General features: G+C 42.3%; 2 protein-coding genes across 5 annotated transcripts; one reads left to right on the top strand and one right to left on the bottom strand.

The window, feature by feature from the left end:
• Positions 1–46,867: 46,867 nt before the first annotated feature.
• On the top strand, positions 46,868–54,491 carry CCN6 (cellular communication network factor 6). Its single transcript, XM_039727583.1, has 5 exons — positions 46,868–46,918; positions 50,266–50,566; positions 50,906–51,148; positions 53,575–53,768; positions 54,174–54,491. Exons 1-5 carry the CDS (start codon positions 46,868–46,870, stop codon positions 54,453–54,455), a joined length of 1,071 nt encoding a protein of 356 aa, XP_039583517.1. The 3' UTR covers positions 54,456–54,491.
• A 587-nt stretch (positions 54,492–55,078) lies between these two features.
• TUBE1 (tubulin epsilon 1) lies at positions 55,079–69,658 on the bottom strand. 4 transcript variants are annotated; one of them, XM_039730209.1, is made up of 12 exons: positions 69,555–69,658; positions 69,409–69,482; positions 67,596–67,648; positions 65,424–65,478; positions 64,752–64,867; positions 63,508–63,629; positions 61,979–62,166; positions 60,997–61,172; positions 60,087–60,227; positions 58,388–58,528; positions 57,325–57,499; positions 55,079–56,259 (listed from the first exon to the last, which is right to left on the bottom strand). In XM_039730209.1, the coding sequence occupies exons 1-12, from the start codon at positions 69,577–69,579 to the stop codon at positions 56,101–56,103; spliced, it is 1,425 nt and encodes a 474-aa protein (XP_039586143.1). In that variant the 5' UTR covers positions 69,580–69,658; the 3' UTR covers positions 55,079–56,100. The 4 variants fall into 4 exon arrangements, with proteins under 4 accessions (XP_039586143.1, XP_039586134.1, XP_039586153.1 ...); XM_039730200.1 differs by having other exon boundaries at positions 65,424–65,481; positions 69,555–69,656; XM_039730219.1 differs by lacking the exon at positions 67,596–67,648 and having other exon boundaries at positions 65,424–65,481; positions 69,409–69,613.
• Positions 69,659–71,430: the final 1,772 nt, after the last annotated feature.

Here is a 71,430-nt window from a genome sequence, read left to right as displayed (position 1 = left end):
TATTTGAAGATGTAATAAGAAGAGCCTGGAAAGCAAACAAAAGGAGTGGAGACCCACTGTAGGATGCACTGTGTGCACAGTCCCTTTGTGTTTTAAATCTGCTTGGAATCATGGAATATAAGTGAGTTAAGAGATTTTAGCTTGTAGGGAAAAACCCAAACCAAAAAAACCCAAATCAAAACCAACCCACAAATCCCAATAAAACCCCCAAAACCCAAAAGACAAAACCAACCAAACCAAAACAATAAACCTCACAAAATCCCCCCAAGACCAGTAGTATATTTAAGCTCTAGAGCTGACAGGTGCTGAAAGGATTTAAGAAATTTCATCCAAAATGAAAGCAACTGGAGTCACCCAAATATGAAACTGCCAAAATGTGTGGGGACTGTCAGAGGGTGTAACACACGTGCTCTGCTTTTAGTGAGCCAGACGCAGCAATGGAACAAATACCTGTGATGAGGGATGATGAACTTATTCTGGGGTGATTAATAAAAACAACATAATTCTTCACTTATATACATTACAGAAGTGAGCCAAATATTTAGACACTTACTGTGGATGAGGTAGTTTGTCCAGAGAGTATCCAGGCACTACCATCTCACCTGGAACACTGCCCAAAAGAGAATGTTAATTTTTCAGATGTTTTAAATTAAGAACTGTGCCTGGAAGTTTACTTTTCACTTAACAACGAAACCTCATTTTAATCCAAGGTCTGTCTATTGCAAGCATAGCAATCACCAGTCATTCCTCTCTTAGTGTAGTGCTGACTTTATGAGTTGCACGTGGTTGTAAATGAGGGGATAAATAGGTATCAAATGCTCTGTGCAAATTTACCACAAAGACGTGTGGATTTGAGAACCTCCCAGCAGGCAAGTTGCTAATGATCTCAAATGTTTCCTTCAAAGAGAATGACTTGGTTAGGTCTCTGTACTCTTTAAAGATCTACAGGAAATTCAAGCAGGGAAATGGCATTGGTTTATTTTTAGTCATGGATACGACTTCCTTCAAAATAATACGCATGTCAGTCTTGTGAAGTAAGCTGCTTCTTGGTGTTGTGCATTCTCAAAATGCTCATCCCCTTCCTGCTTTGCAGAATTAATAGTATTTCTATTGAAATGGCAATATTTCAGCATGGTGGTCATGAACATCCCTATTTTATGGATTCTTTTGGCAGGGATATGTGTCCCTAAGGGAAACATAGTTTGGGTGGCTTTGCATCAGGCTTGACCTTGAGGAGGGTTGAGGCATGGAAGAGAGACAGGGATGCTGTGGCAATCCATAACCAGTGGTTCAACAGACTGGTGCAGCTCAGCAGATCCTGCTGGGTCGTTCTTCAGGACCAGCCACCACCAGTCTGACTTTCAGCCCTAATGCACTGCTTCTGTTGCTTATCTCTGCCCTAGCTGGGCTGGCTACGTGGAGAAGTCACAGCACTGATCAAGCCAGGGTTTTCCTGCTCCAGTAGAAATTAAGGGTGATGACATAAAAGCTTTAGGGATCTGTTTAGCCATGGATGTTCTAGCCCGGATCCTGAGAGTTTGAATAGCCTGGGAGTCCCTAAATCATTCTGTAACTTTTGCTGAGGACTGGAGCAACACTTTACAATGTTGATGGATAAGGTCTGGTATAGAACCCTGAGCCTCAGGACTTCTCTACGTTGAAATGCCCAAGGTTTTGCCCAGTCTAAATAAATATGTTAAAACTGTTAAAACTGTTGCTAAATGCATCACTGGAGTACTCAAGGAGCACAATCTCTTTAGGCCATAGAATATCTTTTAAGTTATTTTTTAACCCACAGAATGGGTCTTTGCCTTTAAGCCCAGTCCACCCAAACGTGTACGCAAAGTCAGTTTTTTCAAGGAAAGCAAGACCCTGGGATAGAGGATGTTGACATTGGAAAGATTTCCTAGTCAAACAGTTTTCCTGCCCTGATTGCTCTCTGGGGTCCTGGGCATGTTATAAATTCTGTGGTAGGGGCAGGGAAAGAAGGGGGGAAAAAAGCCTTCAAAAGGACTTGTGCTGCAAGTTGCCAAGTTTTGTGTGGTAACTGGCTGCAGAAACCAAGCTTCTTTTAGAAACCCTTCCTCAGAGAGATCCCTCCTTCCTCAGGGGAGTCATCCCAGGCTCATGTTGTATCTGGATCACACACACACAAAAAAGCAGAACTGCTCAGTGCTGCTGGTCTCTATCCTGCTTTTTCCCACCAGCTTGTGCACAGTTTCTGTGATCCTCTCATGAGCTTCAGGTGGACTTTGGTTGTTTTTCCCCATTAACTGTATGGGCTGCAAGGCAATTCATCCTTGTGTGAATCCCATGGCACCCTTAGACAGAAAAGACCACTGTATTTGGGGCACCAGCAGTGAGACTCCATAAAAACTCAGCACTGATCTGATGAGGCTCTTTAGCTGATGATGAGGAGGGCTGTGTCTGGGGATCTCTCCCAGGGTTAGTACCAAAAGTATAAAGAAGTTTTCCTCTCCTCTCTCTGTATGATTATGTGGACACTCGAGACCAAAGAGGCCTCCTGGAAGGAGAGGAAGGTGAAAATGTTTTGGGAAATATATGGCTTGTTACTCCAGCAGCCAGTCTCGGGATGCAGGCTCCTCTGTTTGCAGCTCCCTTTGTTCTGCCTGAAGTGGCTGTGTAAGGCAGATGTCCCCAAGCAGGTCCACTCTTCCTTCCTCTGATGGAAACAGAGCACGAGGCAAACAACATTAGTTTGGCTACAGGGATTTTGATCTGTGGAGAGAAGTTTAAAAAAGCCTGGTATGACAGGGGATATTTCTCTGGCACCAGGCAGTTTGGCAGTGACACATCTGGACATGCTACCCTGAGCCTGTCTGCTGGCTGCCATCTGATATCAAAAAGCTGGGGTAGATTTACTCACTGGTCAGACTTTCCCTTCTCTTGCTCGCACTAAATGAGGCAAACAAAGAAAATATGGCCAGATACAGGTGTGTGCCACCTCATGGAAATCCCGGTTTGGATTAATTAGGGAATTAGCCTCGGGATGGAAAGTTACTGCAGTTGTTGCTTAGGTAGAAAATTGAAGGAATAACAGCACAGTACAATATACAGTGAGACAGCAACATGAGCTCTGTGCTAAGCCCTGTGATGATCCCTCGGCATCACTCGGGCACTACAAAAAAGTAAAAGAGGGGATTCTCTCATCAGGGAGTCAAGAATGAGTTGGCATAACAGCTCTGCACTAACCCTGCCCAGCCCCTGGGATGTGGCTTAAAGCAGGCAGCAAATGTAAAACAGGAAAGCAGCTAAAAAGATAAGGTTGTTTCCACACCCTATTTTTATGTATGCCCCGATCCTCCCAGGTCTGAGGCTGGAGCCGGCTGGGGGCAGTTAGGAGCCCTTGTGACCTCAGTGGAGTCACATCTCATTCCAGCATTGCTCATCTTGCTATTCCACTCAGTCACACAGAGGCATGACTTCCACTGCCTTTTACCCCCTCTCTAGGTTTGCATACACTGGCACAGGCTTGGTGTTCCTAAAAAATGGGCAGTGCATTCCTCATGCAGCTGTACCTGGGATTTATATTTAGATCATGGCTGCCCATGAGGCAAGAGATCAGCTAGAAGGAGACCATCCGTGATGGAATTGACTAAACCTCTTGCAGGGCTCTGTACATCTTTTCATATTCATAACTTCTTGTGAAAGTCTGGAGTAAACCTTTTGGCCTTCCACCTCTCCTACCTAAGCCATGTTTTCTTCCTCTCTCTTCTCCATGGGACTCTATTTAGAACTGCATAATTCTAGACAACTTCCCCCTAAACAAATGCTTTTTTTTGCTGCAAGCTTGGGGAAAGGAAAACAGGAATTTTAGATCACATGGTAGGAACAGTCTCTGGGAGAGGTACAATAGTCCATGTTCAGGAATGTGAATATTTCCCTCTTATTAAAATGAAGGACTGCCACTTTCCTATGAGAGGGACAAGACAATCTTAAAATTAATATACAGTAATATACTGCTGCATATTTCCTGCTGTAACTCCATACCTCTTTGTGCAAGTTTTGAAGAAGTGTCTAGAAGTCAGGATTGACCCCTAGTTGCTCTTTGGCTTTACTTGCAAACGAGTGAAACAAGGCAGCATTGACTGATGCTGGGGCTGGCTGGTGGGGGTGGGTAAATTTCCCTGCTATCCAAGTGTGAGTCCCCATCCAAAGCAGAGTGGAGCAGTACTCCTTGGCACCCACACTCCCTTGGCAGAGTGCTGAGTGCCCAGCCCAGACTGGGCCCTGTGGGTGCAGGGGTGGGCCAGAGCAGTTTTATTTTCCAGCCCAGGTGGGTGTGACAGCTCAGTTCACCCCCAACTGCCTGGGCAAGCCGGCTGCTGAGGGTGAGGAGCCCACCCGTGGCACAGTCCCACAGAACATGCATCTTGTCTCTGCCCGGGGCTGATGGAGCCATGGTGCTCCTTGAATGCATGCTGGTTGCAGATTAAAAATCCCCTCATGAGCATTGATAACTTTGGATCTATTTGGACACAGAGGGACAGGAGGCACATCAATGCCAAGCTCTCCACTGCAGGGTAGAATCGAGGGATATGGGGCTACTCTTCCCTTTGAGTGATTTATTATGCTGTTTTCTTGGGATCATTTTAGCACAGCTGAACTCCTTTCTACATATTTGGAATCAGCAGTGCTGCTCGGAAATGGTTTTTCTGGTCAATTTTCCATTGAAGTTGATTGTTTGCACTCCCAAAATATCACCTCAGGGTGGGTTTTGGTCCCTGTGACTGGATGGGGATGTTTATCACTCCCAGCAGGACCTCTGCAGCATGCCAACTAAAAGAAAGAAAACAAGTCCCCACACTGCCATCAAAATCAGCTGTGACAATAAACATCACGGTCCTGAGGGGTGAGAGAGGAGGGTGGTAGTTTAGAAGGCAGAGGAAGCTGACAGCTCGGGTCGGCTTTTCAAATTATCCTGGCCAAGCTGATTCTGGGGGAACTTCATCGAGGGGCCGGCTCCAGATAAAAAGTGAAAATGCTCAGATATCCTGAGGCTTTTCCTCAAAGCTCTGGTAGACAGAGCTTCAGAAAGCAGCGTGTTGAGAAGAAATGGGTGAGATTGCCAAAATTTGAGGGGAACAGCTGATTTCTGCTGTGAGTTGCAGCAAAACCCCTCCCAGTCAGTTGCAGACTTCACTTACCCAGATGTGTTGTCCGGGTGAACTGGGCTGGTGTTTACCAAGCTCTCCTTCAGTCCAGCAGCATTTTCTAAGGTTGTATCATCTCATACCCCCAGCTGTAAGGCTGTTTAGCTCTTGTCTCTTTGCCATCTCCTTTACAGCATGCTTTATCTTATGAATGAGATCCCAGTGTGACCTGTTGAATAAATCCCACACTTAGGAAAAGCCTCTTAGGTTTATTTGAAAGTATCACCAGTGAAGTGAAGGGCTTTGATATGGGATGTAGGAAGTCAGACAAGGAGGCTGATAAACTCTGGGTTTGCTCTAGATTACATGGTTGAAGGAGAGTATTTTTGCAGTGTACAGTACTTCAAACCAATCAGCTGAAGCAGACTTTCCAGGCAGGCATAATAAAACTATGCAATAATAAAACTATGCTTTTGCAAACTATGCCATTGATGGTCTTGTCAGGAAAACAGATGGATACCAAATATAGACAAATCCGCAATAAACAAGGGCCATTTATTTGCTTGTTTGAACACCTTCAGCCCTGGAGTCTCCAAATCAGCCTTCTGAGGGGGCTCTAAGTCCTACAGTGATAGGATTGTGCAGTCAGAACGTGATTAAACCATTAAGGTGAACTTCTGTAACTGCAGTGGGAATTAAGATAGGTCTGGTGGCAGCTTGATTTTGCATCTTGCAATCCTGCTGATGGTAAGCCATGATTGCAAGCCACAGACCTGCCTCCTGATATGATCTTGACAATTAAAAATTGAGTGGATAGAAACCAACATAAAGAATCAACCTAGAGATCACTATTTCTCACAGGAATTCTTTCCCTGTTCTGCACAAACACTTCATACTAGGCCTCAAAAGTCCAGTGTTTATCAGATTTCTTCTGATATCTTTTAGTTTTGAAAAGGAAGAATTTTTTGGGGAAACTTTTATGCCCTACAGTCTACAGTCTTGCTTTAAGTATTGAAAATTTATATTTTAAACACATATTTCTTTACTAGTGCTGTCAGAAATACTAGTAATTATGTTTGAGATGAGTTAAAAAAAAAAAAACAAACTTCCTTTACATTCCGTGTTTGTTTCTTAGCTTGGAGAATTAAATGCAGCACTTAATTTGGGTATTTTTGCTGTTAGGTTCCTAGTGCTGTCTTGCTTGAGGTGTGGCTACTACATAATAACATAATATTTTTTTATCTAAACTAGTTATTTTTACTGGAACAGAATCCTCCTCCCCAGCAAACTTTTCAAACATTTTCTATTTACTTCAAGTTCTGGTAAAAAATAAAGAAAACAGAATGTGAGCTGACAGTAGCCTTTTAAATATAATAAGTTCCTAGCACTAATGGGAGAAACCCCTGTGCTGCAGGGACTGCCCTGCGTGAGGGCTGTGTGTCTGTGGCCCCCAATAAATATAATAAGTTCCTAGCACTAATGGGAGAAACCCCTGTGCTGCAGCCAGGTACTTTGGGACTGCCCTGCATGAGGGCTGTGTGTCTGTGGCCCCCAGTTTGCCCTCCTGTTGGGGTCCAGCAGCAGGGCTGAGAGCATGACCAGCCAGCTGCAGCGGGGTCCAGCACACCCTGCAGCCCAGGGACAAGCTGGTGGAGCAGAAGGGATGTGTGGTTCCCTGCCAAGGCCCCATCCTGCACCATTCTGCCTCTCCAGAGCCCTGGGCTAAAGGCACATAAGGATCTCCCCTGTCACATGTCCTGTTTGTTACTTTCTTTGCCACCCTTTATGGTGGGGTTTTCCTTCTTTCACTGTTCTTCTGCTCTGTGTCTGTCCTGGAAACTTAAACATGGAGATTATTTGAGTCTGATAATTCACTGTTCAAGCAGAACCTTTGTCTGGCTGTGTATGAGGGTTTCTGAACACCAGCAGGGAAGAATTACAATGCAGCTCTTCCCTGAGTATTTTAGTGTTTGTTTAATTTTTATTATTCATTTCACAGTCACTGGCTGCTGGCTGCATAGAGACATCCCATCCACTGTTTTGGAATCTGGGCTTTAGGAAAGTCCTGCTGAATGTGTGGCTGTCCCACACTGACCTGAGAGATGGATGCTGCTGGAGAGGCACATCAGACCAGGCTGCCAGTGTGTGACAGTGCCCCTGTGCTGGGATCATGGGTGTCCCTGGCATGCAGAGGGGTGCTGCCCCCAGTCCTGTGGGCACACCTTGGCAAACCCACTGGCTTTGCATTGCTCCTCGTGCCCATCCCCTGCATCAGGGCACACTCCAGCCCTGCTGCTCCCAATGGACTGGCCTGAGCCCAGGCACTGCCCAGCAGGGTGGTCACAGTGGCAGACCCTGTCCCCTTCTGCAGGCAGGGCTTTTGCCCTCCCTTTAGAGCCATTTTTTCTTGGGAAATCTCTCTCATCAGAAATGAAGCTCTCCCTTCCCCTGGCGCTTGCCCCACACGTGTATTTATAGAGAGCAGCCGTGGTCCCACCTAGCTAAGCTCAGGCTGTTCAAGCCCTGCTACACTGCTGCTGTCTGTGCTTTGACAGCCCATGCCTAATAAAAATTCAGTCCCTTGGCTCCAAGTCTGGAGCTCACATCAGTATGCAAAAACAAATGCAAATAAGGGAGAGGTCTTGCTGGTTGATGCAGGTGAGCAGAGGATGGTGCTGCCCTTCTATTAATCTTTTTTCCTGTCTTGGCTTTCCTTTTTGACCTTATTGCAAGTCTTGGCTCTGGAATTTCCACTCCCTTTTCCTGTGGCATCGCTTGTATAGGGACAGAGCACGTTAGAATCAGATTCAGCATCATTTTTTCCACTCTGTCTGGAACTCTGCAGCTCTGGGATGTCAGCTCTCCTGCTGATTGCTTTGAAGCTACTTTTTATCATCTCAAAAGTGTCACTAAATTTTGAGACATCCTCTTGTTAAAAGACAGGGAGAGGTTGCTGCTCAGTTTTCTTTCTGTTTCTCCACTCAATTATTCCCCACCACAACTTATTATAACATGTAGTCATTCTCTTTCTGACCAGCATGGATTTCAGCCAATTGATTTCCCATCAAGTGAAATTTTTGCTATTTTTTTTGCTATTGCTTCACTTCTATGTGGGTTTTTTTTTTTTTTTTTTTTAAAGTGTGTGCAGCACACAAGATTCCTACAATGCCAGAAGTAGATTGAGCCTGTTTCTGTAGCTTATTTGTTGGTATCTAGCAATATTTATTTAATGTTAATTTTGAATACATGTATTTTAAAACCTGAGGTTTTGGCAGTTAATTTCTACATCTGGGTCATCAGCTTGTTGTTAATTTTTGGACAGCTGCTCCTCTGTCACATTTTAAATACTAGTTTTGGTTAGGGATGGGTCAGCCAGTTTATTTCAAGTAAGAACAGTTCATAGCCATCATGCCTCACACAGATTCAGAGGGGATCAGCCAAAACCGTGGGAATAGAATAGATTTTTTTCCCCTGCGGCTGAAGAGAAAGTTTCATTTAGGGGACTCACTCTGTTCCTCTTCAGATGTCAGTCAGGTAAATTGTTCCTTCAACATGGTTGGCAGCTCCTTCTTGGCTGAAAGCAGACAGACAGCTCAATCTAATTGCACAGAGAGGTTTGCCTCCTTTCCCTTTTCAAGTAAAACAGGTTTATATGTTTCTGTGGGGCTGGCTGAACAAACAACAGGTGGATCTAAAAAAGCCCTCTGGAAAATCCCTACAATTGATGCCCTGGGAAATGACAGGGGAGTGTGTTAGAGCCACTCCCCTCTCTAGGGTAGCCTGTGTTCTGCTAATGCCCTGAGAGAGTAGAGAAGTGGAGGATGGGGACAGTGCCAGAGGGAAGCCTGGCAAGAGAGAACAGGCCCTGGAAGTTTAGGGAAACTGCAAAACTCATCACTTCATGTACTTGTCAGTATTCAGCCTAAAATCTCTGTCCCACTGAAATTTCTAGGGTTCTGCAAAAATCCCCCTTTATATATAAACGGGCATTTGTGTGTTTGTTATACAGATCAGTGTGAACAGGGAGGTGGCCGTCTAAAAATGGGACATGATGACTTTTCACATAGGTGCTAAACAAAAATGTGACAGCACAGTGCAAGGTGTTAAATTACTTGGTTGTTTTTGAGGATAGTTCCACTTAAAATATGCAATGTATCCCTCTTTATCTTACTGCCCATACTAGCTCTGCTACTGCTGCAATGGCACCAACCTCCAAAAAGTACTGAATTTTTTTTGTAATCTTTCAAGAGGAGCTTGAAATTGGGTCAGATTTTCTTCTCAGCCATTGATCACCAAATCTACTGTAGCCTTTTTCCTCCTGAGCTTCTCAGGGGGAGGAAGGGCAAGGGGAGTGATCCACACTCAGGGCTGTGGGGTAAGGAGCAATGTCTACAGAAGGAACCTGCACCCCTGACCTGCTCCTTATGCATCCAGGTAAATAAGCAGGACTTTCAATACTTTAGGGCAGCCAGCAGACCTGGTTTGTAGGTGAATGGAGATACTGCTGGCATTTCATAATAAATAAAAAACCAACCCAACCCAAAGCAAGTCAAACAGTCCCTCCACTCTAAGGATTTTATCCCCCGACAATACTCATTTGGCAGCATTTGCCCTGGCAATGACTAGTGTTGATAAACACTGGGAGATGCTTGGAGATGTCTCCTACTCATCTAGAAACACAGTTAGAACAAAATCCATATGAACAACTGCTGCTCTAAAACATCCACCTTTAATTGCAGCGTGATGCCCCAACTCAGCCTGTGTGCCTATGTTCTAGAAAAAGATTCATATTTTTATCAAAAATCCATAAGTCTAGGCTGAGATCACGCTGTGTCCAGTCCTGCCATCCCAGCCTTCTGTACTGTTGCCTGCAGTGCCACCTCCCTCCTGCCTGCCCCAGAGGATTCCCTCTGCCCAGAAGGAAAGGGGGTTGTCCTCCCCACACTGCCTCTGCCTGGCCTCTGGCCTGCACCGAGGGAGGTGGTATCTAGTAAGTTTTATTAGCAAGAACAGAAAACAGCTTTTAATGAGCAATGAGACCAAAAGGCATCCCCACGTAGCCAGGTGGGGCTGGTAATTTCCAGTGAAGTGCAGGATGACACCTACAAAGGGCTTGGTACCTGCCTGCTCTGCTGGGTGCTTCCTACTTGAGAGCAGGGCCCTCTTCTCTTCCTTGCAGTCATTTTCTGGTGGACCTAATCTCTCTAAGAAGTTTTTCTCCTCGTAGTGACACAGCAAAGTACCACCCAGCCAAGTGTATCTTCACAAAGGGATTTTTGCAATAGGTGAATTTCTGTGTTATAAGAAAGAACCTCTCTGAAGAGCTAGGTCACAAACATTTTTGGTGTGCTGTGTATGGCATTTTTTTTTCTTTAATTGCTTTTAACTTTAGCTAACAGTTCTCTGGTAAGCATCATTAAAGCTCACCACAAAAGCTTTAGTGACCTTGTCTGTTTCTGTTTCTCTCAATACAGAACAGTTCCTGGGAGGAATCCACAGTCCTGTGGTCCAGCACAGCCTGTCTCTGGTTCTTCTCCCTCTGAGTCACAGGGCTGTGTCACCAGGAAGGTCATGGGACTGCCAAACATACCAGTGGGTGGATTTGGGGTTTCTTTCATCATAACCTCAGCTGATACCTCTTTTCCCTCAGTGACCTTCTGTGGGTTTTTTACAAAATCTAAGCCATATGCAGTGTTGGCATATAACCATGCAGTCGATATTTAGGTTCCTGGGAAGCATCCCTTCCATGTGGATGTCACCAAGTTCCATATCCACAGATCAGTTTCCATAGTAACTAATGTTATTCAATGAGAGGGGGGAAATCAGAGGATTTTGAAAGGCAAAGACTAACACTGGAAGGGAGTAAGTGGAACAAACAGCATGTACAGTGGCTAGGAACACACCACAGGTTTTATGATGTGTGTTTTAGGGAGACTTGCATGGTTTGTGAACCATTCCTTTCCTCATGAGATGTGCCAAAAGCTTGGCGGTGCAAAATAAAGTGGTGCTTCACAGTATTGCACTCATGCAAATCCTGTGTCAGCTCATATTTATTCACACACTTGTGAGCACATGGAGACAAGAGGAAAATGAGTTTTATTCCCTGCTTAAAGAGAATTGTCATACCAGTATTTTGGAGAAGCAAACATGCATTCTTTTGACACTCCTGCCTCATCCCTGCTGCAACAATGAAGTGGAAAAGAGCAAGACTCAGGCAGAACCACTTTTTAGCTTCTCACTTATTCCTACTGTCATTAATGCCACCTTCAGTGGGTATAAAATGATGGTGCTGCTAAGATATTCTTACATATGGTGGTCAGAGCCACTACTACTGAAACATTGCTGCTTGAGCTGTGGGATCTGATGAACAGAAGTGTGTGTTTTCCTTCAGCCATGTGGTACAATCAAGGAACAAATGTGTTGGTTAAAAATATATCTGAAATTAATTTATTATGTGAATCTAGAATCTTGCACATTACAGATTGTATGGCACAACATATACTCCTCTGGAAAGCAAATGTTCAGAATGTTAATTCTGCAGAAATAATTATTCGAAAATCAGGAATGATCAGTTCAAAAAGCCATAGGAAAATCTGCATTCCTACATATGTACAAGTGTACCTGTTAAACTGCATATGGCAATGCCTTGTCCTAGGACTCAGTAGGCTAGGTAGAGGAAAAACCACATAAAGGAAGATTCATGTCACCCAAGCTTAGCTGGGTGAAGAAAGTTGTCTGAGTTAGTTCTCTTGGCTCCGTCTTTAATTAGTGGATAGTAACAGATGTCTCCTGTTGGTGACTCACCCCATCTATTTTAGGTTGCCCATTAGAGGTTCCTGTTTCTGTTCCTTTACTAAGAGGGAAACTAGTGGAAGATTAGATTTAAATAGCCAAAGGCTTGTGAGGTGAAGCCCACCTAGAGGTGTGCATTCCGTGATGCACAGAGGGTGATAACTCTACAGAGAAAGAAGTTTGGCTCTCCTGCTCTTATCCCCATCCACAAAATGGACTGTTTGTTGTCACTGGGGCACAGCACGGGCTTTTTTCTTAGAGTGGTACATTTTACCCTCCAGGTCAGGGTAATTGCACCCACCCTGTCTGTTAAGGATGGCACCTGTCCCTGCTAACCCCAAACTGGTCCTGGCCACCATCTGAGACAGCGCTGTGGGGTGTTGGCCTGAATCATGCAACATAACCACAGGAACAGTTTGACAGTGTGGAAAAACCCCAGGAGAAGAGCCATGACACAGCAGTGTTCACTAGTGGAGGTGTAGCTAGAGAGTCAAAACCAGGACCCCATGACACGGAAGGGTGCAATGACTGGTGTGACATTATCTCTGGTAGGTAGAGAGATGACTTAGAAATTTGCTTTAAGTTGGGCAGCTCATGTGACGGCTGTGACAGAATTAAAAAAGCAAACCCACACGGGTGGTGAAGATCTGGGGCAGGCAGAGAGCACAGCTATTCTGGGCCCTGGCGAGGCTGACAGACGCACGCAGCATTTCCTGGCAATATGCTCAGGAGCGGAAGCTCCGTGCTCAGTTCAGAGGTACAGTCACTTCTTGCCTCCACAGCCAGAGCAGGTAGGAGTGGCTGAGCAGGGAACATCACACAGCTCCAGCTCCCTGTTTACATGGTCCATCTCCTTCTGCAGCAACGTTCAGCAGGAGGAACCAAACCTCCTGAAGGAAAGGCAAGGTGAGGAGAAGCCAAATATGCTTCAGGGCTGCAGATGAGAGAAGCACTTTGTTAATGCTCTCTGTGAGCTTCTCCAAGCTGATTCGTGTTACCAGGGCACAAAGGTGAGTGACTGAGCAGGAGCTGTCATCCCTCAGCACCCCTAAACCCTTCTGCACCAGAGGGAAAGAAGAAAGACAGCAGCCAAGAGGTGAGAGCCCTGAAGAATGCCGGGGATTGCACAAGCTGGATGGCACCGTGTCCTGATGGCAGAGGAAACCAGAGCGCAGCCCACAGAGCGCTGCAGCCGCCTGGCTTTAATGCATTTTGCCCTATGATAAAGAAATTACACAGATTACAGCTGAACATGGAAAATATGATTCATCCGGTCTCCAAGCACCGAGCCCTCCATCCATCACGTCCGAAGTGTGCAGCGGATGCCGAGGCGAGGCACAGTCTCTGGGGAGCAGTCTGTGAGGCTCCATCTCTTCCCGGTCTTTCTCCCTTCTTCCTAAACACAGGTGACAGGGCCTTGTTCGTGCTAAGAAGACGTGGGGGGGAGGGAGGGAAGTTCCAAGCTGTGGAGTGACCTTCATCTTCCTCTGCCTTGGGCTGCCACCGCCTGCCAGTGCCACGGGACAACACAGACGCCTACAGGAGTGCCTCAGCCCAGACCCTTTGACGAGAATAAGTCATTGTGTTCCATGTACTGAAGTGCTTTTGAGAGCAGATGAAGCACTGCAGATGTGCGGGGGAAACGGTGACTTCCTTTACTCCTGCAGATAAAAGTAACGTCCTCTGTGCAAAGGTGCAAAGGTTTCCTGTAGTAACATCGCTGTGGTTAAGCCTCTCTCCAAGAGAGTGAGCTGAAGCTACCGAAGTTCAATTTGCATCCTGAATGTGCACAATTGAAGGTGTTAGTTGTTTCATTGAAGATTCAGGAGCCACAGCCAAAGCATATGTGTAACTCCACTGGTAGCTCATGCAGAGCAGTAGGATATAGGACAGGATATGCAGCAGCTGGTGTAGTGCTCAGAAAATGAACAATCCTTCTTATCCACCAGCACTCTCAATTTACAATAGCCACACAAGTTTGAAGACTGCAGCAAAAATCCTGTAGGGCTTTGCATTCCTTGCCAGAGTCAGAAAAAGCTTTACAAGTGGGATAAGAGAGACAGCTAAGAGCAGAGAAATTGTAGTAGAAGCTTTAGTATTTTAAATTTTTCATTCATATTGGAATCATTACCCAATTTTGTTGTCACAGAAGCCTCAGGATCCATCAAGGACTCAGAGCTTTTAGGTTCAATTAAGACACCATCATTTCACATGATACCACAAGAAATATTGTTCAGATGTGAAGGAAGAGACAGCACACAATCACGTTAGCACAAATTCATTTTACACCTGCCTGTTAGCCAAGCTGTCAATGTGCCATTCATAACCTTCCCCAGCACAAGGTAATGTTGCTGTACCAAGTTTCAGTGAGGATTAACCTAAAGCAGGATTACTCTGCCTTTGGGCAAGTCTGAAGTTGTTATCTGCCCCCTCCCCTCAAATATTGCCATAGTAAAATGTATGGAAGTGTAAGACTGCTGCAGTCATGTTCTATCACCTGCTTTTTAGGAGCAATTTGCCTGACAGGTGGGACAAGTCAGGGGCAATCCTGACCTCTCTCAGTGTAACATCCAGTGACGGAGCCTGAGATGGAGCCTGCTGCAGGGGACTGAAAGATGTATGCTCTGCTCTGCTTGATTTGTTATGGCACAAGGTAGCCAGGGTCAGAGAGGTGCTGACAAACAGTGTGGAACCAGGTGATAAGCAGTTTGAGAAACTCATGTGCTCTGTGAATGTTGCACATAACAAATGCAACATCCCCACAGATCAGCAGCAACTCCTGAAGCCAGAGCTGTGGGACTCACACTCAACCATGAGCCCATGCGCTGAGTCTCAGGACAGTGAGTGGTGCTGAAGAACTGAAGTCTAGGGTGAGTTTTATGCCTTTATTTAGAAGACCAAAATTCCATTTCTAGCTATGCGTCAGACTCTTTTATGCTTTTGGGAAAATTGCTTAAAGGCATATTTTTCAAAATAATAAATTGAAACTTCCTTTGATGCAACTTCCATGAGTGTCTGTGATTACCCCCCAGAAGCTGGATCATGAGAAGGTATTTTAACTTGTGTCTGATAGCAGGACACTGGAGAATGTCTCAAATTAGTAAGGACAATGCCTGAACACAGGCATTGTTCTCCATGATCTGGTTTCCATTGGAAGGAATATTCATGTTGGGAGGGTGAGACTGCTTGCTCTGCTGACCTTTCCATTATCTGGACCAACCCCAGTTTAACCCCTCTCTGATGAGGTTAAATACCTGCTGAAGCTGGCAGAACATCTCAGCAGAAAAGTGAGCTTCTGCTAGGGCATTCAGGATTAGTTTAAGGAAAACTGCTCACAGGAAAGTGGAGACAGAGACACAGAGACATTAAATATTTTACTTACACAGTCTGGTTGGGGGTGTTTAAATGCATTCAGGGATTAACACTTTAACACTGTCCACCCAAACTCAAAATATCACCCTAATAAAGTTTGCAAAAGTGTATGCAAATATTGAAAGTGTAAGATTAAAGAGAGGATATTGGAAATAGAAACCTGGAATAAGTAAAATAGTTTTATAACTTGTTACTGTTATTTTGACCTTTCAATATGTTTTCCTAAGTTTTATTATGAGGCAGTGTTATGTTTGGAAAGGAGGTGTATGACCTGTGAGGTAGTGTTCAATGGGAAAGATTGCATAAGCTGTGAAGAAACAGCTAGGTCCCTTTTCTACATTGGGTAGGGTAAATTAAATTACAATTTACTATTCTGGTTTCCTAACACATTTTGCTTCCCATGGCCCAGCATGCACACACATATATGCAGAACAGCCATGAAGTCTTAAGTTTGTGCTGTTTTGAAGGGAGAATACCCAAATACTTTTTTTTTTTAAATTAAAAAAAAATAAATCCCAAATCCTCATTACTTCTTTCTCACTTTATAAAGCAGAAGACTGGGGAAATGTGCTGATTTTGGCTGGGGTGGAGTTAAATTTCGTCACAGTATGGGGCTGTGTTTTGGATTTGTGCTGAACACAGGGCTGATAATACAGAGATGTTTTTGTTTTTGCTGAGCAGGGTTACACAGAGCCAAGGCCTTTTCTGCTTTTCTTCCTGCCATGCTGGCACAGAAGTTGGGAGTGCATGGGAGGTTGGGAGGAGACATAGCTGGGACAGGTGACCCCAACCAACCAGAGGGATATTCCAGACCATGTGACTTCATGTTCATTACATAAATAATAATTATATACAAATGAGGTAATAAGGAAGAAGAGATGATGAAGTGATGATGTCTTGCCACGTCACCATTATGTGTGATGGGGCCCTGCTCTTCTGGAGACAGCTGAGCACCTGCCTGCTCATGGGAAGCAGTGAATTAATCCCTTGTTTTGCTTTGATGGTGTGCACCACTTTTTCTTTCCCTATTAAACTGCTTTCATCCCAGCCTCTCATGGGAAGCAGTGAATTAATCCCTTGTTTTGCTTTGATGGTTTAAACTGCTTTCATCCCAGCCGGTGAGTTTCCCAGCTTTTACCCTTCTGATTCTCACCCTGATCCTGCTGGCAGGGCAGTGAGCGAGCAGCTGCATGGGGCTTGGCTGCTGGATGGGATGAAACCATGTCAGGATGCAATCACTGACATTCTTGTCAAGCAGCACCACCAGGTGATCCCTTTAGCCTCTGAGCTTGAATCTTGTGTTTGGTCAAAGTACTACAGTCATCCTTGCAAGAAGCACCTACTGCTGACTGTGCTTTTTGGCTGTATATCTGTGTCAGGTTTTCTTCATGGATGTGAGGACCTTTTCTTGATGGCAGCATCACAGGCAGTGCCTTCAGAGTTGCCCTGTGCTAGCAGCAGCAATATTCAGGACCTACAGATTTACTTGTAGGTGGGTATCCTCCATGTGAACAAAAACTGAGGGGTGTATCCTTTTCTGTTATCTTTCTTTCTGAACTAAAACTAACTCCAAAACTAAAATGGGGCTGCTCTCTAACTTTCCAGAACCCTCATGCTCATGTTGCAGTTTATTGTCCAGAATAGTTCATTGTAAGTACGATATTCAAGAAAGTGAATTCTGTTCTTGGCATAGGAAGTCCCCTGCTGCTGTTATTTCTGATTAACTTGTTATAATCTTTGTGGATGATCAAGCTTTTTATATTTCTTCAGCTTTATGTTACAGTCCCTATTGCTTATGAGTAGCATTAATAGATTCCATTGTGCTTCTTTCTAATTTTACCAGAGCTAATGATCTAACTCTCTCTGTTCCTCTATGTTGACACATACATTTTTCTTGCATGCCTCTTAAGACAAAGAGTACTCTTCTGAGATTACTTCTTTCAATCAAATTGGAAAATAGTCATCTGCTGGCTCCTTGTCCAGTCTGAATCGCAGCAGTTGGTACAGTAATACCCAGTAGAGAGCCACTAAGAGATAGTTTTTGTGTAGACATGTATTTCTTATAAGCAAATGAATCAAAGAAGTTCAAGCCCTGTGGTTCTCTGCACTTGCCATGAAAGGGATGTGCTTTTTGGTGCGTTCCTTCACCTTTTTCCCCTGAAACATTTAAAAATTTAGTTTGGTTTTAGATTGCAGACTGTTTATTCCCTTCAGATGCTGCAAAAATCAGCCCCATTAGCACCTTCCACTGAGCTAATTTTTCTACAGTGCTTCCCACTTAAAGTCTGCAGGTAACCTTGCACTGTTCTGTGTGAAAGCAGCAGTAAAAATTTCTTTGTTCTGATAAGATAAAAAAAAATGTTTTGATCCAGACTTCACAGAAACGCAGATTCACACAGGGGTCAATGGTGATGATAATCGTAGATAATGGTTTTCATTAACATTCTTCTTAAGACTGCCTCAGCAACTCTACTAAAATGAAAGTTATTCAGATTAGTGATGAAGATGTTGTATCTTCTATCCCTGTGCATCTCTTAAATGATGAACCAGTTCTCTGGCTGTACATGTATACTTGTGGTCCCAGAAGCACATCCCCTGCTGCAGGCAAAGAGTCCCAGGATCTTGCCTGCAGACTTTCCTTCCCCCCTTGCTTGTGTAATGCCTCTTTCTAGCCTTGAGATGAGGGCTGTAGACACTCTAGTAATTAATTTTCAGAGCCCTTCTGAGCTAAGGGTCTGCCAGAGCGAGATAGGGCACGGTGGAAGTCTCCTGCAGCAAGGGTGTCTCCTGCAGCTGGGGGATGAGACAATGTCCTGCCAGGGTGGCCTGGTGGTAGGTAGTCATCCATTAAGGAGGAGTTACACAGGCAGGGAGGATAGGATGGCACATGTCACGTTGTGCTGTCTCCAGAAATCCCACATCCCTGTAGTCACGGAGATGCAGTTTATGAAATGCCATGTGTCTGTGGAAAGTAATCTGGGCAATGAAAGCCCAAGAAAAAAGAATTATCTCCATGAGCCCAAGAGTCTCTGGTGTGTCTTATTTGAAATTGAGTACCTTTGCATGTTTATGTTTCCCTTTGTTTCCTTACTAAGAGCACATAAAGGCATTGACAATGAGTAAGTGGAATTTAATTACAGGATCCTTACTCCAGTCAGAACATCTTGCAAATAAATTAATGAATTTCTCTAGGATTCTCTGAGGCAGAGAGACATTGTTAATATTACCCTTTGCAGATATCTTGCTTTTGTTGTGACATGTTTTCCACACACGAAGGATGGCAATATGCTCACAATCAATGCACTCTTATTTTGGTTGGGAAAAAAAATGGGATGGGAAAGCAGGAATAGCAGGTGAGTACCAAAGAAAAATCTTCATGAGGAGATGTAGTCTTTCCTTTATAATGTGGGGCATCTGCAAGGCTTGGCTGAACAGCAGCCTGCCTACCCCTGATCCTTGGCAAACCAGGGGGAACCTTCCCTCCGCAGTCACAGAGGCTCAGGAGCCTCCACAGCTTAACCCTATGTTAGCTATCAGCCTGTGAACATAGAGAGTTTTGAAAATGGTTTGTAAAAGCCCCTCTGAGACAGTTTACTGCTCAGAGGATCTCTCTAGTAATCTCAGACCTTTTCATGGGCTCTACATTATCCATGCTTGCTGTTCCCAGTAAAGATGTCTTGTACAGTGGTGGCCAGCATGTGCTACTCAAAGGGACAGTGCTCTGGGGCCACATGGCTATTTTTATAACATGGACAAATATTGTTCCCCTAAACAACCTAGATTATGGGGGAATGAAAGTGCTTTAGAGCTTCCTGTCCCAAAATCTTGAGAGTGTCTCAAATGGCTGAGCTCTGTGGTTTCTGAGTCTGTCTGCGCAGTGTGGTATTAGTCTCCAAGATCTTTCCAAAAACATCCTTGGAAAACAGCAAGAAGAGGCTGATGCCAGGACTTAGGCATTTTCACAAGTCTACCCGGGAAAAAAATAAAGCCAAAACCATTCAAACAATGAAATTCTACACACAAATTTCCATGACCTAGCAGTACAACTTGCTAAATATTAATAGTGATTTGTTTAGTATCCAAAAATTCATTGTGTGCTTCCATCCCAGCCCCCAAGGAGCGTTCAGCCAAATGATATGATGAAATTTCGCGTGTACAGTTGCAATCCTACTCCTTGACAACACTTGAAAACAATGAAAAGCTTCATCCATACAAATACCATGTGAGAGCATGAACTCGCTCGGGGCGAAGTGCGCTGCGATCAGACTGACCCGCTGGGGAACTTGGATAAAGCAGATGTGGAAATCCCAGCCTGGAAAGGACTTGGGAGGTCACTAAGGTCAGGTCCTTGTGCTTGCAGGAAGTTGTGTCCCAAATCTCATCCCAGCTCCATCTTCAAGCTAACTAGGGCGTTTGTCCTTCTTCCACGCATGTTTTGGAAACATTTAGATCTGACATTAAAATTGCTTCTTGTGTTTGCAACCATGTGTCTTCATGCATTCCAGGTAAATAAGTGATGAAGCAACACACCTTATGACTCACTTATTCTTCTCTTTATGTGCAAGCCTAGAATATCTGTAACTGCAAAAGTGAATAGACACTCAACAGAAATATTGTATAAAATGTGGAGTAAAGAATTTAATGTAGGTTAGGTTATAGTCTAGGCTTACCAGAATCTTCAAAACTACAGCTTTGCAGAATGAATTTGTATGAATTAGAAAAATGGATGAAGGTGCCAGCTACATAGCCTGCTTCTGTTTTATGACTAAATTTCAGAATCATTCCTGTTGTGGCCTTCTGACAAATGTTCTGCCCTCTCCAGGTGTCATGTGCACATCACCAGAAGCTTACAGACAGTGCTGATGCTCTTGTGCAAAACCTTCTAGAGATCTCAGGGTCCCAAGTACCTTCAAATGAAGAAGAGGAGTAGGGGTATAAGCTGAATAAACCATGTGTGCACACATGTTTAGACCCCAGGAGAAAGCTTGGAGAGTGTGTGACAATAAAGAACATGTGCAGCAGCCCAGCCTAGAAATGGAGTCAGCTTCTGGATTTATTGCTTGTAACAGCACCAAAATACACCCAGCATGAATGTAGTCTACCCTATTTCTTATGACCCATTGGAAAGGTCAGTGTGAGCAATACTCTATAAAGGCATTTGAAAGAAAGCCCCATTTGAGAAAAATGAACACTCTGAAGCACTGAGTTTTAAACTTTTCTTCTTGTTGACCTTGTTCTGTCGTGGCCTCAAGTGGCAGTGTCACTGGCATGAGTGCTTCCAAGCTCACGGCTCCAAGAGAGGGAACCACTGACCTGGAAACACCGTCTGGCCAGCAGCTCTGAGGCAACCCCCTTGCTTATTTGTTTGCACCTCTCTGGAGGCCCAGAGAGATGCTGCAGGGCTGGGTGCCAGCAGGGTGCCTGGCAGTCGATGACAACGCGGGGAGGAAGCGGCTCGGTGGCTGCAGCAGGACCAGTGGGCTCAGCTCCTGAGGCCTGGCACTGTGGCAAAGGATGCTCGAGGGAGCAGCAGAGAAGGACACTCTAGGTTGCTCAGGGGCTTTTCTGGGGACTTCCTTTCACAGCAGATATATGGCAGGGCAGGAAAATGTATGTATTTTTTAGAAGAGCTTTGCAATTATTGAGCAACACCGGGGGAATTATGCTATGACAGGAATTCCTCCAAATGACCAACATATTTCAGTTTGCTTATTCGTGTCAGAGCCCAGAAAATAATTGGTTGGGTTTTTTTTTTGGTTTTTTTTTTGTTTTTTTTTTTTTTCTCTTTAGCCTGTCTGCATTTCAACAACTTCACAGCAAGGTTGTTTTCAATTACAAAGAATTCTAGGGAGGTAATGGACATGACCAGAGTAATTTTGGTAGAAAGTAGTCTTAATACTCATGTAAAACACTACCAGTACTCACAGCTCCAGACTGCTGCTTCCCAAAATTTGCTCTAGCACACTACATACCTTATATAACACATGCTACTTTAAATGAAAATTATTAGACCAAAGTAAACCCTAATAATTTTTCTCCAATAACTTTTTCTTGGGTGGGAGTGACTTCGCAATGAGATGAATATTGGAAACAGTTTCTGGTCTATACAAAGTGAAAATGGATTCTCAAGAAAAAGTAGGAAACCTGAGAAATGATCATGATGAAAAAGTCACGGAAGAAATAACAGTCAGGCAAAGGTTGAACTGAACCTGAACCTGTAGTATAAAGCGTCTTTACAAAGCTGGCCCTAAGTTTCAGTTGCAGATGTGAAGCCTAAAAAGTGTAACAGCAGATCAGATTTCAGAATGGAAAAAATAATTTGCAGATATTTGTATTGTCAGAGGAATGGAGAGGTAATTCTTTGACTATTCCTCAGTGACAGAAAACAAGCAAGGAAAAAGGAAGATTATTCAGGGATAAGAAAGATGAAAGGAAATATATAAACTGAGTTTCACGAAAAATGTTTTGGCAGAATGCTTTATAGAGATGGAGTGATCTGTGCAGAAGCTGATCAGGCCTTAGGTGGCTTCTGTAGTCATGATGAGTTTGCCTCTTGGTGTCTGACACCTGACCAAGATGAAACATGAGAGATCTTACAAGAGGTGGGCATGGGCATGGGCCAGGACTGGGAGATGAGCTGACGTTGCATCACAGCTGCCCACTACAAAAATACCTTTCTCTGTCATGTTCCTGCTTAACATACCACTTGATGCAAGAGAAGAATGAGATTTTGAAAATTAAGTGCATGGGATAAAATAATGCCAGAAGGATGTGAAATGCTGGAACTAAGACTGAATAAGGAGAAACAGCTGACAAAATATGTTGTTGTCTGCTGTGATAAGAAGTTCCCTGCACAGGATGTGCCACATGAAGATGTGCAAAATCATCAGGAACCATGGTTCCTATAAAGGAAACAAAACAGGAAATGTCATGAATCATCAGCAAACAGGCTGTGGACAGGTTACATGGCTTGATCCTGAATGAAATTAATAATTCAGCAAGGTTGGGAAAACAGAGACTTAATTAGCACCATAACATTATGACACAAGCTTGGGAAATACAGGCTGAAAATTGAGGCTGATCATCTCTGCTCAGCCACAAGATGCACGAGAGAGAGAAGCTACACTGCCACAGTGTGGGATGCCTCATTAAACAAACAGTCCCAGACACTAATTAAGAGTATAAAGAAACAGATACAAGGAGGCAAGCATGCTTGGAGACTTGGGAAGCTTTGGGATAAGTTGACTTGTGCACAGTAAGCAGTGACAATCTCTCCACAGGAAACTATTTCACTGGCATCCCATCTGTAATCCTCAACTAATTACGCACTGCTTTGCATCTCTGATTCATATTAAAATTCCTTTTGTCCATTTATTACCATTATAGTTTAGCAGAACTTGAATGTTGGAGATAAACGCAGCATTGGGGTTCTGGTCAAGAAAAGCCAACCCAGTAGTACCCATTTCAGAGAAAAAAAATATAAGGAAAAGGGCCAGTGTGACAGAAATCCCACAGGCTGACATAATTATCAAGTTCCAATTAAAACAATAGAAACTGATAAAAGTGAACCGGTGTTTCAAAATAAATGGCCTTGTATGTGCCTTTATCCCTTTCTCAAAAAATCTCAATATCTCTCAGTTTTCATCTGTAGCTGAATAGGCATTATTCAGTGATTCTTTGCACTTGATACGGTATAATTCAGTTAGCTGTTGCTTTTTGTTGTGAGCCACTTTATAACAAATAGAGTGCCTTAGCTGCTAGATAGCTCTTTCCTTTATTATAGCAGTGACCTCTAGTGTACAGCTCTTAGTATCCAGACCTAGTAATTCCAGCTTGCAGAGCAAGGCCATTTTCCATCTCATGGGAAGGAAGCAGCCTTACAAAGTGACCTTTCTGTTTATTTTGGATTTCTTTCAAAGAAAATAAAAAAACCACTCCCTTGAGATTTTAATAGTCAATAAAGTCAGGATACATCAGCACGCTGGATCTGTGGCTGCCCAGCCTTCATGCTGTAAAACATTTTCATTTTGGAGTGGCTCAGGAAGAAATTCTGCAGCCTCTAGCGCTGCCTGTGCTGTTATTTTATATTTTGACAAGGTAGATTACCTGCACATGAATTTTCTTTGTTAGAAAGCTAAATGTCAGATACATTTTAGGGCAGGACACACTAATCTAGTGCCTAGTAGGTAAACTCAGCTGGGATTTCTTGAAATGAAATGTGCTAATTATTTGTAAGATGAATTACGTTTAATTTGTTTCTGCTGTAGAAATTCCAGGGGAATCACTAGGACACACAGCAATAATCTTCCTCTAGCTTTGAGCTCTGTCTTTGATGGAGGCCAACACAGGATGTTTCGCCACTTTTATTCCTACAGGAATTCTGTGGATTTCATCGTGCGATGCTGCTTCTTCCCAGACAGTGAGGATGGAGTTTGCCCTGTTCCACTGTAGCTGCATGAAGGGAGCCCTCTCACACAAGCCAGTTACCTGCCAGGCATCCCTCCAGGGACCACTGAGGGCTGCCAGAGAGCTGAATCTTTTACCCTTCTCCCTGGAGAGACCTACAGACACCCCAGCCTTACTTCCCCTGGAGGCAGAACTGGATGCTGCTTGGAGAGGAGCTTGCCCACGGCAAGAGATGGGCACCAGGGATCTCTCCAGGCCTCACTCTTGCCCATAAAGGGACTGGGATATGAGGCAGGGGATGCAGGAATGGACTTTCATACCCACAAAGCTGTCCTGGGATTTGCCCCAGGCAAAATGAGTCCTGTCATCCAAGGTGTGATGGTATATTTCACCTTCTGGTGGTCTGGCACCACGGACCACTTCTGGTCTCCCACAACCAAATCTCTTTGACTGCATATTCATATTCAAGGGCTACTGATAATTATCAATACTAATTTAACTTAAGGACATAAATCACCATGTCAGGAAAACAACTCTTCCTAAAAACACAATTGTATTTCAATCTGTCCACTTTGACAGGTGTTTCCATTCAGTAGTCACAGATGTTTCAATATAATTGAGAAAAAGGAGCCATAATTCAAGTAATGAGGAGGTGAAGGGTGGCTGATGGGGTTTATTCACCATCATAAATAACCTAATCTTACCTGTACAGGTCGTGAAGTTACAGAAAATTATGGAGAAAGGGGTCAGGAGCTTTCAGGAAAGTGAAGAAAACACATTTTAGTACTGTTGGCTTCCTGCTGCAAAACATCCAGCCTTACTGCTGAAGTGTTCCAAAAATAGACAGGCTTGCTCATTAGCCTTGTGAGCATTTAAATAGGAGAGGGATCGTTACCCAAATTACATCCCTTAAAAAGGACTTTCACACTGGGGTAAACTTAAAAAAGAACATTTACGCAAAAAGCAATTTTCTTTGCCTGCAATCTTCTGTATTCCCCTAACTCTCGTTGGAATAAAAAACTTCCTCCCTCTCCAGCCAGATTCTCTTTTTTTCTTAATCCAGCTGTGAAATCATAAAGCTCAGTGTTTATGACAATAGTTGGCTACCATGGAAACAGCTATGTCGTCACAAATTCAGCCTTATGATATGACCTCCCTGACTGCAGGAACAGTGAAAAAGGAAGATATGTTAGAAAGAGACCTGTTTAACCAGAAATGTCTATTTTAAATCCTTTTGCACAGCACACTCAGCAGCTCCTTAATAAGAGGACCTTTGATATGAACTGTGTACCTCATTACATACTGCTTTATTATGCTGTTTGAATGCTTTGAATGTCGCCTTTGAATGTGAGCTGTCCAATTATTGTTGAACATTTTGAATTCCCAGTGTCCTAACACAGCACTGTGGTGATTTCTACAACTTCAGATCATTGCCCTTCTGAGCAGTTTACTGTACCCTGTGGTTTTGCTTGTTTTCTTCTTCTCAAACTGAAAAAAATATTGAAAGCAAAAGAAAAATCTATTCTTGAGCAGATGTTGGAGGGAATCTATTGGGATTCTGGGACACCTCCTGCTGCCACACTGTGTGTGCAGTCCTCTCATCATCATTGCACAGAAGAAGGGTCTTATGTGCATTGGTGTAGCCAGATATATAAAATTTGATGGGCATCTGCCACGCCTTGCCATGGTATCCCCTGCCTCCAAGTGAGACAACCCAGGCCTGTACATGTGCCCAGGGGTTTCTAATACAGAGGGTGCTGGCTAAACGGAACAGCAAAGTGCCTGATGAAAGACAAGAGCAGCGTGACCCCCAGTACAGAGAAGCAGACGTAAAATTTGGCAGCTGAAGCCGTAAACAGCTTAGTTCTCCTGTGTCCTTGCTCACTGAGCCCATGAGACACTTCCCTGCAGACCTCTCGCTCCAGTGAATGAACCCATCTGCTTTTGACGTGCAAGCCCAGTGGCTTTGGGGAGCTGTGGAGCACTGGGGGGTTCCAAGGGGCTTTCTGGTCCCCAGCCTCTGCAGAAGAGAGCTGTGGGAGGAGGCTACAGCATAGCATAGCCTTGCCTCTGAAGAGCAAAATAAATCTTTCAGAACATCCACAGTACACCACCTGGGGAAAAAATGAAGCCCTGAAGTTAGGGAAAGGGTTACCAATTTCTCCTCAGCATTTCAAAACAACTCACTATTTCTGCAGGAGGCAGTGTCATGCTCCAGCAGAGGACAGGGGGACCCTCTGAAGTGTCACATTGTGGGAAGGTCCCCCTGCACCTCTCTGTGCTGGCTGATGTATTACTTTGGATACCCACATAAAATAAATTTACTTGATTTTCAACAGATTACCTGTGTTATAAAGGGGAAAAAAGCTTCTATGAGCAAGATGAGCAACATTTTAAAGTTCCTATAGTTCTGAGCAAGAAAATCCTTCTAAGGATACCTGTGTTGAAAATGCTCATTAAGATAATTAGACTGAATGAAGTGTGGGAAGTGTTATCAGAAGGGCAATGGGGCCAAGTTCCTGTGGGTGGGAGGAGGAGGGAGCCTGGTTAGCACAAGGTAGTGCAGCAGCATCCTGCATCTTTAGGAGCTGTCAGGGCTGTGCTGCTGCATGAAACTGAGGTGTGCCCACAGTAGCTGCAGCCAGGAGCACAGGGTGCTTGGACTACACAGCATATCCCATCTATTTCCGTCAGTTGTGGAAATTCTGCATTATTTCTTAAAAGTACATGTAATTTCATCCTCGCTTTCTTTGTGTTCTGCTTGTTATTTTGTCCTCAATAAATGGATGGGTGTGTGGTCTGTGCAATTGTAGAAATAATCTTTTACATCTCACTGATTTCTTTGGGTATCTTGCTACCTCTTTTGAACACATTTAGTTACACCTTTTTCAATTATCAGATTATTTAAAAGTTCTTTTGTTAGTTTCTGTCTCAGGATTTCCTCCAGCATTTATTTTTTGTCAGTTGTCACAGAAGAATGTCCCACAGACAAATGCTATTCTCACACCAAGACCTACCTGTGTCCGTCAACCTCAGGAAAAACCCCTGCTAGTTTTAGGCATGAGCAATGTTCCTGCTTGGGATGCACATGCAGTGCTCCTGTATGGCTCAGGATCTACTCTCATTTGAGGCTGGGCTGTGCTGTGCAAAAACAACATCCCTGCTTTCTGTGTTCATGCAACTAATATTTCCCTTAGATAAGAAGCATTTCACATTTGTCATCTTAAATCTCAGTTTCATTGCACTTCATTTCAACAACTTATCTAGCTCACTCTGTATTTTAAGGCTCTTCTCCAAATTGCAATACTGACTCGATTGTGAACCTTGTTCTATCTCTTTGGTGACTGCAGTGGAACATTTACCTCAAGAAGGCTCTTAGCCCTGAATAACCTTCATGTGTCAGACTGCCCCAGCTTCTTTCATGCTTAAGTACTGTAGAGCCACCAGACATTCCCACACTGCTCCTTTGGCCTCACACCTATCCCATTTTGGGGCGCCTTGTCAGCTGAGTGCCTCCTTTTAACATGTTGCTTCCTCCACCCCCGGTGCTAAGGAAAACATAAAAGACTCTGTCCTTTTGGCTGCTGGCTGTGGCTTGCAAAATGCAGATGTACAGTAAATGACAAGCCTGGCAAGGGGTGTTGAAAGGAAGCAGTGGTGGGAAGCATTTCAGTTCGAGGAGAAATAGCGTGGGCGTGGTGCAGCACTGAGAGAAAATTGGATAGAAAATGAAATTGGGGAGTGAAAATTTATTTTTAACAGGGCTTTGAAAATCTGGCTGGGGCCAGGCCCTGTCTGAAATGATGTAGAGCCATAACTATTTCCTGGGGCTTGTATTTTCCATAAGGGACAACATCTGATAGCAGAGCAAGAGGTCTGTTCTTTCTGAGTACATCCAGTGAAAGCCTTATCACTCTTATGGGAGAAAAGAGAGGACACTTGTTACCCTGCACACAGCACAGATGTCTGGCTATTCTCCATGCTAGGTGAGATCTTCTGGGCATGAAGGGAAAACAAGAGCTCAGATGGTGAGAGATGCATCCCTTTGTAATAAAGAAGTGACAGCATCTCGCCCAGGCAGACATTGTACTTGATGAAGAACTGCCAGGAGAGAGATCTGCATAAAAAGATGATGCATGTAGTTGCTATATCCACCGAGCTTGTAACCAAAATACACACTTTTGTTTGTACAGTCAGGATTCTTTGTGCTCTGTGCTTTGTGAGGGTGCTCACTGGAGGAAAAGCTGCTGGTGTTGAAAGCAGATCTCTGTGAGGTGCCAAGGGGGGATTCCCTGGAAGCCAGAAGGGGTATTGGGGAGCACCTCTGCTGCTTGCACACTGCTGGTGCCCACTGCTGCCCTGGGCTCCTTATGTGCCCCTTCCAGCTGAAGGACAGGATCCTTCTTGCATATGAGTCCTTTGACTTGCTTAGACCCCTTTTCTCTTTCAAACAAAATGCACCCAAAGAATAGCTTTTATACACTGAGGACAAACGAAGGGTGGATATTCTTAGATGTGTATTTGGAACAGACATCTGCCTTGTTTGCAATTGAAGACCTGCAAAAAACCCCAAAAAAAACCCTACAGTCAGCTGCATCTGGTCTGACAAATTACAGCCCCGAGCCTTCCCAGTGGAGGAGCCAAGTCCCAGCAGTGATCTGTTGGTCACTGCAGTACAGGAAGATAAAATCCCACAGCAGGGTCAGAGGGGATGGCTCAGCAGCAGCTCCAATGGGTCACCACTGCCCTGCAGGCACCAGCAGATCATTTAGCTGCAAACCACCTCTCCCCAGTGCCACACTCAACAGCTGTGCAATGCTGTTGAGAGCATCACTAAGCCTTTGAGGAATTTTGTTTCCAGGCCTGGGGCAGTGGCTGGTGTGCCCAGCTGGGAGCTGTGAGCTGGCTGAGGGGAGCTGGTTGGCAAAGGCTGTGCCTGCAACAGCCCATGCTGATCCAGAACTGCAGGTGACCCTTCACAGGCAACCAACCTCACCCTACAGTGCTTTGTGAGGCCATTTCCACTGAAGCACAGCCCCCCAAACCCTCTTTCATCCCAGCATGAGTGATTTGGCTGCTGACAGCACAGGCACCTGCACCCAGGGAATGGACACCAGCACCACTGCTGGCGTCTGAGAGGAGCATGGCCCGGTGAAGGAGCAGTGTCAAGAGCCACTCTAGGCAGCCTTCTTGTAGGGTGCCAGTGGCAGATGGTGCCATTCCCTGGGCCAGGCTCTGGCTTCCTGCTGCTCAGCCTCAGCAAGAAGGACTGACTGCAGGTGGAGGCAGATGCTGGTGCCACCCTCGGGGGAAGTGGGCTGCTCTCACCAACCCTGAGGGGTTTGTAGAGCTCTGAGGTCCCTTGCTACCATGATGAAGTGTTGGGAGGCTCTGGTTTGCTCTACAGTGAAGGAAAAGCAAATGTGGTCTGAAAACTGAGTGCTGAGGATGGCCAGTTCTCATGCAGGCTGCCAAATGCAGCATTTTCAGTCTGGACAGAGAAACTTCTCACAGCAGAATGGCAACCCACCTGATAGTCACTGGCATTTTCTGCCTCTGGAGAGGCAGTGAAGTTGGCCTTCAGGCTGTAGAGAAGCACACAGAAAACAGCGTAATTATTATGTGCATTTGGGAGAGCAACCTGATTTCTTCTTTTCACTGTTTTTTTTTTTCCCTTTCTCCTTTTTACTCTTTGTTCACCTGAACAATATCTACTATTATTATAGCTATAATAGCTACTACCAGTTTAGCTATACTGTGCAACACATCCATAGTAGAGTTGTGTATATGTGTGCACACAGAAATCTTCTGTTTCTGGTGTGGTTAGCTAGCCTCCTTTGGAAACACGCCTTTTACTGCTGTCTTAAGCTGTGCATGAAAACTGGGACACTGAACCTTCCTTCCTTCCTTCCTTCCTTCCTTCCTTCCTTCCTTCCTCCCTCCCTCCCTCCCTCCCTTTGCTGCATTGCTGATAATCCAAGGTAAATTCAGGCAGGAGAAGGAGTCTCTCCAGTTGAAGTGCATTCCTTATCTCCACATGCCCAAATATTTAAAATCCCTGCCACCCAGGAGGGAAGCAGTGCCCTTTTGCATCAAACATCCTGCATTTGGGAAGAAGGTGGTCCTGTCAGGCCATCCTAAATCCAGAGTGCACGTACTGCCCTGGACCTGAATGCCAGATGCCTCTCAGATGAGTGTTAGCACAGAAGTCTTTTTTAATTTCACCTTCTTGTTTGTGAGGGGAGAATCATGCCCCTGCCTGGTAAAATGGAGCTGTTGTGGCTTCCAGCTGGGCAGTTTCAGCATGCACTCCATCCCTGTGCTCCTCAGAGCACTCCCAGCAGAGCCTGGCAGCCAGTGCTGCAGTATTGCTCTTTTCTACCAATACAAAAGCTCTGGCTGGGGAAACTTAGGAGAGCCTCAATAAGAAATACCAGGGTGTCTAAAATCCTTTGAGATGCATAACTATGAAGCATCAGGCTGAAGAACTGAAATACCCTTCAGTCTTCAAAGAAATGTTTACCCTCAAAGATATTTTTCCTAAGCAAATATTCAATTTAACCATCAGGGAACTATTTTAAATTCATATCTGGGCACCAGTGGGGGCAGACACTGCAGCTACAGAAATTGGGTACTGCCTGGTTTTCTACAAAATGCAAGCTGGATGGAGGGAGCTGCCATCACTCAGAGCCACCTCCAGCACCCAGACTTCAGGTCCTTGGGGTCACCCTGGTCACATGTAGCTCTCCAGACAGCCTGCAGTGGCAGTGGTGTGCTGGAGGTGAGAAATGTTAGGAGGATTTGGCTCATCAGAAATAGTTTCTTGAGGGGAAAGGAGAAGATGGAGATCCACTGTAGAACTTTGTCATCTATAATTGGATTTTCCCTTAGGTCTAACTAAAAATAAATTAGCTAATAGTATATTCAATTAATTTTGCCAATTTTGAGCAATTATTTTAATTACGAGGGAAGAACTTAATCTCACAGAAAACAGACAATTTCCAAAGGCTGGCACAAGAGTATGCCACCTGAGTGTCCATATGAATTTCTGTGAGATGAGGAACACACACAAACTTACACAGAAAATATAATTACATGCAAGTAGTGGAGACAGCAGTGCAGTGTGAGCTATTTAACCTTGAGGAAGTGGCATGTGAGGTGGGGAGGACAGGTATTGTGGAGCTTTTCATTCTTTCAGTGAGAGACTGTCAAGCTAGTGAGTTATGATAAAATCAGAATTTCATTTTAGTGCTAAGGCTAGGCACATCAACTGAGTGTCCTTACACAGAGATGGGTGAGCAGAAGAGGGACTGCAGCTTTCACAGTCATGTTGCTGAGAAGTGTGTTTGTCTGTACTCGAGCAAGAGCTGCAGGAAGTTTATTTACTAAGCTTGGGAGGAAGCAGGAGGGGAGAGACCTGGCGTGCTTGTGGCTTTATTGAGGTTACAGGGCAATGGCACTGGTTGGAAGCAGAAATTTCAGGATGCATAAAGGCATTGGGATCATTGAGCCTTTTGCCTTTCTCTCAGCACACCCCAGCATGAAAGGCCTTGTGGTGACAGACACAGAAACTCCACAGCTGTAAAAATCCCTCTTTTAGTGTCTGGTATGATATATTTGTATATGATCAGACTTTGGAAAAGAGGGTGTTTAATTCTGATAGTTAGCTACTCCTCTTTGCTGTCTTACTGACAGTACAAACAGACAAAAGACAAAGTAATGAAATGTTTTGCTGCTTCTCATTTTTTCATTAAAGTAACTGTTAATCCACTGGCAGGTTAACAGAACTATGACAGAACTGTGTGTGGGATTACAAACGACAAAATTTGACAAAAAGTTCTTTTAACCTATTTTACAAACTCATTTTTAATGTACTACACATTTATTTTCATTTCCGTCTGTCCTGTTGCTCAAAAAAAGAAGCCAATTTATTATTTACTTCTCTCTTCTGAGAAATCTGAACTAGGGAAGATGCTGAACAGAGGAGTGAATGTTTCCCAGCTGAATCCAGCTGGATGGATGGAAATCTGCTTCTTTCTGAATGCTCCCTTACATAGATTCTGAAATATTAAGTATAAAACCACTCAAAGTACTTTAGGTACTGCCCTTGTCAAAAAAACCCCAGAACAACCCCACACCAAAAAAGTCCATCCCCAAAAACATTTTTAAAAAAAAACACCAAAAAAACAAACAGAAAAACATTCTCTCCCCCCCCCACAAAAAAAAAAAATCAAACGGCACAAAAGAAAAAAAGGAAAAACAGAAGAAAAAAAGGAAAAATAAAATAAAAAGTTAAAAGGGAAAAGCAGTATTTAGTTCTTCAGGAGTTTCCATAAAACCAGAGCATTTCAGAGGATTTTGAAACCATCGTTCTCCACAAGCTTACATGACAAATCATGTGTGATGACAAGTCCAGAAAATTATCAGGAGTCTTGTGATCTTTGGTGTTTTTTCCTTACAGTCTCAGTTTGTGTGACTAAACAATTCCTTGGCAAACCAGGCTTTCAGTTTTGGAAAAAATTTGTAGCCCTTTGGCTGCAGAGCTAACCCCAGGGACCAGAAGTCTAGAGACTGAGTAAACAGAAAAATAATAAAACTGTCCGTTTTAAAAAATCATGTGCTTTTCAAAACAACTTTATGAGTTTTGAGGTTTGTGGCATGGTTGTTGAGAGTGTTAATTTAGAAGTATCAGTTCACATTCGGGAGGATGAGCTCGCTCTTCCTTCTGTGTCAACATGGCACCACTCCTTGTGCTGGGGACAGTTATGGATACTCAGTTGATGCTCCAAGAAAATATGGCCCTAGGCCCAAACCTTTAGTTTTTCCAGGCAAATTGTGGAGTTTTGTTGTTCTTTTGTGGCAGAGAGCTGGTGTCCTGCAGCCTCGAAAAAGGTGGAAATTGAAAAGGAAACCTGAAAAGGTGAATTGGGGTGTCTAACCCAGCTGCTGCCCCTTCCTTTTAATCAGAGGTCATACCTTGGCCCGGCTTTGTTATGGAGTGAAATTTGGATCATTTTTTTGGATGAAAGACATTGGGCTTTTTTGACTGTGTATTTTTTATGCAACACTGTGCTGTTTGACATAATTCCTGAAATGCAGCTGTTGCTGCAGAACTCAAACCTTTTTTGTCCAGCTGTTTGGGAAGAGGGAGGACAGAGAACCCTCCCCCAAAAGCCTGCAGGGATAACCAGGAGTGTTATATCACAAAACATTTCCTATGTCTTAAAATTTTTTCTTTTGAAACCCCAGCGATTGTCACTGTAGAGACTCATCTGTAGCTTCTGTAGCACATTACAGCTGTGTTTAAATTAAATGTATTTCTATTCTTAGCCAGATTAACACATTGCTGTCTAAATCTTTTCCCAAATTGCCACTGGTCAGAGGAGCAGCCTGTTTTAGTAATCTATTTCCATTCTGGAAAGCGTCCATTCATTATTAATATCTCACAACAAATTTTGCTTACGCCTTCCTCTTCACTTACTCAGCTTTTAAAACCTGTCTCTGGGGCAAATAAAAAAAAAAGCAGGGAAATCATTCCCTGCTTCCCTCTGACAGTACAAAGTAAGCTGCTAAATCATGGGTAGTGTGTACTTCTCTTCTATAAATTGCTCTGGCTCCTGCTTGGCACTGGGAGCTGCCTGAAGCCCTGGTTTGCGTCCCAGGCACCTTCCATACGGACACTGCAGCACCGCCTGCCCGGAGCTGTTGTATTTGAGGGTTCCCAGACAAAGGAGGGAATGATGACTCTGACTCCATGTTCTCAGAAGGCTAATTTATTATTTTATGATACTATATTATATAAAAGAATACTAAACTAAACTATACTAAAGAATACAGAAAGGATACTTACAGAAGGCTAAAAAGATATTAATGAAACCTGTGACTCTTTCCAGAGCCCTAGCACAGCTTGACCCTGATTGGCCATTGAGTCAAAACAACTCACACCAGAAACCAATGAAACAATCACCTGTTGGATAAACAATCTCCAACCACATTCCAAAGCAGCAAAACACAGGAGAAACAAATGAGATCATATTGTTTTCCTTTTTCTCTGAGGCTTCTCAGCTTCCGAGGAGAAGAATCTTGGGCAAAGGGATTTTTCCAGAAAATATGACTGTGACACGGAGCTGCCTCCCTTCTCCTCTTCTCCGGCACTGTGGCTCCCTGCCTTTTCCCAGCCTTTCCCTGTGAGCAGCACAGCTACAGGCTGCCTGGAGGTGGGCAGAGAAAGGGAAGCCCACAGGCTGGCACTGACAGCCTGTGAGCTGGCACACTCCCACCATTACCCTTGCAAAAGCACATTTTCACTCCCTGTCATTCACGGGGTGAACCAGAAGTTGCTCTGGCAGCAGCCAAGTCACTATTCCCTAGGAAGAAAGTGTTCCCAGCGAGGCTGCTGCCGTGGGGAGTCTATGCCAGCTGCCCTGTCCTCCTTCATTAGGTGAGGAATTAATGCTCTCCCTGCAAATCCCACTGCTGACCTTCCTGGCCAAGTGCTGTTCGTGCTCCCTGTGTGATGCCTTGCGGTGCAATGGAAAATTTGTCCCTCTGGGAGTTCTGGCTGCTGAGACACAATGCTTCAGAGTGGGCAGGCAGGAAGGGCAGGGCAGGGATCACCTGGAGGCCCCAGCGCTGCCTTTTCCTCTTCCACCTGCTGATGCTCAGCGTGCAGCATTGCACAGAGCAGAGCCACTTTTGGAAAAGTCCCTTTGCAAAAGCTCCAGCTTATGACCCAAATTCTCAGTCCCCTTTAGGTGACACTAGAGCTGTTGTTGCTATAAAAAGAACTCTTCAGTGGTTGCCTCTCAGAGCTATAGCCATCCAGGAATATCACAGCAAAGCCTCTTTCACATTTTCTGTGGGTTTTTTCCTGATTATCAGGGTATAGGCTTCTCCACAGTGCTCTGCTTGACACTTCCAAAATGGCATTAATAATCCAAGTGGTGAGAAATGTAGGATCTCCTGGACTTGCTGCTGGATGGGGGGCAATTACTCTCTCCTATCTCCCACCAGATATTCTACTTTCTGCAGAAATAAGGATTTCTTTGATGTATAAGGCCTTGGCACGACACAAAGGGGACTGTGAAACATTCAGTCTTTCCCCACTACAAAATTCAGCACAAACTCCCCTCCTGTCCTTCTGTAAAGGAGATTAATGATTGTGAAACAGTGTGTGTTGCCACCCACACTCAGACAAAGGAGACAGCCTCAGGAACAAGGGCTTTTAGTCTCCTGCCAACCTCACCAAGGCAGCTGTCTACAAGAGCCTGGGGAAAACCAGGAGACAGTGCAGCTGACAGTCAAGTCAAAGCCCTGCTCTCCAAGTGGCCATGGTCAGGGGACAGACACCTGAACAGCCTCACTTGTGGCTGCTGGGCATGCAGGTACCCATGTTGTCCTGGTTCATTGCTTCTTCTTTTCTTTTATTAACCCTGCAGTTCCTCCCTCAATTTCAAGAAAGACTGGCTTACCTAATCAACAGTAAGTCTGAAAAACCCCAACCCACAAAGCAGTGACCAGCTCCTTTGTAAGCACTGTCTCTTGCCAAGGCCAGCCTGTGCTGAGGCTGGCAGGCGTTGACAATGGGGACAGAAGCACTCAGGCCATCCCATGGGATGCTTCTACTTTGGGCTGCTGGGTAGCAGCTGCTCTTGGCTGGGAATGACATTTGAATTTGTAGAAAATCCGTATAAGCTTTTGTTCTGTTATGGTTTTTCCAATACGTGCTGCTCTGACCCTGACTGTCAACAAGAGCATTCCACTAGAGGGCTTCTAAATTAGTGACATGTTCTAAGTGAAAGGAGGGGCAATAAAACCCAAACAAATAAGATATATGACCCAGATATGCTTCCATTCCTCCTTCCTTCCCTCCCACCCTTTATAAGGAAAGAGATCACTTCTTAGAGGAAAAAACACAGCACCTGAGCACCTGGAGAAAAGCTGCAGCTTAGTTATTCCCTTATTCTGTTGTGCTACTGATGTGCATGATCCATGCTGGAAACAAGGAGTCACTTGTGAGAATTGGTGGCTGAGGGAGCCTGGACCAAAGGGAGCCCCTCACCCTGCACAGTGTTGTTCCCTGGAACTCGTGCTAGCAGGAGCTCCATCAGAGATTGGGTGTGAGCCAAAGTATGAAAAGAAGATAAAAAGGCTAATAGAGAAAAGGAGAAGGCAAAAATAGAAGAAGATACATCAAGTCCTGTAGCTTGCACAAGAGAAGATGAATGTGGGAGTTCCTTACAGCCTACAAATAAATGCCTGGGATACATTCAGAGAAGACTTAAAGGGTCACTATTTAAAAGGAGCAAGATAGTCAAGCAATTGAACTTCAGATTCAGGCAGGCTGGGGATATGCATTGGGCTTGTTTACACAGGAGAAGGGGTTCCTCAAATACAGACTGGACAGTCTGTAGGCAGAGATGCTGTAGGTCAACAGGAAGCTTCTGCACTCAGTTCTGGAGGTATCTGACTCAAAATAAAGCTCTGTGTTTGGTGAGGTAGAGTATAAAGATGTAAGGATCTCTGAGATTTTTAAATTATAGGTCAAGTGACAGGGCATAAACCAGGAGGGATTCCCTTTGTTACCTCCCTGTGTTCATCATTGTACAGCTGGACACATAATGTGAGCAACTTGATGGAGCTGAGGATGTTTGTATGCCTCAGGCCTTGATGGGACTCAATTAGTCTGAGCATTTAAGAAGAACTTCTGTATTTCTCTCTCAAAGGGTCAGAAGTTACTTGTCCTAAATGGTTTTTTGTGCTGCTGAATGCCTCAGCTTTGATTTCATCTAATCAAGATTGAACTGATCTGCTACTCCTTGTAGTTTTCTCCAATTTTCTGTGCTCATCAGGTCAGGCTCCAGCCCTACAAATACTTAGGCGCAAACCTTTATGCACATCAAATAGTCCCTCTGTGCAACTGCACTGGCCAGATGAAAGCACATCCTGAAGTCTTTGAAGAACTGAGGCCTGGGGTCCTGGAGGGAAGCTACTCTCAGCTTGTAATACCAGTCAAATATTAGGCACTCCTATGGCATGATGAAAATACTAACAACTGCTGTTCAGTATTGTTTTCTGCATTGTGTGCATCTTTTCTAAACGTTTTATACCAGCACCTATACAGGAAGGAAGGAAGGAAGGAAGGAAGGAAGGAAGGAAGGAAGGAAGGAAGGAAGGAAGGAAGGAAGGAAGGAAGGAAGGAAGGAAGGAAGGAAGGAAGGAAGGAAGGAGAATAAAGGCAGTATTTTCAACAGCAGTAATTGCTTTGTGACAGACATCTGCAGAAGGCAAAGGGAGAACTGAGGCGCTGCTGTGCTGAGGGCTGCTCTAGCCACCAACAGCAACACATCTGTCTTCTCATTGCTGGGGACGTGCTCTGATTTCAGGACAGGCTTACACAGGTTTCAGATCCTATCAAGCCTCTCATGCCACTGCCCTCCCCCTTTTCTTATGTGACAACTGATTTTAGGTCTCAAGTTGTTGTTTTAAGAGAGAGGGACAAATCAGGTTTTCTTTAAGCCCAGTTTGTTTTAAAGAAGCATCCATTGGATGCTCTGAATGGTTTGTCACCTTTGGAAAGGCAAGCAAAGATAGTCTGCTGGGCCAGATTTCCATGCTGCCATGGCAACTCTATTTGCAGGACCCCAGGTAGATATTTCAAAGGTGTACTTGGTATTTTCAAGAGACCTACAAAGGGCTGACAGTCACGAAGACACAGTCTCAGTGTGCAGTTGAGGACAAAAGTTGCCAACTGCCAGATGACAATAAAACTGATTGAATAAAGTGATTTTTAATGATAGTAATTTCCTGATTTAATGCATAATAGGCAACTGCACTCTGGATCCTGTTAGCAGAAGATACATGGAAAAATGACCAGGTACATTTTAGACCCAGAGGCTGTTTTTCCACTATAATAAAACACAGCAGAGATCATTACCTGGCCCTGAGGGCTGCAGGCACAGCACTACTCATATCTGTACTAGTAAATTCACTTCTCCCCAAAACTGGATCAGTGTCTGTGCCCTAACTACTGCAAAGGGTGCCAGACCCATGCTGAGCCCTGACTCTATGGGAGAGTGCGAGCAGCTGGAGGTCCAGCATCACTGAGGAAAAGTTGAGCTTGGTTCATTGCTTTGAAGATGCCTGAAGACTATGTGGGCTGTGCATGGAGCTGAGGTGTTACAATCCATACGTGAGCTGCTAAATTTAGATGGTGTGACCACCCTGCCTGAAGTGGGGTGTCTTTTTGTCCTCCCCTCCAGCCTCCTCTCCATCTGGGCGAAGTTCAGGCTGCCCATACATGTGTATGAGCAACGTGGATGCCAAGTGAGACTTTGCTGAGATTTTAATTGACAGCTGAGCTTTACCCTTCTGTAGCACTGCAATTACATCCTCTGGGCTATGTCTGTGGGAGTGCATTTGCCCATGGCAAACGTCTGGAGCGTGAGTTCTGCAGTCCACTTAATGTCACCTTCTTGCTGCTGTCATAACACAGGCTGGGTGTCAGGCAGGGCTGCTCATCCATGCGTGTGCACCCCGGGCTGGCTCCCAGCACACTGCGACCTTGCCTTGAATTGGGTACATGACTCAGGGAAGCCTTTTTGCCTTGGTTCTCCATTGTTTTTGTCAGGACCCAGCTGCATCTGGGGCAGCACTAAGTCCTTTGAAAGGTTTTGAGTTAGTCTGAGTCTGTTGTGGGCAAGAACTTCTGGAGGGTGGGGAAAACCTTCTGAGGTTTTCTGGAGGAAAACATCACAAGTACAGATTAGATATGAGCTTTTTCCTGCTGTTTCTGTGTCAGTATAGAAACTGCATAGCATTATTTGCAGTTGTTTCCTTTATCTGCCTGCTGGCTTTCAGAGAGGAAATTTGCCTGAGTTTTGACACAGCAGTAGGAGTTACTGTGTGAAACTGGACAAGACTTTTGCAGGAACAATGCACCCACCATGAATACAGCAACTGTTCTAAATATCCTATTTCCAAATAGCATGCTTCGGGGAACATCTCACATTGTCCACAGTTGCAACAGCATCTCAAATAAGCAGTTACTAAACCCCACCTTTCATATTTTCACAAGGAAAAAAAATCCACTTGACAGTTTATCTAACCTTACCTGGATCTCTCAACAAAAAAACACTTGGGACTTCTTTTCTGTTGAATGAAGCTCAAATATATGGAAACAGAAGCCAGAGCATTCATTTCTTCTGTTCAGAGTGAATGAGTAATGTGAGCATATTCAACATCTTCAGAACAGTGAATCAGAACAGTGACAATGAATGAATCCTCCATGCTCAGAGGTGCTCTAGTGAGTCTCTTTTAATTTTTTTTGTTGAAGCCCTCTTCATATTGAAAGGAAGAAGCTGGTAGAGGGTGCTGTGCTGGGCAGACCTGCCAGGTCAATGCTTGCTGGTGACTGATTTCTTCTTTGACTTCACTCTGGGCACTGCCAAAGGGCCATCCTCTCTCATTGCCCCTCATATGATGCAGGGAACCAAAAGCACTTTTCAAAGTCATCTGGATCACGGGCTGGTCCTGACTGCCTATGCCATACTAATGGCTCTGCTGTGGTGCCAGCCCCAGAAACTCAGAGAGGAGGCCAGAAGCGACTGTGGGGTCATCTGAGCATGTCTAAACATCAAGTTTACACTGTACCTGGTCACCTAAGCTTTGGGAACAATTACTTGTTCCATTCAAGTAGTTGTGCCAGAGAGATGCCGGGACAGAAAACTCACACTTGTCTCATCAGATGTCTTCCCAAGATCCCAGCATGGTCACGAGAGACAAAAAGGTACAGAGATACTCAAGCAGATGCAATTCATTTCAGCCTGAAGATGAAGTGTCCGTTTGAAGAAATGGCCTGCACCATGAAAGTACTTGTGGTTCTCCAGAAACAGAAAGGGTTCCTAGTTACACGTACCTGTCCCCATTGGAGGACACCTAGGGAAGTCTCACCTAAAACAAAGGCAGAGAACTGCCATATCCCTCCTTATATTGTGTTGTAGTTCATTCTGTTAAATACAAGAATTTGTCTGGCGTGAGGTTCCCATTGTTGTGCCATCTTATCCCTCTCTTTCTTTAGTTAAAGGGTCTTTTTCTTGGTAGTCTTCCCTCAGAGAGTCTCTCTGGAGTATAGATAAACATACATGACCTGTTAGTCTTATGAAAAAAGTCCCAACCTTTTTCCCTTCAAATGAACCTTTTCCTTTTCATATATGAAGATGCCCACAGAAGGGGGATGTTGCCATCACTGAAGCTGGTTTACAGTTTTGGTGAGACAGGCTCTGAGGCAGGAGTCCAACCTTGGGATGCCTGGATGAGGTCCAGCATAAACTGGATTTCCCAGGAAATGTCAGGGTTGCTTCTTGTTTCTGAACTCATTTAGGAGAGCAAACATGTATTTGACTGAAATAAAAAACCAAGCCACTGCTGCAATTTTCCCCCCTGATATTAAACAAGCGTTTAATTTAAAAAAAAGCTGACAGATGGCAGGGCTGTACCTAATGCAAGACTGAGCATTTCTCCAGTGAATTTAAGGTGGTCTGGAAGAGATCTAAAAAGGCAAGGGGTGGAGGAATAGATGCATTATTGAGAATATATAAAAGAAAACCCTAGTATCTTTCCTGCTTTAAATTACATCAGGAAGGTTTTCTTCCTTTTTCCTAATTAGGTCTTATTCAAAAGCATCCTGGGTGTCTGCCCAGGTACTCCAGGGCATCCTTCCTCTGGTAACTGGTCAGCAGGAATGGCAGGATGAGATATTAGGTGCAGTGCCTGCACCCCTCAGCCATAGCTGAGGTCTCCTAGGTAGGAGACCACAGCAGTGATGAGGGGATACCTGCCTCATGAATGACCTGGCTCCAGCAGCACTAAATCTTCTGTTTCTCTCTCCCATTTAGATTTCCCTGGTTTTGCTTTCTGCCACTGCGTTGTCCCACTGGGAGTCAGCACCATGTCTCCACCACATGAGGAGACAGAATTGTAATGAGGCAAAATCCATAAGGTGACATCTTTGAGGTGCAACTTTTGCAAAATACACATGGAGAGTTTTGTAGCTCTCAACAGGTCATGACACATTTATAGAAAATGCAAATGAAATAATCCTTTAAGCAAAACCATACTGAAAACCTTGGATCCCAGATACATTATTCTCTTGTTTGAACTGTCCTGTGGGCTTTTCTGGCTTGGGAATGCCCGATTCAGGTGCAATCATTCACCAGGAGACTTCTGACTTAACCCCTTCGTGTTTTGTTTTTTTTTTTTTCCCATATCCTTCTCCTTCCACCCACATGACAAATGAGACTTGGGCAAGTCACCTGCTGATTCCTTCCTGCCATCTCTTCTCTTTCATCCTGGTGGTGGTGGTGAACACGCTATTTGGAACAAAGCACTGGAATAAAATAAATGGATATAGTTGTGCAACAGAGGTGTTTGTTTATTTTTCCCCTGATGATTTACAGGGAATTCTGCAGTAAGCATGCAAGACGAAGGATAACTGTACAACTGAATTGGTGAGGGGGTCAACCCAACACAACTCAGCTGCATTTTCCTGCAAGCTGAGCAAGCCTGCAATCCCTCTTTTGAGTTGATTTTGGGGTGGGGTTTTGATTGTATGTTTGTAGATTTTTATGCTTTTTATTTAAAGGAAAATGAAAAAAACCCAATAATGAATGCTTAAACTGAGTTTCCCATAGGTTTTGAGCGTTGATACAAGTACACTGAGGCGAGATTCTTAAGTAGAAAAATAAATAAATTTCATACCCTTCATTTCCATACCCTTGTCATAAATAGGTATGGGGTTTTTTTATCTTGGATAATTCCTTGCTTTGTAGACCCTGAAAGATATACCCTGAGGGCTGGGACAAGAACTCTCTTATGCTCTTTCCAAAATCTTCCCATTCAAGCACCTGAACATGGGCTGTTACCATCTTTGTGAACCCTGGACCCTTGGCCAGTTCTGCTGTTCCCACCCAGCATTTGCTCTTTGGGCTTTCCACCACTAGTTCCTCAGCTTCTGCTGTTTTAATGTACCTGTCAAATGAAGGAATAAATCCTTTCAGCCTGAAGCTTGGAGCAGCTTCCTGGAATGCAGGAGGAGGGATGTGGTGGTGACCTTCTTCATTCGTGAGGAAAAAGCAGGGAGAGGAGCAGGTGCAGCCCTCCTTCCCCTCTCTAAGCTGTTTCACTTCCTGAGACACTTGGCGTGAAAAATGGGCACCAGATCTGGCCAGTGCCCTACAATTTATGTGTGTTTCTGGGTCTGTAGAGAGCAACATATACTTTTCCTGTAGACCAAAGAGATGAGTTTGTGTTTCAGTGCCAAAATAAATCCGGAGATAGCAATGTGACTCCACCAGTATTTATGAGGGATTTTTTTTTTTTAAGGTTAATAAAGTATGTACTGAGAATAAAATTAAAAAAAAAATCCCCAACTGGTGGCTTGGGAAAAAATACAACTCTTTTTTTGTGTCTCTCCCATGCCTTACCCTCAAGGAAGGTTTGGGTAGGACATTGACTAGGACCTTATTTTCATTTCCATCAGGAATGTTTTTTAGTTGGCACACAACTACATGTGTAAATAGTTGAGAAGTTTGGGAAGCTGCTTTACTATTTCCTCCTATAACTAACAATGGAAAACCTTTGAGAACTGTACAAGCCTCAGTGGACATTCACATGTCTCCTGACATGCAGGATTAGCTGCCCTGCTCAAATATTTATCCTGACGGCGCTTCTCCCTGAGGAGCAGCTGTCTGCCTGCTCTGCAAAGCTGCCAGCTGCAGGGGAGAAAGGTAGGGGAGGCCAGAGCTGCCAGCACTGGGGTGTCCACAGAGCTGGGCTATGAGGAGAAAAGCTGATTTGCAAATGCAGTTTGCGCTGATCTGAGTTTATTCTGTCACAGTGAATTCAGCATCAAACTGAAAGCAGCAGAGGCGCCGCACTGTGTGCTGTGTGCAGAATCAGCCAATTCCAGCGTGTAATAGGTTAGCTCGCTGCAGTTCAGCTTCTTTGCCTTGCTCGGTGGGCCCCCAATTTGTCTTCATTTTTATTCCTTCACTTTGGCTTGCTTTTTGCAGCCCGTGCCTTTCCGGATTGATTGCACAGAGCCTGCCCCACAGAGCTAGGCAGAGCACAGACTGATCCTGTTCAGTGTGTACAGATATTTTTTAATGATCTGTTAACCAGAAACATGGAAACTTAGGCTGTCTTTGATGACAAATATTCAACTTTAAAATTCTGAGAATTCCTAGTTTCATATTTCAGAGATGTGTGCTTTGGAATACAAGCACTTTATGGCATCTTTCCTGCTTTTAAGGCGTGTTAGAAGAAAATAGGATACAGACAACTACCTGCATAGATCAGTTTTGAAAATGGTACCTAGTCTTAAATATGCATGTAAGTATCATCAGATATCAGTTTGCCTGTTATAGCTCAGAGAAACTTTATGAATTAGTTTGGAAGCAGAGAACAGCTGAAACAGAAACAGTGGCACACTGTGGGGAACATGGTATAGCTGCCCTTGCACAAAGCATTTCTACCCTCCAACAGAGGCCTCGGTGCAGCACATGCTATTGCTGAAGTGAGTATGCAGGACAAGATGAATGTTTGTCTCATTGGAAATACTCCCATCATCCTGGGAGAGGTTCCTTAGTCAGCTTGTTGAGAATGTGCTGTTGTTGGTGGTGCTCCTGGAGGAGAGGTATGGAACGCTGTTGAGTGCAACTCAAAAGTTGCACTCAAAACTCAAAATTGAGTTTGTCTGAAACTCAATTTGAAGAGAAATAAAAATGGCCCAAATTTACAAAAGCTGAGCAGCTGGCCAGCAGAGAAGAGAGGAACCTCACAATGATTCATTGGTGGTGGGCGGGTGATTGCTCTGCAAGGACCATCACAGCTCCTGGGTTCAGGCTTCCAGCTGGGAACTTCACCATACCTTTGAGCACGGCTAATTCCAGGAGCTGGTGCATGCCACGCTGCCTGGCAACAAACCTGCCACTCCCAGCAGGGACATGTCTGTGCCTCGGTGTGCCCAAGTTGCCAGCAATAGCAAGCAGAACTCCTAGCAAAATCCATCAGTGTTTCTGGAGCACTGCTGTTTTGAAGAAGGCAGTTTCCTTCAAGTCAGCAAACAGCATGTGAGACAGGGTGAGCCAAGGGCAATATGTTGTCATATAATGTTCCTATTCCTTTTTACCCATCTGTTTATTTGTTTGAATGAAGAGACACAAACCGTAGGTTTGACTGAAACAGAGGACTCTCTTTGCAACATCCATGCCCGAAGAACAATGAAACAGGACAACGTGAAAAAATCTTCCTGCCAGAAGGTGAACCCCCAGCTCTGGTGTGGGTCTGGAACTAAAACCCAGTTATTAGGAATGACCAAACCCAACCCTGGCTTTGATGGATTTTCTTGCAGTAACTCCACAAAGCCCAGTAGGGAGTATTGAAAATCCTGGCCCACAACAAGTATCAATAATGAATACCTCTGGCACTTTGTCTAAGACCTTGTATCCAGTTAGAATGCATGGTTATATCAATTTATGGGTTTATAACTCATACTTTTCCATCTCTTAAGACAGTGGATTTACATGGCATATTTCACAGACAGGAAGATGATTTTTTTTCCACCAAAGAGATGTGTGCAGTATGTAGAGGTCACTGAATATACAACTAAATTACATTTCCGTTCGGGGTGGTATTAGAATGGCACCAGATAGCAGAGCAGGTTTAGTTCAGGAAATGAATGATGCTTTATGTAATCAAATCTGTAAGGGAGATTTGGCAAGGAGGATGCATACAGACAAACTATTGCTGAGTCTGGAAATGGCATTAAAAACATTAGTTCTTAAGTTGTGGGGGATGACTAAAAACCTGCAGGAGAGGAAAAGGGCAGATTGCCTCCATTTATTGAAATCAGAGCAAATACTGGCAGAGACAGACTGCAATACTCAGTAGTCAAAGCCCTGGTGCACTATTTATGCATAGGAGTTAGTGCTGCTGTCTTTGTGGTCTTATGGCTACTTATAAATGCAGGGATCAATGCTGCAGGTACTGCAGGGTCCAGCCTCACTTAAGTGCATTTGTTAGGGAAAGGCAGTGAAGGCACATTGTTGTTTTGGAAAGCTGAGTCCTACTATAGCAGGTGCTCCTAGCAGCAGGCCCTTCTCAGGCTGAAGAGGTATGCTGATTGATCTGCACACATGTGAGCATTCATCTAGCCACCTAAAATTACATTTTAATGTGTTATATCACCAGAATGTCTTCCTCCGGGAGGAGCATTCCTCCCACTCCTTCCAAACCCAACATTTTCTATCAATCATCTTAATTATACTCTAACCACAGTTTCGAAGTCTCACCCTCTAAAGTTCAGATAACGTGTTCTCTAGGTGATTCCAGCAAAATACACCACATAAAACCAATGGGTAATCCTGAAGAAATATCTCTCTCTTATTTCCCAAGACTGGGGACCATTATTAAAATCAGACCAGTCTTTGCCAGCTCACACAGAGCATTCCCAGTCCTGCACTGGTAACATTCTTTATCTCTGCAATGCAAAGAGAAAAGACACGTTTCAAATGCATGCTGTGTGCTCCCCTTGCAGTACTAGAAGAAGAAGAATGGATGTGCTAGTCCTCTGGCCTTCCTCACTTCTTACAGGCTGGAGAATGAAAGGGGTGTCTTTGGGGCTGCAAGAGAAAACTGAACCTGGAATGTCCTCAGACAGCCGGCATTGCTCGTTATTATCCCTCTGAAAGGCTGCCAGGAGAGGTTTAGCAGCCTCCACCCTTGGAGGTTTTCCAGGTCCAAATAGACAGAGCCATGAGTAAATGCAGTCTGATCTCAGAAGGAGCCCTGCTTGAGCTGGGCTTGGACTAGAGACCCCCTGGGCCCTCTTCCAGCATCAACCACCTTCTGGTTCTATGAAAGAAGTTATGTTTTGATAGGATACAGAAGAGACTTTAGAGAAACCTCTGTGCTATGTTCATAAGCTTTCAAGGGGAAACACAAGCTTCAGTCTGCACTGCCACACACCAGAGTAACATGGTGAAATGAACTGATCTGCTGCATGCACTTGTCACCCAGGTACTGCCTGGCCTTCATCTTGAGTTATGTGACAAAGTGATTGTGCTAAAGAAAAGCAGTTTTTCGGTGTTTTACAGCTAAGTGCTCAAGAGTTTGGAGGAGCAGTTCAGGGTGCATTTGTAACCATAGAGAGCATGTGGAGCTCCAAGTCCAGGAGCCAAACAGAAGTGCTTGCACTGGATTTGACTCCCTACTCCCACTACTGCCTCTGTCCACGCATGGCTGCTGTGTCAGTGTGGTCTTTGGCAGACTCCCCTAGTAACTCTTGGGCTTCAGGAGATGCCTGAGCAAGGACAAATGTGAAAGAAAAATATTTATCAGGGCACTACCAACACCACTGCTGCAAGGCTGGAGCTTTTATCTTACCCTCACTTGTTAGCCTAAACATCAAACACACCACCTTGATACTATTAAGGGGAAGGGAATTTGGAGATTTGAACAATCTTGTCCTTAAATGCTGTGACACAGCAATATGACAAGGTGCATACTTCAGGGAAAAGTACATTAGAGTTTGGGCGTCCCCATTAGGATTCCATGGAAAGAAACAGTGCTGAATATGCAGCAGCATTTTAACACTTTATAGCATCTCCTTCCCTCTTTTAGAGAGCATGTACTGACTGAATTTTTATGCAATGGTTTGCTAGGCACAATACATCAGAAATTTTGAAGAACTCTTCTTTCTCCATCTCAAAAACTACATGTATTTGGGGCTCTGCCCTTCAGATTTCAGAAATTCCTGCAATATAGATTTAAAGACAAGTTAAAAATAACACTGCATTTCCAGCAGCAAGACTTTAAGAATCAGATGTCACCCTACCTGACCTCAATTAAGTCTGGCTGAATCAGCTGGATGGGATCAAGCAGGGTGTGAAAATCTGTATTCTAGCAGTGGGCAGAGAAAAGAAGACCAGTTGAAAACTTCAGTGTGAGGCTGGTTCAGTATGAAGAGGAGAATTTCAAGTGTGAATGCGTGTATGTGTTCGTGCATGTGCTGGGGAAAGTTGGGTTGGCAAGGGAGACAGAGGAGAGCTTTGTGTTCAGTGCTTCCTCTGACACAGCTCAGCCTGTTCCCTATCTCCCAGTTTCACTTCTGAATGTGCAGGAACATGCGGTGGCTCCTGGTTCCCACCATCTTCATCATCCCTTATACTCAACAGGTAAGTTCATTAAAAAGAAGAAAAAGATTTTCCCCTTGCTCACCTTGTCCTGGTTAGAAGTTTTTATTTGCTTTATGACCAATTAAATTTCAGAGAAGTAAATTCCTCATAAAGAATAAGGAGCCATTCCCTACTCCTGAGTAAATTTCACTTGCAGCTTATTTACTGCATCAGTCATGTTTTGGTAATTTTTTTCTCTCTGTACATTAATATTACTTGGTGGGAAGAAAAAAGTGTTAGGGAAGCTTAAATTGTCACTGACTTTGCTTTTCCCCCCCTTTCTTTAGTTTTTTTTTTATTATAAGCAAAAATTACTATCTGATGCAGTAAGAAAGTAAACATCTTTTCCATGCTCATATTCCATATATACATGTGTTTGCAAATATATATATATACACATGCAGCCGTCTGACTTCAGGCTAGTTTTACAAACAAGATAGGCACCTGGGCTGTGTTATACTTTGTCTCTTATGAGACAGTTTTAAGTGATAGCTTTCTCTAAAGGTATTTGTATCAAAAGCCAATTTCATTACCTATTTACCTAATTTTGAAAATCCACTTTATGTGTATACAGTGTATTTTTTCCTTTACAATTAAGATGAATGTCAACAGAATTTTCAAATGGCGGTGTCCCTCCCCTTTCTGCCTATTTAAAGCCAGACTAAGATAACCAAACATTAGTGATAATACATTACTTATTTTGCTATTTGCTTATTTATGCTGTATTGACCTTGTTCAATCTTTAAAACATGGGAAAACAAACAACACATGAAGGGTTCTTACACAATGGTCTCATTTTCTGATCTGCCCATAGGATCAGGAAAAGTATGTAAGGGGCTAGTGTGATGTGAATAGCTTTGGTATAGAAACTGAGGAAGCACAAATTAGAAAAATATTTGACCTGTAAACTGTACAAGCAAACTTTAAATTTTCATTCTAACTTAATAGATATGTGAAGATTTTTCATGTAAGCTGTAGTTCTCAGTAATTGCAGAGTTAAAACTGTCAGATATTCACCTGATGGCGTCTTTCTTACTTTTTAAGAACTTTTTCATCTCCCATCTCTCAGCAGACATCCATCTTTCCCTAAAAAAAGGAGAGAAAACTCCCCTAAGTAGAAGTCTGTAGGTTTAAAGCATGTTTCAATTTGTAATACAAATTAAACATATTGGTTGAAGCACATAAGATTACTTCCTGCTACACATAGCCATTTTGAACTATGATATCTGATTCAAGCCACATAACCTCACGTTGCTGGCATATGGCCAAATTCCTGATGATGCTGATAATAATAATAATAATAATATTCTGCTTCTAAAGAAAGAAGCAGCAAGGAACTGTTTCCTAAAGCAACTGTATTTTCTTAAACACTGCTAAACATACAGGGCCACTTGCCTGTCTTGTTTCCAGAACAGTTCTTTAAGAACCTTTATATTCCAATGCACATATTCATCAAATTAACATTATGGTTTATAGGAAAGGATTAGCTTTAAAAAAATATACTTGAGTTAATTGTTTCTGTATTATTGCTTAAGTTAAAAGTTAAGGTAAAAAGGATTAGAAGAAATCCTTTAACAAATGACACCTTTATGAAACTATCTTCTTCATACTGCATGGAATACCCTATGACATTGTTTAACATCCATTTGCTATATGAATTGCTTATGCAAATTAGTATCTGGCTTAAAAATCATTCAGCCAAAGGAACTTGAAAGCTACTGCTTTGGAGCTTCATTAGTAGCTGCAGATTAAGATATCATAAGTATAGTTGTAAATGACCATGAAAAATGGAAATTAGGGGTAGAAAAAAGGCTTTTAAAAGGTCATTTACTACTGCATGCAATTAAGCGAGCTCAATTATGCTGCAACAGCTTTCCTGGGCTATGACATATGAAATGCTGAATTCTGCAGATACTTCCACTTTGAAAATAAAGCATCAAGGAACCCCATCTGAGTGACCCTTTCCCCTCAGCATCTCTGCTGGAGGTGATTTGGTGATTTCTACACCAGCAGATCCCTGCAGTTTGGAGGAACTGACAGAAACTGATAGGCTTCACATGCCCAGAAAAAAAATATAGGATATATGATCTGGGTTGTTTCTTTTTTGCAACTTTGGGAGAACTGACAGAAACTGATAGGCTTCACATGCCCAGAAAAAAAATATAGGATATATGATCTGGGTTGGTTTTTTTTTTTTTGCAACTTTAATGGTGATACTGGCACCTGATGAAGGGCTTGGTCATCTTTCCCTTTTGCTCTTTGGGCAGTTGGAGCTGTGTGATGAGAGTGGCTTCCAGGCCCTGTGATGTATAGTGGCCAAGTGCTGTGCATGCCCCCACTTAACTACAGAACCAGTCATCCATGGAGAACAGAGAATAACTACACCTCGATCTGCATTTCTGCTGAAATCAGCAGCATGAAAAGATTTAATGCTAAGATCTAAACTGCTAAGTTTTAGTTTTAGTTCTTAAAAAAGGCAGATAGACTCTAGCTATCTCAAATAGATCCTTTTACACTGTGCTAACTTAATCTGCCCCCATGCCTCACAAAAATAAGCCCATCAAGAATAAGTTCGTCCTTCTTTTACTTAAAAAAAGAGAAAAAAAAAGAAAAAGAAAAGAAAAATACATTAATTCTGAGACAGAATGTGAAAACCAGTAAATTCTGGCTAGATCTTGACTTCCTGCTGCTGATACAAATCTCTTTAATGAGATGTGGTTTTGCTCCGTAAGTTCTGGATTCAATGAAGGCTTAGTCATGCAAATAAATGCACTCTTAGAAAGTGACCTATTAAACTCAGTACAGCTACTTGCCTCCCTTACTAGGATTAATTTTTTGCATCTAGCACAAGAGCATTTGTAAATAATGCTCCTTCCCAAGCATCTACTCAAATTTTGGAGCAAAAGTAACATTCAAAAGAGGTTCTGTATTTTAAAAGGGTCTTGCCATCAGAACTGGCACACAGGACTGTGGCTGGCTATAAAACAATGTGAGGAATCAAAAGCTTATTAATTTTATAGAAGGTTTCCAGGAAGAAATACTTACAGTAAAACCACCATCTACTTTAAAATACTTATCAAAAAAATTCTGTTCAGTTTTGTTCCATAGAAGGCAAAGGAAAGACCAGTGAATTGTGTTTTGTACAAGCAGTAAGCCAGGCTCACTGGTGGAACATCTTAGTGTATGACACTGATGAAAATGGTCTTCTGCCTTCTACCTAAACCTCATAGCTTCTCTCACTTTTTTATCTTGTGAAATGAGAAACATTGCGGATTTTCATGCAACTTGTCAGTTTTTTCCATCTTGACTTCATGTTATGCTATTCCAACTACGCATACTGCATTCAGTGCTCAAAACAGCCCACTCTGTGTAAGTTTTCCCACAGCCCACCAGAGCAGCCTGGAGATAAACCTTCAGAAACTGGTGAAGTGCAGCGCAAGGAGGTTTGCCGCTGGCCATGCCGATGCCCGCCGGTGCCAGCCTGCACCCCTGGGGTCAGCCTGGTGAAGGATGGCTGTGGCTGCTGCAAGGTCTGTGCCAAGCAGGCAGGAGAGCCCTGCAATGAAGCAGACGTCTGTGATCCCCACAAAGGGCTCTACTGCGACTACTCGGAAGATGAGCCTAGGTATGAAACAGGCGTGTGTGCATGTAAGTTGCTCTTTGACGTTCCCTTCTTGAAATCCAAGAGGGTGGGGACCACCAGGTGAATGGTTTTGGAGGAAAACTCTGCTTGCAGGTGCTGCACAGCTAAAGAATTTATCCTAATTTATCCTCCAACTGCTCAGTCAGAGAATCTGAGAATAGTGCTGGGACTGTAAACTACATTAGTGAAACCAGTTCATTGTGCACAAGCTTGTTATTGGCAGACATGCTGATGTCTGATTTACAAAGCTGCGGATGCCATAAACACTGAGCACATTTTAGCATCCTGTTTAGCAAGAACCTTGTGCTCCTCCTGTTTTAGTAACTGTTGTTCACCATTTTCAGATCTGGTAGCTGTAGGATGTGAGCTCAATGGAGTTTATTACGCCAACGGGCAGACCTTTCAGCCCAACCGGCTTTATAAGTGCCTGTGTGTCAGTGGTACAATTGGATGTACCCCTGTATTCACACCAAGAGTAGCAGGAAGCCCCTGTTCCAGGGTCCCAGGCAGAAAGAAGCCAGGACAACCCATCTGTGGCCTGGGACAGCACAAGCAACTTCAATCAAGCAACTACAGACTGATGTCAGGTGAGCCTGATTGCACTGGTAATCCTTTCGGTACATGAGCCTTTCTGCATTGTGTCCCTGGCTCCAGCAGCCAGGCAGGCAGCACACTGGCACTTGCCCAGTTCTTGCTCAAGGCCTTTGCCAGGGTGACTGTTGTGTCCCACTTACCCTTCTTACTCTCAGGTCACAGACTCATTTCTCTAAACCTAATAAATGGGAAAAGCAAAAAGGCTTTTGGCTTCTGTCATGAGGGAATTGGCCAAAGCATCTTTCTGCAGAGGTTTGCTGCTCATCGGATCAGCCCAATTAGGCATGCTGCTGGACAGCCATTTTGCAGCCTGGGAACTGCCCCACTTTTTCCTGCTTTGTGGTGTTAGCCAGTCTTGGTTTTCACATACATGTATTAACATGACACAGGTCTCTTCTTTTAGTAGAAAGCAGAAAATTATGAAAATTGCCTTAGTGGCTTTCCCGCATTCACAAATTTTGGTCACTGCAAGAACAATACTCCCCCCATTTCTTCATTGAGTCTGATCAAAAGCATTCATTGACTTGCCCATGCAACTCTGCCAGGGTCAGTGGATATTCCTTCTAACTCCATTCTTGCTCTGCTCCTAACACTAGTCCTCTTTTGCATTCTAAGGAAGCAGCTATGCCAGCCCTTCCCTGGCCACAGCTGCTATGCTTGTGCCATCTCCTTCCCTATGCATGTGCAACTTTCCATGGTGAAAGTCATCTTTGTTACAGCTAATGAAGGTACCAGAAAGCAGAGCCATTTATTTGGTGGCAGACTGAATCACCATCATGGACCAATAAAATAAAAGGATTGTAATGCTTATCAGAAAAGCTTTATCAAAGGCTGCTGAGTAGATGCATGTCAATCAATCTGCAGGTAAACAGACCTGCTTACAAAACCTGAAGTCCAGTTTGACAGCTTCTCACATGTACGCAGTGGTCACACAAGTAAGCCAAAATAAAAAAAGTTCATCCTACTTCAAATTATGATACAATACCTGTATCTTGTATCAAAGCCTTTTAACAAAAATAAACTTAATGCTGTTGTATAAATACGTATTTGGTAAAGCAACTGACTTCAAGTGAGGAGAGATTTAATTTCTAGAGAACAGTGCTAATCTGATTGAAGAGAGACCATAATGCATTGCAAACAACAGCAACCAAACCATGCGAGCCTCTGAAATACATCTCACCCCAAACCATATTTCAGATACCTGGAGAACATCATCAAGCCATTCACTTTGTATCCTTCAGCAGACCCAAAAGCTAAAGTCCAACCTTCAGTAACTCTTTCACTGACTGTAACACATCATCATTTATTCTGGAATTTGAATCAGCTGCAGAACATAGCCTTGAGAGCCAGAACCCAGCTGGCAAAGCACACTTTATTGGGCTCCGTACAGGGACCCAACACCCTGTCCCTGTGGTGGCTGTACATGCTGTAGGATGCTGCCCTTTGGGAATCTTCTGAAGAAAAACACCTGGAAATTTTTTTTCCAAGTAAAGTCCTCCCCCTCCCAGTCCAGCAGAAGTATCTTGTCAACTTGTCCATGGAATTCATGGACAGCTCAATGGGAAAATATGTATTTTGAAAAGTCCCTTTTCTGCTAGAGTGGGTAGTAAGTACTAAGTTTCATTTTACTCCTCCTGCTTTGTTTTCTGGCTTTCCATTTCAATTTGATTTACCTAATTCAGATACACAGAGATGTAACTAGGTCATACTTCAAAAAATGCACCAAGTATAAACGACCATTTAACTTCCTTTTATTTGTTGCAGATCTGTGACAGGCTTTTAAAATGCTTGCTTCAATGAGATCTTTAAATTGCTGTCTGCTTTCCAAGTAGACAGCAGTTCTGGTAATTCCAGGTAAATTCTGCATGTGCTCTTACATAAAAGCACAGGTACATAAATGCATAGATTCCATATAGTTTTTTAGTAGAACTTTTCCACAGCAATTTTGTTTCATTTTTAAAGTATACTCCACCCAATCCAGTCCTCAGACTTTTTAGTGGTATCTAAAAGTGATTGGATAATTTTATTTTTCAATACAAAACCTAAATTCTTATCAATATCTACAAAGACACAAATATTAATGTTCTCAGCACCCTTTAGAAACGATGCTTGGCCTAAAATAAAAGAAAATCTGGACATTTCATAAAAATTCCACAATTAAGTCTTTTCTCACAACATTTCCATCACATGAAACTGGAAGGTCACACAATACATGCAATTTCAAAGTCCTTGGTAGGATCTGAGTATCCAGTATCAGCAAAGTTTAACTGCAGCTCAGCTGAATTTTCTATATATGTTATTTATGTCTCATTTTTAGGTTTACCTACAGAAGTACCTTCATGAACAGAAATCAAATTCTTATTCTTGTATTTTCAATTCATCCTTTTGGGGCTGCATAAATAAAATATTGCTGTCTTAGCTTACAGAAGCTTACCACTAGTTTTGAAGAAGAAGTGCCTCATACAGGCAACTCCCTGGACACCCTGTTCCAGTACCTGTGGCATAGGCATATCCAGCAGAGTGACCAACGACAACAGAAAATGTGAAATGAAAAAAGAAAAGAGATTATGCTTCATCCAGCCTTGTCTGACCAAGATGCTGAAGAAAATAAAGGTATTTTCTAGCATAAAATTAGCTCCTAATAGGAAATTAGAATATTGGAACTAATGGAAAAATGGATGTATTAGCAAGTACTAATAAAACATTTACTTATTTCTTTTTTATGGGTTTTAAAATAAATCTATGTTTTCTACCATTAATGTTCATGTTTCAATAGCATACTACAGATGTGCAATTTCAAACAAAAGAATGTAATGTCCTGAAATATAAGTGCTGCTAATGCTGTCCGGATGCACAGTCACTCTGAAAGTACCTCCTGTTGGTTTACTGACAAAGGAAAAACCAGGCAGCTTTCAGATTCAGTAACTTTCAAGATATTTATAATTAAGTAAATGTTGCAAGTTTTTCTTACATGATCTGCTATTAATGTTCAGGGTTTTCTTTGTTTTAATATTAAAGATTCCAAAGGGAAAAACATGTCAACCAACTTTTCAGCTTCCAACAGCAGAGAAGCTAGTTTTTTCCGGATGCTCAACTACTCAAAGATACAAACTAACTTTCTGTGGAGTGTGCTTGGACAAGAGGTGTTGCATTCCTAACAAGTCCAAAATGATCACTGTACAGTTTGAGTGTCCCAACGAAGGCTCCTTCAGGTGGAAGATGATGTGGATAACATCGTGTGTGTGCCAGAGGATTTGCAGTGCTCCAGGAGATATATTTTCCCAACTCAAACTGCTATGACAAATTACACCATTGACTGTAACACATGGAGTGCAACAGCACATTCACACCCTGAAGAGTCAGCATAACCCCCTGCCACAGCAGTGTTTATAATGAAACTACACATGTGAATATTCATTCATTTATTAAACAGCACCTGTAAAACGCCAGAGGGCATCTTTTTAAATGTAACTGGTTTTACATGGAGAGATACATCCTTCTCAGAAATGTATCTAATACCAGCAGCGCTCAAACAAGAACTCTTGGTGACTGTGAAAGATGCAGCAAGAGAGCTTCATACCCCACTGTAACAAGCTTTTGCTGACAAATACAAATAGATGCTCCAACCTCTTAGGAAAAAAATTGCCCTGTAATACTTCATCTATCATTCTTCATTTTTAAATTAACATTTTCTGCTACACATGTGAAATAGTAAAACACAGCAATGCTGAAACATTGAAACAGATGTCATCAACTTTAGACTCAGACTGCTTTTTGCAACAGATAGTCTTTGTCTAGTGTTATGGATATAAAGACCGAATGTGCAAAGAAACAAATAAGTGGGCAACTGCAGATAATAGATGCAAGACTTCAGAAAATTTCTATATTTAGAAATTTCTATTTTTAAAAATGCTCTCAACAAATGTTATAACAATACTTTATTGAATACTTCTGGTCTTATACAGTCAAAATTGTGCTTACTTACATATCCACTCCAACTGTGCTAGAAGGACTTCAAATTTCAAGAAATCATTGCATCAATCCATTCTGGTCTCTAACAGTTCACTGGCAAGCAACTAGAAATAGCTGTATATTCTATTTTGAAAAATTCTTACTGTAATATAAAAAGCTGCTTGATACCCTGATAATTATAAATATTAAAACATCTATTTTACTTGCATTCTTTCAAGGCTATAAGTGTTTTTCTCCAAATGGTCATTATAACTTCATCCTAAGTGCATGTTCCACTCAGAGATATTCTGTATTATCTCATTATCAAGTGCAACTCAGCATTCATGAATATGAATAATTTAAATATTAATTAACATTCCAAGCATAATACTTGAAACCAAATTTATGTTTTTGCATTTTCTGTTATTGTCATTTTTGGTATTAACTGAGAACCCTCTAATATAGTTAAGTACAAGATAGGAGCACAAATACTAAAATGAGGAACATAGCTTAGAGCATTCTGAAATGTCAACTGCAAAGTCTAAGAAAGCAGTTTCATTAGAGACTTGCTTTCATCTTTGAAAAGACTACATGGGCTTTTCTTCTCTTCGTAGTTGCTTGTTAAAAACTAAATCTAGCAACGGTGATCCTTCTTTGAAGGAAGACCAACATTTCGTTTACTGTAAGTTGAAAGTCTGAGAAAATAATTACAGTTTTGGCTGCTACATAAAATCTCTCCTCCTTTTCTTCACAGCATATGGTGTGTCAGGATTACTGTCCTTACCGATACCAGCCATAATTAGGTGCCTTCAAATCTTTCTCACAGGCATGGCTCACCACTTAATGACAGCACTTGAGGTAAGGAAGCTGTTGTGCTGGTCCCACTTTGGAATTACAATAGCCAGGCATGCTGCAAGTCATTCTGGTTAACTGAAGTGGCTGGATGTTTAGGGAAAGTGCTTTTTTGTTGTTGTTTTCAAAATCAGTTCTTCCTTTAAACGGCTATCTTCAATCTTGAAGGATCTATTCTAGGCCCACCTTTTGTAGCATCCAATTCACTGTACTCTTCTATTAGGTCAGACAAAGAGGATATAGCTTCTGAAAAACAGCTTTGCTCCATCCCATCTATTTGCAGATAATGGTGAAGGTGAGCCTAAGAGAACAAAAAAAACCAAAAACAAACCAGTGTTATCCTTTTCTTGGTATTTGATTGCTTTGGCTCAGTAAATACCAGTTATCCTGTACTGAAAGGGGAAGAACAAGCATTGTTGAAACAGCACTTAAGAGACTTGTATCAAGACATCCCTTGTTTAAACACTTGGCAAGTTTGGCAACAATCTCCTAGTGAATCACAGTCAATATTACTGACTTCTGAAAACCCCATCTTTTCATATTGTGTTCTTGGGTACACCTGACCAGCTGTGGATTGGGTTTACATGGCAGGGTTTTGGCAGCAGGCAGAGCGTGGGGCTGCAGGGGTGTGAGAAGATAACAGCAGCTGCACCCATGCTGAACAAACCATCCCAGCCAGTTCCAGTATGGACCTGCCAGTGACCACAGCTCAGCCCATTAGTGATGCTGCTAATGCCTCTGTGACAAGGAATTTATCAAGGGGTAAAAATGCTGCACAACAGCTGTGACAGAGAAGACTCAAGAAAATGTGAGAGAAACAGCCCTGCAGACACTAAGATCAGAGAAGAAGGAACAGAAGTGGAATTCTGAGGCTGGGAAGAAGGCAGTGGAGTGGGGGTGAAGGGGCTTTCAGCTTTGTTTTTATTTCTTGCTGTCCTACTCTACTATTATTGGCAATAAATGAAATTAATTTTCCAAATGCCAAATCTGTTTAGCCTATGGCAAAAATTGGTGGTTGTTCTCCCTGTCTTTATCTTGACCCAAAAGTTTTTTACTGTACTTTTCTCCTGTCTTGCTGAAGAAGCGAAGTGAGAGGAAGCTTGATGGACTCCAGGGTTTAGATTAGATATTAGTAAGAAATTCTTTACTGTGTACTGTAACAGGTTGCCCAGAGAACCTATGGATGCTCCAGCCCTGCAAGTGTTCTTGGCCAGGTTGGATGGGGCTTTGGGTCATCTGGTCACACAAATAAAACCCCTGGGCTGTCAATCATTAACAGTCCCTTCACGACACCAAGATCTGGGCTTCAATAATGCAAGATGCTAATGATTAGTGACTATGGATGTTATAAGGATAAAAGTTGCACCTTTTTCTTGTAGAGCTTCATAAATCTGTCTTTGAGTTCAATGAAAGTTGGTTTTATACAGGTGTTGTTTGCTAAAGCCAAAAGGGAATGGGAATGGCCCACAGGAGGTACTGAGCACAAACCAGTTTTCCAGCCCTCTTGATTCCAGGAGACAAAGTGCAGAGAAGGCTTCAATCTGTGATACAAAAATTTAGTTAACTAAGGAAAAGAAAGAACACAAAGGCTAACTATTAAGTTTCAACTAACAGTCGGAAAAGGTTAACATGTAAGCACTCAGGATTAAGGAGGACAGTTATAACTATCACTGTGAATAAGATATTTTAGACTTCAGACCACTGTGTCTCTATGTTAAATTTAAATTGCAAACATCAATTGTGTTTTGTTAATTTAATGCATCAGGATTTGAAAAGTGAAGTTACAAGTACCTGTTTCTATAAAAGGGACTGGAAGCACTCTGAGAGTTAGTAAAGGGGAAGATTAATAATGTGTGAGGGCAATCAGTCTACCTGTAGTTTTGAAATAAGCAAAATACTTTAGATTCCCAGAAATTTTCCCCATGCACCCCTGTCTTCCTATAAATTCCATTTTGGAGGCCTTTCCTGTTACATATAAGTAACTCAATACTGTTCAAGGTAGAAAATGGGTGCTAACAACACAGAATTGTTCAAATAAAGATGATTTCCTACCTACATGAAAGTAACCATGGAAAGAGAAGGGGCTTCTGTTCTGCAAAAACAAACTTCTACTACAGAACTCATTACTCCAACATCCTTTGCTATTGAGAAACCCCTGGAAGGCTGTGCTTTGCTTTTTTTTTTTTTTTTTTTAGCAATTTGGACAAAGAGAGGAGTAGCACATTCCTTTATTTGGAAATCCAGGAATAACATGACTTTTTTCACTCATTACGTAAGTTAATTATGTTTTCTTCCCTTCTAAAATTAAGAAAAGGAGGTTGGAGTAAACTGATTTGGTATTGAAACTGTTCAAATGAAAAGTTGGAATGCTCTGGACAGCTGTCAGTTTCCATACAAATCCCATGACTGCTCTGTGTGGTATTACAAACCTTTCAATATTTCTGCGGAGGTCTGAAACCTGCACATTTCCTCGAACAAGAAGTGCACAGGCCAGGTAGAGGCTGTGCTTTGGATCTGCTTGAATTAGTTGATGATCTCTGCTAAACGCATCTGAGAACATCTGATCCAACCTGGGTGAAAAGAAAACAGTTATCTGCTCTTACTAAAGTATGATACAAAGGTTCTTCAGAATGCCCACCTTCATAGAACATAAAAGTTCATAAACATAAACATGTTTATGTTTTATGAACATAAAAGTTCATAAAAACCTGGATAAAGGTACATTTAACCCAGGACCATAAATGACAGGAAAGATTCAAACCTTTATATGTACATATGTTGGCATTAGAAGTTTTTAAAAACACACTAGATCCTTTTTTTCCTCACCCTCAAATTACAAGCCACTGTTGAATCAGAGAAGTTGTATTTATAGAAACAATTTGAGGCCAATGGTTACAAAGTCTTAAAATTATGTAAAAGAATTTAACTACTTGGGGTTCTGGTTATGCGGCAATTTGAGTGGACAATCTCACTGGGAAGGATCTGACAAGAAATAGCAAAATGCTGACCCTTACAGAACTGATTATCTGCCTCTTGCACTTCATTATTTAAAAGGATCAATGAGTCATAGAACTGTATTAATTCTGATTAATGATTTGGGAAAAGACGGGCTATATCTACTTGTCTACTCTACATATTCTAATTTTATCACACATGACTGCTTTAAAAGATGACACTGCAAATCACATTCTTTTTCTCTTCACTTTCTTAACCAAGTTTCACTGTACTGTGGGATACCAAAGATGGTGTTCTGTAGACCAATAACATCTAAGCTATTCTTTCCATTTGTTCCAAGTGCTGTATATTTATAATCTCTATTTCTTTTCTCTTATATCACCTCTGCCACAATCTGCCTATTACAAAAAAATAAAGAAGACCAAAATATTACTGTTCCCACTTCATCCTGAAACATCTTTGACTGACCATCTCCTCATAGTTTGCTACCTTCCCCCCAGCCCTGTACTGTCTCCTCAAGGTATGTTCTCAACAGAGCTGACTGTCACAACTTGCTATTGGGAAATAAGTGTGGTCCTGCCCTCTTCTCCACTTTGCATACTGCCATCACTTACCTGTAGATGTCTCTACCACTATTTGTCTCTAAATCACTCTTGTCGACTGAACATAATCCACCAAACCCAGTAAAATCTATTTTAGCTGGTAATTTTCCTGCTATGTCAGCAGGATAAATATCTCACAAAATTTGACACATCAGCTTATCATTACAATAAGATGTTAAATAGGCTCACTGCATCTCCAGACTGAAGTAAGATACCATTATTTCCCCAAAGAGCCTAGTTAATACCTTGCTTGTCTTTAGAGTATTTTGTCAGTCAAGTGCAAACTGTTACTCAAAATAACTTGTAGTGTGGGTTCTAAATAATACATTTTCCTAACAGAAACACTTCCAGCAGAGTTTAAAAGGATGTCAAGTTTACTGGCTCAACCATTACTGAGAAAAGGGACAACAGATGTTCCATAAATCAGCAGGATGAGTTTGAAAATGTGGCAGACATACAAGTTTTAGAACTTCCACCCTTGGTTTTGCTACAGAATGGAATTTTTAAATGAAAACTATGGAAAAATCAGAAATTACTTTAAATGTGAAACTCCAATAATATTTTTTCTTACCTTCTAGAAGGAACATTAACATCTGCTAGTGTATACAGCGGGGTCAAGCTTGAAACCAAATAATGAAGTCGAGGAAATGGAACCAAATTCATGCTGATTTCATTAAGATCCATGTTTAGGGAACCCTCAAATCTAGCAGAGCTGAAAAATTAAGAAATTGTTATGAAACTGCTACAAACTAAGTAAATCACTTTTATAAGGTAAACTTCCATGAAATCTATTTTTCAGCTGTTCTGTACAATAAAACTGTAAAACAACACAGCATTCAAGTGAAAAATGTTCAAGTGTAACTACAATATGTTCACATCTGGCAGTAACAGTGCTATGTCTTATTTACTAATACTTCCCATTAAAGAACAGTAAGTTACCAATAATGATTCCTTGTTTCCCAATTGTAGTCTTTAGCTGTGATTTATTATCATTAATAACGTTTAATACCACTTAACACCAGCTGGTTAATACCAGTTACTTAATACCACTTTTACTAAACAGGCTACAATAAAACACATGTGATATCCTGACAAGCTGTTTAAAAGAAAAACAGGCCAACCAAAAGTATATTTCTGGCAGCAATAGACAATTTATGAGCAAAAATGATCTGACAATATTTACAAAACAATGCAACTGGCCTAGAAAGGCAAACCTCCATGGGTTCCATTAGGCACTAGTGAAAGACAATTTCCTTTTGCCCATAAACTTGCCTTAGTTTTAAGTCTATCATGGCTAAAGCAATGCCATTACAATCTGAATACTTCCAAATACTTTAGCATTTAGTAACCAGTTCTTATAAAGAGAAGACTCATACTGTAATATGAGTAATTAATGTAATTGATATTACTCAAGTTGACGCAGGCCTGCATATGTACAGCAGCCATCACCTCCAGCAATCCTGCTTTGTTACAGACTTTACCTTGTCAGGTTCAGCAGCAAGTTGGCTACGATGTTATTCATTGCATCAAATGGCTTCTCTTGTAGTACTTTTGCACTGCCTGCACTTGATGTCACCAAGCTGTTTTGCTTCACGGTTGATCCTAACTTCCCAGAATTGATCATCTGATGAATTTTATTAACTATCTCAAACAGAGACTTTGAGAGAGAGGAAAAAAAAAGCAGAGTAGTCTTGAGTAGAGAACTTTGAAATTCAGTACCACACGTTTCATTTCTAATAATCTTGAAAGTTCAGACACTGTACTGTTAGGTTAAAGATTATACCTTGATACATCTAATTCCAACTTTTGAGTAATTCCAGTTGACTGAAGTGTTTCTAAGTCTGTGCCTTACAAATCACAAATATATACAGAGTTTGACTCAGAAGTTTGAATTTTATTCACTATTCAAAATGCTTATGAAAATTTAAAAAGCAGTTTTAGAAGATAACACCTGTGAAGCAAAAAATATAGTCTCTAACTAAATTTCATTTTCTCTTGCTTTTTTAATAAACAAACGGCAATACAGCCACCAAAGCTAGATTCAAATGAGTCTAGCACTTTGCAAGGTCAGGTATAGCTATGATTCCCATATCACCAATCAGCACAGTTAAGCTTGCTGGAATCTGGAGAGATCAGAGGTCCTTGAAGCACCCTACTAATACTACGCACAAATTGATTGTTAAAAGAATTGAAGACACTCTATCTCAGTAAATAGAAGCTTTTCACTGTTCATCTTGAAATAGACAAGAAAAAATTCACTCTACCTTAGCCTGAAGGAGCAGAGCAACTTTTTAGTGATATCCACGTTCATTTCAAAAGTTCACAAATGACTTAGAACTTAAATTATTATTTTAAAAACTGAAATTACGCTTTCGGAGATTTGGCATGCAAATCAGTATTGAAAAGGTAGAGACATTTCCACATTCTAATAAAAAATTACATAAACAGAATATTGTTTCTTACTTCATTCTCTATGGGTAGCACACAGTCTGCATGTTCATTAAGCTCCTTCATAGCCAGAACACTGTTATATGGAGAAGTAATAACATCATCTTCACCAGAGGGATAAACTGAAGTAACAAATCTATATACTTCTGGGAATTCCTCCTCAAGCAAATTTAGTACAAAAGTTCCAAGACCAGATCCTGTCCCTAATTATGAATGAAAAAGAATGAGAGAAGACAGGTTCCCCACATTATCTTAGGCTCTATGACTCATGTAGGAGACATACAACTTTTCAGTTATGTATGTTAATAAATATTTTCTGAAGCATTTGGCTGACAGTAGAGGTTCCTCAAATGTAATTAAGGCAGGAAGGTTTGTCCCAGACAAGAAAATAATTAAGTAATAAAATTATTTCCCACAGTATGTCAGTCAGAATGAAGTATATATTGTCAAAAATTTCTGCAAACCAAAAAGTCCTATTATGTAACAAACATTTCTCTGACCTAGTATTTCTACTTCTTATTTTGAATTCTTTAACTTGAATTATGAAACACAACATTTGCTTAAAAGCATTGAACTTTCTCAAACAATACTATTTTAGTTTTAGGGTTTCTTTACGAAATTTTCTCATTCTTCAGAAAAAACAGAACTGCCCCTCTCCCCCAGCACACAGGCTTTTTTCCTCATTAACAGTAAGCACACAGCCCTGAGTTCAAAACAGAGAACTGAACTGTGGTCTTTTTCTGAGTATTCAGCTACATTCTCAGTGGCAGACAATTTAATCGATGAACAAGACAGCAGTTTTCACAATAACAGAAACAGTACCTCCAGGGTCTCTGAAATTAAGCAAATGGCCACAAAAAAGGCCTTTAACAAAATCATTGCTTCATATTTAGACCTATTTTCTGTGTCTTTTGCCACATCACAACCAGTGAAATCATTGCTTCATATTTAGACCTATTTTCTGTCTTTTGCCACATCACAACCATTTATAATACATGCTACTCCCAGAGGTAGGAAGGCTTAATGGCAATGCAATAAAGACAAAATTGTCACTGCAAAGGATTTTTCCTTTTGGCTTATTAACTAACTAGATCAGATTCAAGAGAATTATGAGGAATGAAAACAGAAAAACAAAGTTTTTCTAAAGTTAAGCAACATTAGAAGTCTCCTTCAAAGCCTTTTGGAAAAGCCTTTCCCCACAATTAAAACAATTTATGACAATGCTGTTGGTGCTCAGAGGTCACCAACCCTTCTTCTGATCAGTAATACTTCAGTGTTTGTCTTTGGTAGCTGTCTTGATCTTATCACTGCCTCATCTTTAGAATTTTGACTGCATTTTTGTTCTGGGTAGCACATCATTGCTCCTCAGTGCTCTAATAAAACTAGTGATAAATAATTACAGGTCCACTTATTTGTACTAATTTTTTAAATCTGCATTCTGAATGATGTAGATTATTATACTGATTTTCTTTTCAAGATCCATGTATTTTCTTTTCTTCATCTGTGGCTACTGCAGTCATACTCCCCATAAAAAGATTACTTACCACCTCCCATGGAATGAATTATAAAGAAACACTGTAGACAGTCACAATGTTCAGCAGTTTTTCTCAGCTTTTCCACTATGTTTTCCTGGTACTGACAGCCATATATCTTATGACCCACAGCCCTGAGGATATGAGAAGTACTTTAAAACCTCCCCCAAAAAAAAATCAAACTTTAAATTTTTTATCTTGAATCCTTCTATGTAACACATATATCTTATGACCCACAGCCCTGAGGATATGAAAAGTACTTTAAAACCTCCCCCCAAAAAATCAAATTTTAAATTTTTAATCTTGAATCCTTCTATGTAACGTTTTAGAGTTCAGGGTCCAAAGCTGGGTGCAACACCTCATCTGTGAGAGTTTCTAAATTGCGACTACATAGGAGCCATAGGAGTCAGAACATGGTTTTAACTTGGAGGATGCAAACAGGTCTAAGTTCACAACTTTGGAGTATACACACATTATTCTGTACTGAAAAGGAAATAAACTTCCATGCTGGATAATCCAGTTGTAGTAATGAAAGCTACATAGTCCTTAGCAATAAAGATATTCCTATGTAATAAGTGTACAGATAATCTTCTGAGTACTATGCAAGTCAGTTGCTACTAGTAACAAAAATCCCCCAAACAGCTCATTTTCAACACACTTGTCTGCTAGATGGTAAAGCTGGTAGATGGTAAAGACTGCTTTACTCTCCATATTGCACTCTCTTTTGGTATATTTGCTGGTGATTTCCTTTCCAGTCTGTAGTGCACTGAGTATAATTAGAGCACCTTAAGGTCTCTGTGAAAATTTGGAATTCATTATGTTAACCAATCTTTTTCTGAATTTTTCTTTTGGTAATGTAGTTTATATGCACAAAGTCAGACTCTGCTTAGAAATCACAAGTGCATTTGTCCATATATCTAATTTCTACAGTAGCTGCACAGTCTCAAACTAGATTATGGCTTCGACTAAGCAATGAAAGCAGCTGAATGCCAAAGAAACAAAAATAAAAAGCATGCTCTTTTGTAAAGAAAATCAAAAAGAAGAAGAAATAAAGAGACAAAATGATATATCAGCAGAATTATTCTTCTGTAAAAGCCTTTTCAAAGCCCTCCTCCAGGCAACAGTGACTCCAAGTTTGCTGGTAAAATGCTGCAGCTCTCCAGGTGCAGAATGACACAGAAAGCTATGGTTATCATTTCCCCTTTCAAATGCCATCTAATTAGCTGCTAAGAAATGTGCTCTAAAGAGGTTCTCACCAGTTGTTTCCTGAACCAGAAACATCTGTGATAAGCTGCTTGCTATCAAACACATCCCTCAATGGTCCTTGTAGAATTTCATTTACCACACCCTCCTCCATGTCAATCAACAGTGCCTTTGAGAATGGAAAGAATACTTCAGTCAGTAAGCAAACCACCCTTGAAATAATCACACAAAGAAATATGAAATTATTGACAATACGAAAGGAATTCTGTTTCTACTCTGCTCCACAGAAAGCTTTTTTTGCCCCAGCTGTTAACTAAGAGATTAACAAGATTCACCTTAGCTGATTTGCTAGTTGTTCAATACGACTCCATTTCAGATGAAATTTTGTTCAAATTTTATAATATTTTGCCCCACTACTTAGAAATAACAAAATTAAAACATTTTTATGTTTCAAGTTTCCTTGCTCCTTAATCATTTAAAGTGGCTCAAGAAATCCAACCCTTAGATAATAATATCTGCAATAATTTTATTACAATTCCAATAGGAATTACTCAACAAGCCTGACAGCAAACTCTGTTACTGCATTAATAAAAGTTAATATTAGAAGTTTTACTTTCAAAGCAGTACTTAAACCTGTATGCAATTTGAAGAACTTCATGAGAATTCCCACACAGTTGGACATAAATATTCCATGTAAAAACAGTGACCTTTATAGGTTGCCTTACTCGTGCTTTTAAAGAGCAGATTTTTCCTTTGTAAATATCAGGACCATTATCACCACTTCTGAAAAAAAAAAAGTAACAGAAAAATCAAAGATCATATTTGTAGCATAAAATATATACAACTATAAAATTTTATCTCTTATATATTGTGTTTGGAGGACTACGACAACACAAACAAACAGAAACACCCTGAACATGCTGCTAAAACCTGGTAATTCCTGAAAGTAATACAATTACAGGTCATGAACTCTGTGAGAATTATCCTAAACATCACTTCAAGAAGCTGAAAGATAAGCATAAAAGTTTACTCTCAGATACAGCCTCTGCTTTGTAGCAATTCTACAAGCACTGCCAAAACTGGAAAGGATATCTTTTATCAGCATGTGATATATATATCCACATCAAACAATGGAAAAAAGCTGCCCATGCTTTTCAGTGGGGGCAGTACAACACTGTGCTTGTGCTCTAGGTGTGAAAGCTCTGTAACTGCATCACCACAGTGCTGTGCTTGACTTATACTGCTTCCTATGATTTACCAGTTCAGAAATCCTGCTGGGCTGCACAGCTAAATCCTTCTTCTTTCCCAGGATTGATTGTATTGAGCCAACATAGCAGACTATACATGATGTTACAATTTTCCACTCAAATGATGAGATACTATGATCTGGCCAAACTAATACAGCACAAGGGGAAAAAAAAGGCAGGGATACTGGAAGACTGATCTTATTTCCTCTTCCATTATTTACCTAATCTGGGAGCTGGCCCAGTCTAAATTTAAAGTATGTCTTAAGACCATTCTACATTTAACCACCATTATATTCACAAAACATCAGGTAAAATTCAATACAGCACCAATGTTCTCTGAGCCCACTGAGTCCCATCAGGAACAAGGGGAAAAAGAGTACAGGGCTGCACTGGATTACTCAAGAATTTTCCAACTTGTCACTCAAAGATGGTCCCTAGACACTTCTCATTAGGTGAGCAGCTCACAGCAGCCTCCAACCCCCACGTGATTCCTCTAGCCTACACAACACCTGCAGGACTACACCATAGCACCCGTAAATCCTCCTCGAGAATTTCTCTTCAGGGACTAACAAAATTCAAAGAGGAAATAAAACCAACCCCAAAACAATATTTGATTTTCTTACTGTTGGCTTTGTGGTCTTTCATGCCAGATCAAACCTTCAATCACTTGGATTCAGTTGCTGAAAAAAAATCCCAACATTCCTAGAGCCATGGGATGGCTTGGGTTGGGACCTTAGAGATTGTCCAGTTCCAACCCCCCTGCTATGGACAGGGACACCATCCACCAGGTGGCTCAGAGATAAAACAGATGTTTTTATTGCAGCCAAACTGTCAATTACAAAAGTGGTAGTTTCATCTGGCACATACAGAAGCAGGCATTTTTTACAATCAAATTTTCTTGACCAAAAAAAAAAAGAAAAAAAAAGGAAAAAGTATTCTTCAAAATACCCATACGGAATGACATTAACAAATTTCAATACATTTGCAATGCTCTTTCAAAGAGGTAAAAAAAGCAATTTGGAATTCAGTGCTCTTCTAGTCAATATCACATTGCTGTACTGCAACCTTTTCATACAATGGAAGGAAACAGAGGTTGGTCAAATGTTTTTTATTAATTAAAATGCAACAGACTACCCCAAGTATTCTTGCAAACTGCAAGGAATTTTATAACTGGAAAGACAAGAGATGACTGAATGGTTTTATGGTATGAATTGGTTAACTTATAAAAAACAATTACAGACACTACTCTGGGTAACAAAACAGTCAGATACATAAGACATTAAAAGTTATCAGTTTTTTCTGACTATCTTATATACAATTCCTCTTTCAACTCTTCAAGAAATGCTGCTCAGTTGGTATTCAGAGGGCACACAATCTGATTGCCATCTGCAGTGGCAAAAGCTATCAGATCCTGACTATCCACTTTTGGTACAAAAGGAAAGGAAAACAAACCAACACATTTAACTACTGAAGTATGTATAGATAAAGTGGAAATGCAAAGATAAGATTTTGAGGAGAATATAAAAAAGCAAAATTTTTTTCTAGTACAAGCTAAATGGGACTTAAAGAAAACTGTAACTTAGGTTAAAAGAAGATACTACAAGGGCTGATCTACCATGTAAACTTATGAACTGGCTGATAAAAACTTACCTTGTGTCTACATTCCTAAAGAAACTGCTTAAGGCTTCATCATAAATTCCTTTCTGGAAGGAAACAACACAAAATGATGTGTAATGTCAAAAAATTCTCATTGCTTTTTCAAGGAATAATTTAAGTTGGCAGGGACATCTGAAGGATACCTGTCAAACTTCACCACTTGAAACTGAATGAACATCTCTGTTGAATCCAGCTAGTTCTAGTCATCTCCAAAAGGATTTCATTGAAACATCAGCTTGCTATTAAAAACTGAGAGGAGAATGTAACCAGGAAATAAGTTTTTCAGCACAAGATTAAGCAACTGTAGTAGTTTACTGAAGATTCCAATGCAACTATTAAATTGAAGAGCTGCTTTTTAGCTGACTCAGTTCATCACTGATACAACCCTCAGTTCATTGTGGGTTCCATGCCTGTGATACCATTGCCCATGGAGTTCTGGAAAGAGGACAGCACAATCACACTGATTTTTGAACTCCCTGGCAAGGGATAGCATGGCAATTACTTACCCAACATACAGCTAAAGAGATCTGACAAGTTTAAATACCTTAAGTGCCTTATAGTCACAGCAAGAAAAGTGTGATTTTGTTCGAGGTACTCAGCACAATCCCATGCCCTCCTCATGTTGCTATTTTGGTCAGTAAAATTGTACAGCAAGCCATGGCATGAGCTAACATGGAAAACAATGGTGGGCTTTGGGGATGTCCTCTTTTGCTTTACTGCCAGTGGCAAAGTGCCAGCACTGAAGAGCCTTCACTGTGTTGTTAACTGCCTCATACCTGCTAATGCCTGGCTGTAGGGAGACAAAGTGAACTTTTCAGGGCGCAAATGCTGGAGAAAGCTGACCAGAATTAGTGATCACAGAATGTTCTGAGTTGGAAGGGACCCAGAAGGAACCCTTCCAACCCTTAGCCCTTCAAAATATACCTCGAGAGTCACACCATGTGACTCAGAGTGTTGTCCAAATGCTTCTTGGGCTCTGACAGGCTTGCTGCTGGGGAGTCTGCTCCAGTGTCCAACCACCCTCTGGGTGAAGAACCTTTTTCTAATCCGTAACTTAAATGTTCCCTGACACAACTTCAGACCACTCCTTCGGGTCCTGTCACTGGTCATGAGACCAAAGATCAGTGTCTGTCCCTCCTTCTCCCCTCAGGAGAACGTTGCAGACTGCAATGAGACCCTCAGTCTCCCCCAGGCTGAACAGACCAAGTGACCTCGGCTGCTCCTCATGGCCCTTCTTTGGACATTCTCTAACAGCTTAATGGTGTTTTTTTTTTTTTGGTTTTTTTTTTTAACATAGGGGCCCCCAGAACTTCCCCCAGCACTCGAGGTGAGGCCGCCCCAGAGCAGAGCAGAGGGGGACAATCCCCTTCCCGGCTGGCGATGCTGTGCCTGGTGCCCCCTAGGACACCACTGGCCCTCCTGGCTGCCAGGGCACTGCTCACTCATGTTCCACTTGCCATCGACCAGGACCCCCAGGTCCCTTTCCATGCTGCTTTCCAGCATCTCATTGCCCAATGTGTCCGTACATCCAGGGTTGTCCCGTCCCAGGTGCAGGATGCACTAATCTCTGTTAAACTTCACACGGCTGGAGACTGGCCACCCTCTAATTTAACCGGGTCTCTTGACAGTTAACCTTTCATTTTGTTTCCATGATTAGTTAAACGGCACAAGAAGCCGGGGTGGTTGTGCTCACAGTGAAGCGCCCTTGGTTTAAGCAAACAAACACAGCGCTCTGCGGTCACAGCGACGGACGCGGACGGCAGCGAGGGCGGCTCGCCCCGGGCCGGCGGGGCAGCGCCGCCCTTACCTTGTTGACGGCGGCGTGTTCCCGCAGCGCCAGGTCCCAGAAACGGCATCCCACCTGGTTCCCGCACTGTCCCACTGCAAAGGGGAGAGACACGGCTCAGGCGCGGGGAGGGGGCGGCGGGAGGTCTGGGCGCCACGACCCCTTACCCTGCACCACCACCGACTGGGTCATGGCACGGCCGGCGGCGCTGCCCTCTTTCGAAGTCGGCGCCCGGAAGCCGCGCCCCCTGAGTTCCTGCGGTGGAACGTCCCAACCGTCGCCTCAGCTGCGGGCGGTCAGCGCCTGCCCGCGGCGAGTGGAACGTGCCATTAGGGAGCAGGGGGGAGAGGGGGGGACAGCGGGGGAGTGGTGAGGTTTTCAGACGCTCGGTGAGTCTGAGGGGAACCCGAGAGCGGCTGCAGGGTCTCGGCCGAGGCCCACACACAGGAGGCCTGACAAAGACCTAAAACAAAGTCTCTGTACGGGAGAACAAAAGTATTTCCATACACTACAGTTCATTATCCTTTATGGCTAAAAATGGTGCGATAAAGAAGCGCTTTATTTTCCCCAAATACATAATTCAGGGAGATGGCGTGAAATGTGTGAAACGGTATGAAAATACAAACTAAAAATTAAATGAAAAAGCGGCCATTTGGAAATGCTGTAATGTGCCCTCCCACCAGGCTTGCACATTAAGCTCAGTTTCATATTGTGCCTGTAATTGTCTGCAGTGAAAAACAAACGAGGAGCGAGAGATGCTGTTGTCTCAGCATGGCAAGACTGGTCTGCAACACAGCTCAGCTGAAAATCATAGAATCCTTTAGGTTGGAAAAGACCTTTAAAACCATCAAGTCCAACTGTTAATCCAGCAGTGCCAAGTCCAGGACTAAAACAGTAAAGAATGCAGGACATGCAAAGCTTGCAGAAAGCTGTCTTGTGACACAGATGGTGTTTCTGCTTCCTGTGGGAGGACAAAAGCAATTCCATGCAACCCAGTCCATTAAGTTTTATGGCTAAAACCTTCAAACAAAATAGTCTTTTCCCAAATAGATTATTTGTAATGCTGGTGTACAAAAAATTTTCTTAAATAAAATTTTTAATTTTTTTTTTTTTTTTTGCTCCTAGACATGACCTGGTAGAGATTAATTGTAGGTCTACAGAAAAATAAATTTATAGTAAATTACTATTAAAAAAACAAACAAAAAAACCCCCAGAGTTTCCTGGAGAGATTATGTATATATTGCAGCAAATAAAATAAGTAAAAGACAATTAAAAAAAAAAAACAAACAAAACCCCCCCCCCAGAGTTTCCTGGAGAGATTATGTATATATTGCAGCAAATAAAATATTGTACAGTACAAGAATGCATTATATACAAGAAATATATACACAGACTAAATTTGTGAAACTTAATTAAATAATGTTGTTAAGAAAAAAGTACTGAGTGGCCCAAGCTTACTCAAGTGTCATGTATGAAATGTGTGGAAAGGACCAATGGCTTTAGTGTTATAGGCATGTTTAGCATGAATAGAGTACTACTGCCTCAAACGTCTTTTCTATAAACTAATCACCAGTGTAAAACTACATGAATATTAAACAGGAAAGTAACTTGTCTTTTCTCTTTGGACAGTCTAGATGTAACCTATAACCTGTTTTTTCCCCTGTGTTTTTTTGAAGTGGTCCAGACTTGTAGGCTGTGCTCTGTTCTTGTTATTACATGTCAAACTGCTTCTATACTTCTTGTCCTTAAAGTCTTCCCTTCACGTGTCTTCTTGGCTTCTGTGCTCTGTTCTTGTTATTACATGTCAAACTGCTTCTATACTTCTTGCCTACTATCATGGCCTTAAAGTCTTCTCTTCACGTGTCTTCTTGGCCTCAAATTAAAGTTAAAAGCAGTACAATATTTCTTATAAGTGTTCTAATGCTAAATTTAAATTCTAGAGAATCTCTTAATATTCCTGTATCTTTCCATCTTCTTGTGTAATTAGCTCCACTTTCTACTTTTTTATAGTTAGTTGTAGTTTTTGTGTTCTGTGTCCCATGA

The sequence above is a fragment of the Passer montanus genome, unplaced genomic scaffold (genome assembly GCF_014805655.1).
Source record: "Passer montanus isolate IOZ18808 unplaced genomic scaffold, ASM1480565v1 scaffold11, whole genome shotgun sequence".
Taxonomy (NCBI): Eukaryota; Metazoa; Chordata; class Aves; order Passeriformes; family Passeridae; genus Passer; species Passer montanus.
This window is presented reverse-complemented; position numbering and strand designations above follow the sequence as displayed.

What these genes read in the sequence shown, in the direction of transcription:
- CCN6 (XM_039727583.1), top strand. Translation starts at nt 46,868, where the DNA reads ATGCGGTGGCTCCTGGTTCCCACCATCTTCATCATCCCTTATACTCAA. An exon ending in TCATCCCTTATACTCAACAG is followed by an intron (nt 46,919 to 50,265) that starts GTAAGTTCATTA and finishes TACTGCATTCAG; the next exon opens with TGCTCAAAACAGCCCACTCT. An exon ending in CAACTACAGACTGATGTCAG is followed by an intron (nt 51,149 to 53,574) that starts GTGAGCCTGATT and finishes TTGCTGTCTTAG; the next exon opens with CTTACAGAAGCTTACCACTA.
- TUBE1 (XM_039730200.1), bottom strand. Translation starts at nt 69,579, where the DNA reads ATGACCCAGTCGGTGGTGGTGCAGG. An exon ending in TCTGGTTCAGGAAACAACTG is followed by an intron (nt 63,630 to 64,751) that starts GTGAGAACCTCT and finishes TCATATCCTCAG; the next exon opens with GGCTGTGGGTCATAAGATAT. An exon ending in TGAAGCTCTACAAGAAAAAG is followed by an intron (nt 56,260 to 57,324) that starts GTGCAACTTTTA and finishes TTGTTCTCTTAG; the next exon opens with GCTCACCTTCACCATTATCT.